This window comes from Coregonus lavaretus, assembly GCF_964263955.1.
Source record: "Coregonus lavaretus genome assembly, chromosome: 25".
Taxonomy (NCBI): Eukaryota; Metazoa; Chordata; class Actinopteri; order Salmoniformes; family Salmonidae; genus Coregonus; species Coregonus lavaretus.
This window is the reverse complement of record NC_140012.1, coordinates 4,949,128-5,021,216: the sequence shown is the minus strand read 5'-3', so window position 1 is coordinate 5,021,216 and position 72,089 is coordinate 4,949,128. Positions and strand designations below refer to the sequence as shown.

General features: G+C 43.6%; 1 protein-coding gene across 1 annotated transcript; it reads right to left on the bottom strand.

Annotated features, from left to right (window-relative positions):
- Nucleotides 1–12,673: 12,673 nt before the first annotated feature.
- LOC311100337 (uncharacterized protein) lies at nucleotides 12,674–51,021 on the bottom strand. The gene is made up of 7 exons (XM_084141222.1): nucleotides 50,870–51,021; nucleotides 14,874–15,012; nucleotides 14,148–14,241; nucleotides 13,680–14,006; nucleotides 13,390–13,567; nucleotides 13,195–13,259; nucleotides 12,674–13,091 (listed from the first exon to the last, which is right to left on the bottom strand). The coding sequence occupies exons 4-7, from the start codon at nucleotides 13,776–13,778 to the stop codon at nucleotides 12,954–12,956; spliced, it is 480 nt and encodes a 159-aa protein (XP_083997348.1). The 5' UTR covers nucleotides 13,779–14,006; nucleotides 14,148–14,241; nucleotides 14,874–15,012; nucleotides 50,870–51,021; the 3' UTR covers nucleotides 12,674–12,953.
- Nucleotides 51,022–72,089: the final 21,068 nt, after the last annotated feature.

Below are 72,089 nucleotides of genomic sequence, written 5' to 3'. Positions count from 1 at the left end.
TGCCGGGGTTCTGTACCCCACAATTAAACCCCTCATTACATTGTCAAAACAGATGTCACAATCCAACATTTTTTACCTTATGCTTATTTTCATAATGACAACTATACAACACTATCGACTTACCTTTAATGGCATGCAAGGTACACCTCTCTAGGTGCATCTCCCTCTTCACCAGCTTGCGACTATACAGTGCATTCGGAAAGTATTCAGACCCCTTGACTTTTTCCCCAAAAAAATTACGTTACAGCCTTATTCTAAAATTGATTAAATAAATGTTTTCCGTCATCAATCTACACACAATACCGCATAATGACAAAGCGAAAACAGGAATACCTTATTTACATAAGTATTCAGACTCGAAATTGAGCTCAGGTGCATGTCTCCATTGATCATCCTTGAGATGTTTCTACAACTTCATAGGAGTCCACCTGTGGTAAATTCAATTGATTGGACATGATTTGGAAAGGCACACACCTGTCTATATAAGGTCCCACAGTTGACAGTGCATGTCAGAGCAAAAACCAAGCCATGATGTCGAAGGAATTGTCCGTAGAGCTCCAAGACAGGATTGTGTTGAGGCACAGATGTGGAGAAGGGTACCAACAAAGTTCTGCAGCATTGAAGGTCCCGAAGAACAGAGTGGCCTCCATCATTGTTAAATGGAAGAAGTTTAGAACCACCAAGAATCTTCCTAGAGCTGGCCACCCGGCCAAACTGAGCAATCGGGGGATAAGGGCCTTGGTCAGGGAGGTGACCAAGAACCCGATGGTTCCAGAGTTCCTCTGTGGAGGTGGGAGAACGTTCCAGAAGGACAACCATCTCTGCAGCACTCCACCAATCAGGCCTTTATGGTAGAGGGGCCAGACGGAAGCCACTCCTGAGTAAAAGGTGCATGACAGCCCGCTTGGAGTTTGCCAAAAGGCATGTAAAGGACTCTCAGACCATGAGAAACAAGATTCTCTGGTCTGATTAAACCAAGACTGAACTCTTTGGCCTGAATGCCAAGTATCGTGGCTGGAGGAAACATGGCACCATCCCTACGGTGAAGCATGGTGGTGGCAGCATCATGCTGTGGGGATGTTTTTCAGCGGAAGGGACTGGGACACTAGTCAGGATTGAGGGAAAGATGAACGAAGCAAAGTACAGAGAGAACCTTGATGAAAACCTGCTCCAGAGTGCTCAGGACCTCAGACTGGGGCGAAGGTTCACCTTCCAACAGGACAACGACCCTAAGCACACAACCAAGACAACGCAGGAGTGGCTTCGGGACAAGTCTCTGAATGTCCTTGAGTGGCCCAGTCAGAGCCTGGACTTGAACCCGATCAAACATCTCTGGAGAGACCTGAAAATAACTGTGCAGTGACGCTCCTCATCCAACCTGACAGAGCTTGAGAGGATCTGTATAGAAGAATGGGAGAAACTCCCCAAATACAGGTGTCTAAAAACCTGTTTTCACTTTGTCATTATGGCGTATTGTATATAGATTGATGAGAGAAAATATTTATTTAATCCATTTTATAGTAAGGCTGTAATGTAACAAAACGTGGAAAAAGTCAAGGGGTCTGAATACTTTCCGAATGCAGTGTATCTAGCTCACTAACACAAATGGACAGGAGAAGTTCATTGGTCCTAAATAAAAATGACATGAGTTGTTTTGACTGCTCGTGACACCAAGAGTATTATCTGCCTCGTGGCAGCAGCTTGTTACTCCATTGTAATTGGCCTTGTTTATTTCCTGTTGGCGACTGTCAACTTAAAGGTGGTCGCTCCATGTTTAATTGGGGAAGCGAGGTTTGAAGTCTCCTTTCTGAAGGTTGAAGTCTCCTGTAGCTCAGTTGGTAGAGCATGGCGCTTGCAACGCCAGGGTTGTGGGTTCGATTCCCACGGGGGGCCAGTATGAAAAATTGTAAGTCGTTCTGGATAAGAGTGTCTGCTAAATGACTGAAATGTAAAATGTAGTAATGCGCTGGAAGGGCTAAAAGTTAGCCTGGTTAAACCAGACTGAATGCTGTGCTCACTGTGAAACAGATATCAATGAAAACCACGTGCAGGCAAAGAAAATAATGTGCAGATATCAAAGGAAGCCATGTGCAGGCAAGTCAAGAAACAGACTCTTGAATTGGCCTGAATCTGAATGAAATTACAATAGTGGCACATTGTGTGCACTTATCTAATGAAAAATAGGACAACATGCAACCCTTTTGCAACCTGAGGGAATGTTCATTTATTCTCTGTGACATTTTTTCACCACAACACTGTGGTGAACTCATTCAACTAAATGACTCATTCAAATGAAAGACTATTTGAGGTTTTTCGGTAACAAAATCCTCAACTTGAGCTGTTCCCCGAAACCAATTTCCTCCAAGGGTATCGAGAGCACCCCAAAGTGAAAGTGAATAGGAGAAAACGCACCTGCTACTTTTCCTCCCCCAAAACCTGCCTCCCCCACCTCCACTATAAGCTCCCCCAATCTCCCCCTATTCAGGCTCTGGTGTGACAGCCATTAACATTTACCACCCCTCCCCCCTTCCCTTCTCTCTCTCCATGTCCTCCCTTCCACTGTGTGCATGAGTTAGAGAGAAGCTTATCGCCTGGCAACCACAATTGAAGTACAACAACTCGCTCGGTGGCACCCACCGTTTTGAGCATGTTCTGAGCCCCTCGCTGTGACGGACAGCACGCTCTGACTGGAGAGAGGGAAGAGGAGAAAAGAGAGAGGGATAAAGAAACAGGGAGGGAAAGAGAGATAAAGAGTTGAACAGGTGAATACCACTGCCAGTGATTTGACTGCATTAAAGTGAATGAGAGTTGTTGGAAGAAGAGAGTGAGGCTTGAGGCTGGGAGAGAGAAAACAAGAGAAGGAGTGAGGGAGGAGGGCGAGCGAAGTGAAGGGGGAAGGAATTATTTGACTGGGGCAAGCATTGGACACGACAGGTACGTGTCTGCAGAGAGCCGGGTCGCAATGTGGAGGTATGCAGAGGATATGGGGAAGCTGTGTCTGTGTCTCTGTGTGGGAGTGTGTTGCTTTCTATGCTTTCCGGAAGGTGGTGGCTTAGTGTTTTCTTGCCAAGTTTTCACAGCACCTGGTACATAGGTATGCAAACAAGCAGAGTCAGTACTTAGGTCCGGCGAGACACACACACACAAATGAACACTGCAATATTCTTCATCAATTACCTTTTGTCTTTGTCCTTTTTTCAAAAGGTTCTGCTTGTTTTAATAGTACACTTACAGGTGGTTTCTATGCATATTACATGCCAGTGTTTGCATGAATGCATTTACCACTTTTAAAACCCTCGAGTCGATTTCCACGACCCCATGGAAATGTAATTAGCATAACAAAACAATTAACATAAATATCTGTCAGTTTAAGCTAGAGATATCTGGGGTTTTGCATTGGATGTGTCTCAATCCACCACATTCGCCAATGTCACACTTACGCGTCTGCGGTGAAAGATGGCAGAGCTAGAGCGGAGTTTGCCAGACTTTGAGACATCCCGAAAATCAGTCTTCTCACGAAAACGTCTGTAGTGTCCAAACGGTTTGGCCTAAAAACTATTACGACCCCTCACATGAACACGATGGTGTTCTCCGTTTTGCTCTATGACTCATCTGAAGTCGGCAAAGACAATCTGCCAACTTCTGTCTGTAGCGTCCGAACAGTTTGGGCTACACACTATTATGTGGAAAGGTGAGACTCCACGAACATGTCGGTTGTTTTGCTATAGGACGCCCACAAGCCTCACAAGACTCGTCTGAAGGTCACCCAGTACCAGTTTAAAAATGGATGTATGTACAGTACCAGTCCAAAGTTTGGACACACCTACTCATTCAAGGGTTTTTCTTTATTTTTACTATTTTCAAGTGTCTCCGGAAGGTGGTCAGTGACTCCACTGTCCTGGCATCGTGGGGGAGCTTGTTCCACCATTGGGGTGCCAGAGCAGCGAATAGCTTTGACTGGGCTGAGCGGGAACTGTGCTTCCGTAGAGGTAGGGGGGCTAGCAGGCCAGAGGTGGATGAACGTAGTGCCCTCGTTTGGGTGTAGGGTCTGATCAGAGCCTGAAGGTAAGGAGGTGCCGTTCCCCTCACAGCTCTGTAGGCAAGCGCAATGGTTTTGTAGTAGATGCGAGCTTCAACTGGAAGCCAGTGGAGTGTGCAGAGGAGCGGGGTGACGTGAGAAAACTTGGGAAGGTTGAACACCAGACGGGCTGCAACGTTCATAACACATATGGAATCATGTAGTAACACTTTTTTTTTAAACAAATCAAAATATACCCTTTGCCTTGATGACAGCTTTGCACACTCTTGGCATTCTCTCAACCAGCTTAATGAGGTAGTCACCTGGAATGCATTTCAATTAACATGTGTGACTTGTTAAAAGTTAATTTGTGGAATTTCTTTCCTTCTTAATGCGTTTGAGCCAATCAGCTGTGTTGTGACAAGGTAGTGGTGGTATACAGAAAAGACCAAGTCCATATTATGGCAAGAACAGCTCAAATATGCAAAGAGAAATTACAGTCCATCATTACTTGAAAACATGAAGGTCAGTCAATCCTGAACATTTCAAGAACTATGAAAGTCGCAAAAACCATCAAGCGCTATGATGAAACTAGCTCTCATGAGTACCGCCACAGGAAAGGAAGACCCAGAGTTACCTCTGCTCCAGAGGATAAGTACATTAGAGTTAACTGCACCTCAGATTGCAGCCCAAATAAATGCTTCACAGAGTTCAAGTAACAGACACATCTCAACATCAACTGTTGAGAAGAGACTGCGTGAATCAGGCCTTCATGGTCAAATTGCTGCAAAGAAACCACTACTAAAAGGACACCAATAAGAAGAAAAGACTTGCTTGGGCCAAGAAACATGAGCAATGGACATTAGACCGGTGGAAATCTGTCCTTTGGTCTGATGAGTCCAAATTTGAGATTTTTGGTTCCAACTGCCGGGTCTATGTGAGACGCAGAGTAGGTGAACGGATGACCTCCGCATATGTGGTTCCCACCGTGAAGCATGGAGGAGGAGGTGTGATGGTGTTGGGGTGCTTTGTTGGTGACACTGTCTGTGATGTATTTAGAATTTAAGGCACACTTAACCAGCATGGCTACCACAGCATTCTGCAGTGATATGCCATCCCATCTGGTTTGCACTTAGTGGGACTATCATTTGTTTTTCAACAGGACAATGACCCAAAACACACCCCCAGGCTGTGTAAGGGCTATTTGACCAAGAAGGAAAATGATTGAGTGCTGCATCAGATGACCTGGCCTCCACAATCACCCGACCTCAACCCAATTGAGATGGTTTGGGATTAGTTGGACCGCAGAGTGAAGGAAAAGCAGCCAACAAGTGCTCAGCTTATGTGGGAACTCCATTCAAGACTGTTGGAAAAACATTCCTCATGAAGCTGGTTGAGAGAATGTCAAGTGTGCAAAGCTGTCATCAAGGCAAAGGGTGGCTACTTTGAAGAATCTAAAATCTAAAATATATTTTGATTTGTTGAACACTTTTTTTGTTACTACATGATTCCAAATGTGTTATTTCATAGTTTTGATGCCTTCACTATTATTCTACAATGTAGAAAATAGTAAAAATAAAGATAAACCCTTGAATGAGTAGGTGTTTCCAAACTTTGGACTTGTACTGTATATATGGAGATAAAACAATATTATAACCGTGATCGATAAAAGACAGTACTGTGCAGCCGTCCTCATCGACCTGGCCAAGGCTTTCGCCTCCGTCAATCACCGCATTCTTATTGGCAGACTAAATAGCCTTGGTTTCTCAAATGACTGCCTCGCCTGGTTCTCCAACTACTTCTCAGATCAATGTGTCAAGTCGGAGGGCCGTTGTCTGGACCTCTGGTAGTCTCTATGGGGGTGCCACAGGGTTCAATTCTCGGGCCGACTCTATTCTCTGTGTATATCAATGATGTCGCTCTTGCTGCTGGTGACTCTCAGATCCACCTCTACGCAGATAACACTATTTTGTATACATCTGGGCCTTCATTGGACACTGTGTTAACAAACCTCCAAACGAGCTTCAATGCCATACAGCACTCCTTTCATAGCCTCCAACTGCTCTTAAACGCTAGTAAAACTAAATGCATGCTCTTCAATCGAACGCTGCTTCCACCCGCCCGTCCGACTAGAAACACTACTCTCGGCGGGTCTGACTTAGAATATGTGGACAACTACAAATACCTAGGTGTCTGGTTAGACCGTAAACTCTCCTTCCAGACTCACATTAAGCATCTCCAATCCAAAGTTAAATCTAGAATCGGCTTCCTATTTCGCAACAAAGCCCCCTTCACTCATGCTGCCAAACATGCCCTTCGTAAAACTGACTATCCTACCGATCCTTGACTTCGGCAATGTCATTTACAAAATAGCCTCCAACACTCTACTCAGCAAATTGGATGTAGTCTATCACAGTGCCATCCGTTTTGTCACCAAAGCCCCATATGCTACCCACCATTGTGACCTGTACGCTCTCGTTGGCTGGCCCTCACTACATATTCGTCGTCAAACCCACTGGCTCCAGGTCATCTATAAATCACTGCTAGGCAAATCCCCACCTTATCTTAGCTCATTGGTCACCATAGCAACATCCACCCGTAGCATGCGCTCCAGCAGGTATATCTCACTGGTCATCCCCAAAGCCAACACCTCCTTTGGCCGCCATTCCTTCCAGTTCTCTGCTGCAAATGACTGGAATAAACTGCAAAATCTCTGAAGCTGGAGACACTTATCTCCCTCACTAACTTTAAGCATCAGTTGTCAGAGCAGCTTACCGATCACTGCACCTGTACACAGCCCATCTGTAATTAGCCCACCCAACTACCTCATCCCCATATTGTTTTTTATTTTGCTCATTTGCACCCCAGTATCTCTATTTGCACATAATCTTCTGCACATCTATCATTCCAGTGTTAATACTAAATTGTAATTATTTTGCACTATGGCCTATTTATTGCCTTACCTCCATAACTTACTACATTTGCACACACTGTATATAGATTTTCTATTGTGTTATTGACTGTACGTTGTGTTTATCCCATATGTAACTCTGTGTTGTTGTTATTTTTATCGCACTGCTTTGCTTTATCTTGGCCAGGTCGCAGTTGTAAATGAGAACTGGTTCTCAACTGGCTTAACTGGTTAAATAAAAAAAAAGTAAAAAATAGTTTAGTGCCAAAAATACAAATAGCTTCCTGATCTTTCTTATATCTCTCAGATATAGGACAGACACTTAAGAACAAACTTCCTTTTGATTTTCCTCGGGAGTATCTGTTGTTCCATGTAGTAAATCTGTTATTTAATGCGTTTGTATGGGCTTATAGCAGTAAGGCCAAATTCAATGTTTCATCAAATAATATAGATTAGTAGAATCCTCCCCCCTTCTCCCCTTGTTTTTCCTGTCTCTTTCCCCACATGTTCTAAATCTACTGTTTTAGAGGCTGACACCAGTCATTTCTCCGGGTAAACTATCCATTAAAAGAGCTACCGAGGCGTGCATGTGCGTGTGTGGAAAATGGACAATTAGAGACTCTTGTTCCCTCGGCATGGATGCTTCCCCTGGCTCTGTTGGGCTTTTTAAGTGCCACCACTCTCAGCTGTGTAATTGACTGTATGGGAGAGAGGGATGCAGGAAATCAAGTTGGTGCAGAGGTGGCATTCAGGGCACTGAGTGGAGCGCTGTGGAGGGAGCATCGGAAATGAACTCTTGTGTTCCCTTTGGTCCTCACTGTTGCTATAGTCCATTTGATTTGAGTAATTATAATAGAGATGTACATTATATGGTTGTTTCAGCAGATGCTTTTATCTTAATGACTTATTTTGATCTTAAATGACTTACAATTAACACATAGTATATGTGGTGCATGCGGGAATTGAACCTGAAAATCTGGTGTTGCAAGCACCATGCTCCAACCCGATGTATTCTGATGTACAGTAGAGGTGAATACCTGTATACACTTTCAAGTACACCTATATTTCGTAAGGACAATTTATACTGAACAAAAAATATAAACGCAACATGTAAAGTATTGGTCCCATGTTTCATATGCTGAAATAAAAGATCCCAGAAATTTTCCATATGCACAAAAAGCTTTTTTCTCTCAAATGTTGTGCACAAATGTGTTTACATCCCTGTTAGTAAGCATTTCTCCTTTGCCAAGATAATCCATCCACCTGACACGTGTGGCATATCAAGAAGCTGATTAAATTTGAAGGCACAGAGATACCGTGACGAGATCATGAGGCCCATTATCGTGCCATTCATCCGCCGCATCACCTCATGTTTCAGCATGATAACGCACAGCCCCATGTCAGAAGGATCTCTACACAATTCCTGAAAGCTGAAAATGTCCCAGTTCTTCCATGGCCTGCATACTCACCAGACATGTCACCCATTGAACATGTTTGGGATGCTCTGGATCGACGTGTACGACAACGTGTTCCAGTTCCCGCCAATATCCAGCAACTTCATACAGCTATTGAAGAGGAGTGGGACAACATTCAACAGGCCACAATCAACAGTCTGATCAACTCTATGCAAAGGAGATGTGTTGTGCTGGATGAGGCAAATGGTGGTCACACCAGATACTGACTGGTTTTCTGATCCACTCCCATACTTTATTTTTTTAGCTGTCTGTGACCAACAGATGCATATCTGTATTCCCAGTCATGTGAAATCCATAGATTAGGGCCTAATGACTTATTTCAATTGACTGATTTCCTTATATGAACTGTAACTCAGTAAAATCTTTGCAATTGTTGCATGTTGCATTTATATTTTCGTTCAGTATACAAGTACATTCACAATTAACCCAACTAACTCACCAGAACCATGGGTTCCAACCTGCTCTCCCAGGCAGAGATGCCCTGGCTGGGTCTACTGACAAGGGGTGAGGGGGTGGTGGGGGTTGTTAAGGTCATAATGACTGCAAGGGGGACTTCTCCCTACTGCGGAGGCACGGGATGAAAAGCTCCAAAAAAAGACTCAGTGGTCCCTAACTGGTCAATATGTCACTTTGGCTGACTCAGAAGTGCACAAACACGCACTACATGTACATATTACCTCAATTACCTCGACTAACCTGTACCCCCGCACATTGATTCGGTACCGGTACCCCCTCTATATAGCCTCGTTATTGTTATTTTATTGTGTTACTTTTTTTTTTTTTTACTTTAGTTTATTTGTAAATAATCTTAAAACTGCATTGTTGGTTAAGGGCTTGTAAGTAAGCGTTTCACGGTAAGGTCTACACCTGTTGTATTACGCTCAGGTGACAAATACAATTTCATTTGATTTGACACACAAGTGTGCAAGCATGCATGCACACGTGTGTGTGTGTGTGTTTATGTCCAAGAGATTATAATTCTATTGGATTACATTGAATTAAATTGTGTTCTAATACAACAGTGATTGACAGGGCCTGCTTATCCCACCCATCATACACAGCAAATTTGAAAGTGTTAATTTAACACCAGTTGTGTTAATTTAACACCAGTTGTGTTAATTTGAACACTCGTCCAGTGTTTATATACAATTGAAGTCAGAAGTTTACATACACTTAGGTTGGAGTCATTAAAACTCGTTTTTCAACCACTCCACAAATTTCTTGTTAACAAACTATAGTTTTGGCAAGTCGGTTAGGACATCTACTTTGTCCATGACACGTAATTTTTCCAACAATTGTTTACAGACAGATTATTTCACTTATAATTCACTGTATCACAATTCCAGTGGGTCAGAAGTTTACATACACTAAGTTGACTGTGCCTTTAAACAGCTTGGGAAATTCCAGAAGCTTTTGTTAGGCTAATTGACATCATTTGAGTCAATTGGAGGTGTACCTGTGGATGTATTTCAAGGCCTACCTTCAGACTCAGTGCCTCTTTGCTTGACGTCATGGGAAAATCAAAAGAAATCAGCCAAGACCTCAGAAAAAATATTGTAGACCTCCACAAGTCTGGTTCATCCTTAGGAGCAATTTCCAAACGCCTGAAGGTACCACGTTCATCTGTACAAACAATAGTACACAAGTATAAACACCATGGGACAACGCAGCCATCATACCGCTCAGGAAGGAGACGCGTCCTGTCTCCTAGAGATTAATGTACTTTGGTGCGAAAAGTGCAAATCAATCCCAGAACAACAGCAAAGGACCTTGTGAAGATGCTGGAGGAAACAGGTACAAAAGTATCTACAGTGGGGAAAAAAAGTATTTAGTCAGCCACCAATTGTGCAAGTTCTCCCACTTAAAAAGATGAGAGAGGCCTGTACTTTTCATCATAGGTACACGTCAACTATGACAGACAAAATGAGAAAAAAAAATCCTGAAAATCACATTGTAGGATTTTTAATGAATTTATTTGCAAATTATGGTGGAACATAAGTATTTGGTCAATAACAAAAGTTTCTCAATACTTTGTTATATACCCTTTGTTGGCAATGACACAGGTCAAACGTTTTCTGTAAGTCTTCACAAGGTTTTCACACACTGTTGCTGGTATTTTGGCCCATTCCTCAATGCAGATCTCCTCTAGAGCAGTGATGTTTTGGGGCTGTCGCTGGGCAACACAGACTTTCAACTCCCTCCAAAGATTTTCTATGGGGTTGAGATCTGGAGACTGGCTAGGCCACTCCAGGACCTTGAAATGCTTCTTACGAAGCCACTCCTTTGTTGCCCGGGCGGTGTGTTTGGGATCATTGTCATGCTGAAAGACCCAGCCACGTTTCATCTTCAATGCCCTTGCTGATGGAAGGAGGTTTTCACTCAAAATCTCACGATACATGGCCCCATTCATTCTTTCCTTTACACGGATCAGTCGTCCTGGTCCCTTTGCAGAAAAACAGCCCCAAAGCATGATGTTTCCACCCCCATGCTTCACAGTAGGTATGGTGTTCTTTGGATGCAACTCAGCATTCTTTGTCCTCCAAACACGACGAGTTGAGTTTTTACCAAAAAGTTCTATTTTGGTTTCATCTGACCATATGACATTCTCCCAATCCTCTTCTGGATCATCCAAATGCACTCTAGCAAACTTCAGATGGGCCTGGACATGTACTGGCTTAAGCAGGGGGACACGTCTAGCACTGCAGGATTTGAGTACCTGGCGGCGTAGTGTGTTACTGATGGTAGGCTTTGTTACTTTGGTCCCAGCTCTCTGCAGGTCATTCACTAGGTCCCCCCGTGTGGTTCTGGGATTTTTGCTCACCGTTCTTGTGATCATTTTGACCCCACGGGGTGAGATCTTGCGTGGAGCCCCAGATCGAGGGAGATTATCAGTGGTCTTTTATGTCTTCCATTTCCTAATAATTGCTCCCACAGTTGATTTCTTCAAACCAAGCTGCTTACCTATTGCAGATTCAGTCTTCCCAGCCTGGTGCAGGTCTACAATTTTGTTTCTGGTGTCCTTTGACAGCTCTTTGGTCTTGGCCATAGTGGCGTTTGGAGTGTGACTGTTTGAGGTTGTGGACAGGTGTCTTTTATACTGATAACAAGTTCAAACAGGTGCCATTAATACAGGTAACGAGTGGAGGACAGAGGAGGCTCTTAAAGAAGTTGTTACAGGTCTGTGAGAGCCAGAAATCTTGCTTGTTTGTAGGTGACCAAGTACTTATTTTCCACCATAATTTGCAAATAAATTCATTAAAAATCCTACAATGTGATTTTCTGGAGAAAAAAAAATCTCAATTTGTCTGTCATAGTTGACGTGTACCTATGATGAAAATTACAGGCCTCTCTCATCTTTTTAAGTGGGAGAACTTGCACAATTGGTGGCTGACTAAATACATTTTTTGCCCACTGTATATCCACAGTAAAACGAGTCCTATATCGACATAACCTGAAAGGCCGCTCAGCAAGGAAGAAGCCACTTCTCCAAAACCGCCATAAAAAAGCCAGACTACGGTTTGCAACTGCACATGAGGACAAAAATCTTACTTTTTGGAGAAATATCCTCTGGTCTGATGAAAGAAAAATAGAACTGTTTGGCCATAATGACCATTGTTACGTTTGGAGGAAAAAGGGGGGACTTGCAAGCCAATGAACACCATCCCAACCGTGAAGCACAGGGGTGGCAGCATCATGCTGTGGGGGTGCTTTGCTGCAGGAGGGACTGGTGCACTTCACAAAATAGATGGCATCATGAGGAAGGAAAATTATGTGGATATATTGAAGCAATATCTCAAGACATCAGTCAGGAAGTTAAAGCTTGGTCGCAAATGGGTCTTCCAAATGGACAATGACCCCAAGAATACTACCAAAGTTGTGGCAAAATAGCTTAAGGACAACAAAGTTAAGGTATTGGAGTGGCCATCACAAAGCCCTGACCTCAAACCTATAGAACATTTGTGGGCAGAACTGAAAAAGCGTGTGGGAGCAAGGAGGCCTACAAACCTGACTCAGTTACACCAGCTCTGTCAGGAGGAATGGGCCAAAATTCACCCAACTTATTGTGGGAAGCTTGTGGAAGGCTGCCCGAAATGTTTGACCCAAGTTAAACAATTTAAAGGCAATGCTACCAAATACTAATTGAGTGTATGTAAACTTCTGACCCACTGGGAATGTGATGAAATAAATAAAAGCTGAAATAAATCATTCTCTCTACTATTATTCTGACATTTCACATTCTTAAAATAAAGTGGTGATCCAAACTGACCTAAGACAGGACATTTTTACTAGGATTAAATGTCAGGAATTGTGAAAAACTGAGTTTAAATGTATTTGGCTAAGGTGTATGACAACAAAAGCACCGTAACATACATTTATCTAGTTAGAACGTTTTGTCCTCAACTCTGTCATGCTAGGGTCCTCTCTTGTTTTGCCTACATCAATGTTGTAGATGGTTGTCTGCACAAATGTGTAGAAGTTGACAAGAGCATCATACGTCAGGTTAAAGACAAAGTGGGCTTTGAACAGTTCATCAAACGCACACAGACCACTAGTTGCCTGGCAGGGAACAAGCCTCGTCCACCACGATGTAGTAGTTGTCAATCTTGCTCTGTCTCCTTCCGACTGCAAGGAGGTATGGCTGTCGACCATGGCTCCCATCAAGATGGTCTTCAATGTTGCAGCATGACTGCAACACACAAAGGGTATTTTTAAGTCACTCTCCGCATGTTAAGACAATGAAGAGACAACCCAAAAAAAGAAATGGCACAACAATTACTGTATCATCTTACCTTATGAAAGTGCACTAGTCTGCCCACAGCATCACTGGCACTGACAGTGGTCCTCTTCCCTCCTGCTGGTGGTGGGAGGAGATAAAACATATCATTGTCCCAGTCTGAGGGCAAAATAAGGCAAACACCCCAAATCACATAAAACAATATTGCTGAGTTTGAAACATTGCACTACCCACGAGAGAATCCACTTACTGGTTTCGCTGTCATTCTCTGGCAGTTTTTCTGCAGACTTCAGGAGGCGACGCAAATTGGTGGTCGTAGTCAGGGATTTAGCCAGCTTGATGACTTTAGGCTTCCATACAGTTTTCCTAATTTCAAGGAGCTTAGAGGATGTTTCATCGTCGAACATCAGCAAAAAGTCCTGATTTACCTAAAACAAAGTGGACCAACTCAACTTCATGACCAACACAAAATCATGTTCTCAATCAGACAAATAGCCTGTAGTTCTGATTCCAAGACATACTACATACTACATCACTCACCAATCCTTTGATGTCCAGAAACCTGGGAAAGACTGTGAGGACATCTGTGCTTCTGTCTGGACTATAAACTAGCTCCTGGCGATAGTGGAACACCTCCATCTTCTGATAGATTTGTTTTTCATCGGCCGAGTGGACAAGGAATAATATGGCCTCCTTGCAAGCATCACCAACAAGCTGGTGGTTCAGGTCAGTCTTCTTCCTATGGGTTGGGCCTCCCGACTGGGGTGAAATACTCTTCTTGATGGGTCGACGTGAGGTCTTCCTTGATACCGTCTTCAGGCGATAATTCAGATATAATTTGCCCGTGTCAGGATCATAGAATTGTTCCTTAGACGTGGGAAAAGGTGACCAACATGGTAGTCAACTGGTAATTATTTTTAGACTTGATTCTATGACTGTTTGATGCCCCTTTCAGTCCACAGAACAAGTGTCAAAATATTAAAGCAAGCATGCTCTACCAGCACTTACATAGCCTTTGGCGGAAAAAGGATCTCTCAACGAAGGAAAGAGGGTCACATTTCCAAGAGCATAACGTTCTCTCTGTTGACGAGTGGGAAGCCTCCTGCTCAAAAACAGTAAAGCATACACATGCCAAATATGTTTAACCAAAGTTTTGTTGATGAAGGTACTGTATCTTTCTACAGTCTCATAATGATGCCAAATAACATTAATGTATAGTTTGATTGTTTTTATCGATTGTTTGTGGCCAGATTGCCTAATGTGGCTGACTAAGATGGCAATCATCTCTCTCCTGGTTCTGTGGTCCAATGTTTTGGTTGTCTGGTACTCTTCTAATACGTCTTGCCCACCAGGTCTACTAGTGAGGGCATCTCGGACCTTCTATTAAGACAAGAGAAAAGTTAAACAATTTAGGGTTGGTTTATGCTGTCGGAATCTCCATGAAGAGCAAACACAGAAATTGAATTAATTAACATCCAATATCAGTTGTCATTATACCTATTTTGCTGCTGCGGAGTCAATGGTCTCATCTCCTAAGGTTATGTTGGCCTTTTTAGACGGTCTTTCTGGAGATCTCAGGTCTAAATCACTTGACGAGAGGGATAATGTGTCTGTGCACAAACTAGGTGCCGAACAGCTTGCAGGAGAAAGGTCTGAGCTCAAACAATGGATCAAAGCAATCAATCTATACATTCATGTTATTTTATGTCATTATGTGAGACTGTAGAAAGATACCTTCATCAAAGATCTTTGATTGTGAGGCATAGGTCTGGATTGGCCTCAATCAGGTCCAGCAGGACATCCTCCACCTCAGTTTGGGAATCATCAAACATTTGTATTTGTGCTGCAGAGGACAGTCCAAACCTATTTTAGACTACAAAAAAGAGAGACTAATCAGAATACAGGGAGATAAGCCACCTATGGGGCAATAGAATGGGTCTGACCCAAATCAAGCCCAAGGGTTCAATTAAGAAAAATACATCAGACCGTTCATATATTCACCTTAATTGATGAAAGAGAACCCAGGCTGCAACTTCATGAACTTCTTGCATTTTTGGTATTGGACCTTAACTAACATGTTACACTGCACTCCTGCAAAATGCAATTCCAGCTGCCCTTGCACCGTCGGCAATTAGATGAAAAGGAAGTTTCAAGTTAAAACCAGAAGCTCAATCAACATTGCTCAGTGCCACCGCCCAACCTCTGTACAGTAACTCTCACCTGGGAGTTATATTAGCACAGAGGGTGTAAAAACAACTCTTAAATCAACACCTTTTAACACTAAAAATGTAACACCAAGAAAATGAACACTTGTTAACACTGGCCAATTTGCTGTGTAGGTGTTCAGATGCTCCTACCCTTCTGGTGGGGTAAAGGCCTGGAGATATACCCCCTATGGGGTGAAGACAGATTTAGTCCACCACAATTGAAAAATGCAAAGTGAAAAATGATGATGGCACTGGTGTCTTCTAAAAGTGTCTCAGCCTGGAGCTAGTTATTGACAACCTGTGTCTGTCTCCCTCCCTCTGCCTGTGTCTCATATTGGAGCTGTGGACAGTATGGGGGCTGCCGTGTGTGCGTGTGTTAGTGTGTGTGTTGGCTTTGCCGGAGGGGGTGTTCATATCTCCCCTGTTATGAAAGAGATAAAAAGACATGAGGGGAATTAGGACTATTTCTGGACTGCTGTTGAAAACTAATTTCAGTCCGATAGCCTCTCTGTCAGCAAACATTGCCTGAGGGACGCTCCTATGGCTTCTACTGTGCACTGATCTAGGATGAGAACACAAAACTGAACTCAGATCAGTGTCTAGGGACGACTTGGCTATACTCCAGGTTAATGAACTTGTCTGTAGGCTTCGTTTGCACCGAGTGCCACTTCCCCTTGATCTTCGCATAGTCGATAGGGTGGGAGCTTCACATGTCGCTGATATTGGCTCAAATATCTGTCAATAACCCTGTCATTAATGAGCTTGGACTGGTTTGGTAGTATTTCCCTTAATGAGGTGCACTTGATGTCATTAGCCTCTTTCAGTTCATGACACTATGATGTATCTGTTCGACTCTGACATTTTAGAAACAACGGCAAATAACTTCATCCAGCTGCATTTCGATTAAAAAGGACAAATTATGACTATAATGTGGAATTTGATTTGAAGAAAGGAGAAGCACACTCAGTGAATGACATGTTTACATGTGCATTCCACAAATGTAAAAAAAACTCAACATAAACAGCCAGCGTATAAATCCAATGTTTAAGCCTCAAGGGTGTTAACATAAGTCTATTTACACAGTTATCTGTGTGTGGTTGTAATGTATTCCCTGTCTTCTAATTACACTTTATTGATACTGTTTGGGATTACAGCATTGCACTTGGTTGGAGTTTGGGTTGCACAGTGAGGAGTTTTCTTTGAATCTAATGGGGTAATTCCCCAGAGGAATCCATCTTGACTGCTGGCCCCACCTGGTCTCCTATTTGGGATTGGCCTATGGTGCTCATGTCTGTTTCTCTGTTTCCTCTCTTTTTCACAGAGTCTGGGGTCAGCAGACAGGAAAGAGCCCCAACAAAATAAGTAAGTATTTTCTTTCTTTCCTTCTTTCTTTCTTTCTCTTCCTTTCTCTTTCCCCTTCTCCCTCTTCCTCTCTGTTTCTTCTTCTGTCCTTTGAAAATAGTACTTTTCCTTTACACTACATGACCAAAAGTATGTGGACACCTGCTCGTCGAACATCTCATTCCAAAATCATTATCTTATTTATTGTGATCTAAAAGGCCAAACTGATCCTAGATCAGCAATTATACTCTGAGATGCTTTGTGAATAGGTGCCCTGGTCTTCTTGAGGAATCTGACCTGGTTCTGAATCAGGTTCTGGAGAAAGGATGTTAATTCGGTCTCAACCACACCAGTAATCCGTCCTAATCTCATACAGATTATACATAAATAAGTTAATTATTAGTATAATTTGCCAGTCACCAGCAGGTTGAGCTATTATTTGCGGCCGCCATGTTCGATGTCATTTCACACTAATTGCTTTCTCTCTGATTTCGAAGCAAAACCGTGACCGCTTTTATAATGGCTCTCACCTGTTTGCCCGGAGACCGAGTGATTGAGTCACTCTAAGCACGATTATTCAATGCCGATGTGAGTGAAGCGCAATTCACCTCATTAACCAGGTTTCCGTCAAACCTTTTTTATGCGAGTAAAGTACATATCAGATTAAAGAATGTCACGACAGGCCTGATGGAAACAGCACATTTGTAGATAACCTTTCCAAATGTCGACAACAACAACAACAAAAAATACGCTAGACAAGGTGGGATCTTTTTGTGTCGGTAAAATGAATTATGCGAGAAATTAACTTGGATTCACGTAATGATATGTTGTGTGATCCTCCGACTACGACATAGGAAAGCATGCAGTTCAGGCTACAGAGATTATTTGTATTTGTCTCGTTCAAATATTTTTTATTGAACACACATAAGAATGGTGTATAGGTATGAAAGACACGTGTACAGTTCTTATCTAAACATAAGAGAACAGATATGAACAACAAGACCCAGAACAGTTCTGGACACAAAACAAATAATACAAAACAAGACATACAGAACAGGGACAGGTAGAAAGAAAAAGGGTAGATGTACCCCCCCCCCCACTTATACTTATACCCCCCTTTATCCCCCCCCCCCCCCATATTCCACCCTATTCCCCTCCCGACTGCTCGGGTGGCGGGGCCAGCACACGCTGGCCAAAGGTAGATTACATATGACTATTGAGAGTGCATTAAAAAGTACAAATTCACAGCGCCGACTGGTCCAAGTAAGAGAGGAAAGGCTGCCAGATTTGATCAAATGTTGATAATTTATTGTTCCGAATATATCTAATTATTTCTAAGTGTACAGTGTTTGCCAATTCGCTGAGCCATAATTTGGTAAAGGGCGCATCCCTCCTTTTCCAAAACAACAAGATTATTTTTTTTGCCGAAATGAGACTGTAAGAGATGAGTTGTTTTTGGGAGTTGGTTAATCCGTTTAGGGAATCGGACACTCCCAGGATTATCAGAAGCAGGTCTGGGTCTATTGAAGTCTCCAGAACTTCCGAGAGGACCCCAAAAATTCCACACCAATAACCATACAGGCTAGAGCATAGGGCAAAGCAGTGGAGTAGTGTACCCTGCTCAGCCTGACATTTATCACACATAGGGGATGTATCAGGAAATATCCTATGCAGTTTAGTTTTGGAATAGTGTAATCTGTGTAATACCTTAAATTGTATGAGACGATGTCTGGAGTTAATGGAGCAGGTGTGGATATACTCCAAGCTATCCTCCCAGTCTGCCACCGAAATGTCAGTCCCTAGTTCTTCCTCCCATTTTGCCTTAATGGCATCTGTAGAAGGTGTGCTAACAGATTGAAAAGCGTCATATAGACGAGATATCAGTTTGTCTGAGGTGGGGCATATTTTTATGCATCCGTCAAACATGGAAGGTTTAGCATTCCCAAATGTTGGGAGGTGTTTTCTAACATAGTCTCTAATTTGTAGGTATCTGAAAAAGTTACTTCTGGGAAGGTTATAAGTTTCCCTCAGCGATTCAAAGGAAGCAAAGGTCCCTCCTATATATAAATCCCCTATGGTACTTATCCCCAACTCTGCCCATCGCTCAAAGGTGTTATCAAGGTTAGAGGGGGCAAAGGAGGGATTCCTGGCTACAGGGAGCATGAATGATATTGGTCTAAGCTCAAAGTGGACTTTAATTTGCTTCCAGATTCGGACTGTGCTATGTATAATAGGATTGTTACGGTAAAGTGACATCTCCAGATTGACAGGTGACAAAATCACAGCACCAATAGAGAAGGCGTGACACTCCTCACACTCCATACTAAGCCAGTTGGATGGCGGGGGTGCATCATCCAGCAAAAACGTAACAGCGCGGAGGTTAGCGGCCCAATAGTAAAATATAAAATTTGGGAGAGACAATCCTCCTTCCATCTTGGATTTACATAGGTGTTTTTTACCTATCCTGTGTGTTTTATAATCCCAGATGAAAGGATTGACAATAGAGTCCAGTTGTTTATGAAAGGATTTAGGTATGAATACTGGGATGTTCTGGTATAGGTAGAGCCGTTGTGGGAGGAAGACCATTTTAATGGCATTAATTCTTCAGAGCAGAGAAATTGGGAGAGTTCTCCAAAATGGTATGTTTGCCTTGAGATTTTGCATCAGAGAGGGGAAATTCTCTTTAAATAGTAAGGAGTATTGTTTGGTAACTACAATTCCAAGGTAGATACATTTTTCTGAAGATAACTTAACTGGAAGATGTTCTAGCCAGGAGGTGTTTTGCAACCGTATGGGCATTAATTCACTCTTGTTCCAATTTATTCTGTATCCCGAGAAGGTACCAAACAAATTAATCACCTCAAGAATAGCTGGAATACTAGCTTGGGGTTCTGTTACATAAAAGGAGAATATTATCTGCGTATAGGGAAATCTTATTAAGAGTATCTTTAGTATTATAGCCGTGTATTTCTGAATGAGATCTGATCGCTTGAGCGAGAGGTTCAATAATTAGGGCGAAGAGCATAGGCGACAGCGCACAACCCTGCCTTGTCCCTCTGTAAAGGGACAGTGATTGGTTAGTGAGTATTCTCGCACAGGGGTTCCTATATAAAAGCTGGATCCAATTTATGAACCCATCTCCAATATTACATTTCTGTTGACCTTGAATAGATAGGGCCACTCAACTTGGTCAAAGGCCTTTTCGGCGTCAAGAGATATAACGGCAAGGTCCACGTTAGGTAACCTCTGAGAATACATCATGTTGAAGAGGCGCCTCTTCCCTCCTGAGATGTGTGCAAACCTGGTGGCCAACTACAAGAAATGTCTGACCTCTGTTATAGCCAACAAGGGTTTTGCCACCAAGTACTAAGTCAAGTTTTGCAGAGGGGTCAAATACTTATTTCCCTCATTAAAATGCAAATCAATTTATAACATTTTTGACATGCGTTTTTCTGGATTTTTTTGTTGTTATTCTGTCTCTCACTGTTCCAATAAACCTACCATTAAAATTATAGACTGATCATGTCTTTGTCAGTGGGCAAACATACAAAATCAGCAGGGTATCAAATACTTTTTTTCCCTCACTGTGTATCCATACACACACATCTACATACACAAACATTCATACCCCAGAATAATAATCTATACCAATTTAAAATAAACACATACATAATACTAAAATGCTAAGAGAAAATAATAATAAAGTACAAATAATTATTATTATATGTACGCACACCTACACAGACACAAGCACCACGTAGGGCTGGTGGGAATCAAATCGTGAGAGCGGGCAAGGCTATGACAAAGGCAGAACAGCACAAAGCATCAACTTGCTATCCAGGTGTCTGTGTCTGCCCCTTCCCAACCATCACCCCCAGACCCCTGCAAGCAATAAATACATGGTATGGTAATAGGAATAATGTAAGAATTGAAAAATAAATAACGAAACAAAACAAAAATGCGGGAATATAAGTATATCCATCCGAAAGTGTCAATGATCCGACCTGGAAGGCCTCCCAAACAGGCATCGCTCTAAACCCAGTCGGAATGAAAGTGAAATTAACGTTAAATGAGAGATCTGACCGCCCTCCATTGGTCAGTTCAGCGTATTACATGTTCGGTAGCCCTTGCTGAGACCGTTTAATACGGTTTCACCCGTTATGGTATAGTATGGGTTCGAGTCCATGAGCAGACCCTAACACACAATGACAAGGCACTCTAACCTGTACGGGGGATTGGCGTAAATTCCCGGATAAACTTCTCTGCGTCCAAAACCGTGGAGAGCCAAATCTTCTCCCCGGAAGGCGGGGTAATTCTTAATCTTGCAGGGAAGAGCAAGGCTGGGCGAAGATGGCATTTGTAGAGTTTGGTCATGACATCTCTGTAGCCAGCGCGGTGCTTTGCCACATCGGGCGCATAATCCTCATAGACACGAAAGGGGTGCCCTTTATGTAACAGGTTGCCCCTCATTCGAGCCTCGCGCAGGATAAGATCCTTCGTCTTGAAACTGTGACAACAGATTATCACTGGGCGAGGACGCTGGCACGGTCCAGGCACTGGGACAAGGGCGCGATGTGCACGGTCCAGTAGGGGATCCGAAGCCAAAACATCCGGTCCCATTGCATCTTTCAGTAGCTTGGCGAAGAAGTCGGTGGGGCGAGAGCCCGCCTCCACCCCTTCTGCCAGACCCACAACGTGAAGGTTATGACACCTGGATCTGCCCTCCAGGTCGACCACTTTCACAGAAAGCCTCTGGAAACTATCCTGCAATGACATGCATAGCTTCTCTAACTCGTCGATCCTACCAGCGTTGAATTCAGAAGCTTTCTCAAGGTCCACAATACTCTGGCCCTGCGAAGCGACCGTTCGAATGGTGCTCTCGATTTTAGTGTCCAGTTCAGCAATAGTAGCCTTAAGATCCTCCGCTATAGCAACACGTAGTTCTCCCAAAGCCCGGGTAAATTCTGTAAGTGTCACGTTGTTACCTGTGCCTTCCGCCATGTCTGTCTCATTGTTTGGTGGGGAGTAGGCCTCCGATGTGGATTTATTGTCCTTTGGTCACTTATTACTCAGCATTTTCACATAGAAAGTTACAAATCAAATCAAATCAAATTTTATTGGTCACATGCGCCGAATACAACAGGTGCAGACATTACAGTGAAATGCTTACTCACAGCCCTTAACCAACAGTGCATTTATTTTAAACAAAAAAGTAAGAATAAAACAACAACAAAAAAAGTGTTGAGAAAAAAAGAGCAGAAGTAAAATAAAGTGACAGTAGGGAGGCTATATATACAGGGGGGTACCGTTGCAGAGTCAATGTGCGGGGGCACCGGCTAGTTGAGGTAGTTGAGGTAATATGTACATGTGGGTAGAGTTAAAGTGACTATGCATAAATACTTAACAGAGTAGCAGCAGCGTAAAAAGGATGGGGTGGGGGGGCAGTGCAAATAGTCTGGGTAGCCATGATTAGCTGTTCAGGAGTCTTATGGCTTGGGGGTAGAAGCTGTTGAGAAGTCTTTTGGACCTAGACCTAGACATGCGGTAGCAGAGAGAACAGTCTATGACTAGGGTGGCTGGAGTCTTTGACAATTTTGAGGGCCTTCCTCTGACACTGCCTGGTATAGAGGTCCTGGATGGCAGGAAGCTTTGCCCCAGTGATGTACTGGGCCGTACGCACTACCCTCTGTAGTGCCTTGCGGTCGGAGGCCAAGCAGTTGCCATACCAGGCGGTGATGCAACCAGTCAGGATGCTCTCGATGGTGCAGCTGTAGAATTTTTTGAGGATCTGAGGACCCATGCCAAATCTTTTTAGTCTCCTGAGGGGGAATAGGCTTTGTCGTGCCCTCTTCACAACTGTCTTGGTGTGTTTGGACCATTATAGTTCGTTGGTGATGTGGACACCAAGGAACTTGAAGCTCTCAACCTGTTCCACTACAGCCCCGTCAATGAGAATGGGGGCGTGCTCAGTCCTCTTTTTTTTCCTGTAGTCCACAATCATCTCCTTTGTCTTGGTCACATTGAGGGAGAGGTTGTTGTCCTGGCACCACACGGCCAGATCTCTGACCTCCTCCCTATAGGCTGTCTCATCGTTGTCGGTGATCAGGCCTACCACGGTGTTGGAGTCGTGCCTGGCCATGCAGTCATGGGTGAACAGAGAGTACAGGAGGGGACTGAGCACGCACCCCTGAGGGGCCCCCGTGTTGAGGATCAGTGTGGCAGATGTGTTGTTACCTACCCTTACCACCTGGGGGCGGCCCGTCAGGAAGTCCAGGATCCAGTTGCAGAGGGAGGTGTTTAGTCCCAGGATCCTTAGCTTAGTGATGAGCTTAGAGGGCACTATGGTGTTGAATGCTGAGCTGTAGTCAATGAATAGCATTCTCACATAGGTGTTCCTCTTGTCCAGGTGGGAAAGGGCAGTGTGGAGTGCGATAGAGATTGCATCATCTGTGGATCTGTTGGGGTGGTATGCAAATTGGAGTGGGTCTAGGGTTTCTGGGATAATGCTGTTGATGTGAGCCATGACCAGTCTTTCAAAGCACTTCATGGCTACAGACGTCAGTGCTACGGGTCGGTAGTCATTTAGGCAGGTTATCTTAGAGTCATTGGGCACGGGGACTATGGTGGTCTGCTTGAAACATGTTGGTATTACAGACTCAGTCAGGGACATGTTGAAAATGTCAGTGAAGACACTTGCCAGTTGGTCAGCACATGCTCGGAGTACACGTCCTGGTAATCCGTCTGGCCCTGCGGCCTTGTGAATGTTGACCTGCTTAAAAGTCTTACTCACATCGGCTACGGAGAGCGTGATCACATAGTCATCCGGAACAGCTGGTGCTCTCATGCATGCTTCAGTGTTGCTTGCCTCGAAGCGAGCATAGAAGTGGTTTAGCTCGTCTGGTAGGCTTGTGTCACTGGGCAGCTCGCGGCTGTGCTTCCCTTTGTAGTCTGTAATAGTTTTCAAGCCCTGCCACATCCGACGAGCGTCAGAGCCAGTGTAGTAAGATTCAATCTTAGACCTGTATTGACTCTTTGCCTGTTTGATGGTTCGTCGGAGGTCATAGCGGGATTTCTTATAAGCGTCCGGGTTAGAGTCCCGTTCCTTGAAAGCGGCAGCTCTACCCTTTAGCTCAGTGCGGATGTTTCCTGTAATCCATGGCTTCTGGTTGGGGTATGTACGTACGGTCACTGTGGGGACGACATCATCGATGCACTTATTGATGAAGCCAGTGACTGATGTGGTGTACTCCTCAATGCTGTCTGAAGAATCCCGGAACATGTTCCAGTCTGTGCTAGCAAAACAGTCCTGTAGCTTAGCATCTGCGTCATCTGACCACTTTTTTATTAACCGAGTCACTGGTGCTTCCTGCATTAGTTTTATTTTATTAGAAAGAAACATTTGTTGTAACAAGTGCCATGAAGTAAGTTAGGTTAGTTGCAGGAGCCTCTCACACACAACCTTTCACTCCAACATACTAGCTCCACCCCCCCTATTTGTATTTGTCAAAAGGCAGCCAGGCATCGATAATGTCACCAGGGTAAGGCCGTCGATATTTGTTGGAAAGGAGCATCAAGCTCATCACCGTGCACTTTCACCACCCTGTGAAGTTCATCGATGTTGAACTCAAGTTGTTACTCAGCATTGAAACTCAGACTATGGCACAGTAGAATGTTATTACAAATGTTCACTTCAATCTAACTCACCTCTGGCTTTCTTGTAAGGGTTGGTTGTTTTTCTCTCACCTCTCTTTTTTAAACGATACGTTAGGGCTATGTGTGCATTAGTGCGTGTGCATTCATGCGTATGTGTTCTCCTTAGTTCCCCCCCCCAGGTTAAAGACTGGTGGCATTATCACTGAGTACCATGCTCATGCATTTGAATTGAGTGTGTGCCAGCACTCGGGTGGTTTCATAGCAACAGGCTTTCTCACTCGCTGAACATGAAGGTGTGTGTTGTGACCACTACATTCCTCCACTCTGACTCTGACTACCAAACACAGGAGAAAATACTATTTTCACTACCTAGGTGTCTATTGAACAGTTGTTTTCTCAGTTCGGATTCCTCAGGTTATAAATGGGTGGTTTGAGTTTGAATGTCCTTTGCATTTCTAAAGTAATTTCAAACTATTATATGAAATTATTACCCTGTTATTACTTGCAATGAGCAGGTAAGGCTGGCAGTGTGAAATTCTGTCACCTAGCTAGTGTTATGCAAAGTTTTGCGATAACGTGCATTGTCATTGTTCTAAACTAAATGATCCGTAGGCCTTCTATGATATGAGTCACTGGGATTACTCATATCTTTTAATGTTTGGATACCTCCTCCAGAAGACTGACTTTTACACAAACACACACTTGTGCACGTACATGCACACACACGCACACAAGTACACTCAAACACTCATGCATGCATAACGAACGCTTGCACGCATGTCACACGTGCACACACTCACATACTGTATACACACACACTGCATGTGCCTTGTGGGCAGTCTTCACCACAGCAATATGCCTGGTGGGCAGTCGCTACACAGTGCGGCTTGTCTGGCCACGGTTGCCTGGAGACAAGCAGCATTCTCCAAGGCCGAGTGAAACTGTCATGTGAAGTCATGTGACACGAGTCTCAGAATAGAGGGATTTGGTGAGGGGTAATGAGGTGTAGCCTCCTAAAGTAGGCTGTAAAGAAAGAGACAGAGAGCTTGAGAGAAAGTTCTGAAGCGCACACACAGTCTCTCTCTCTCTCTCTCTCTCTCTCTCTCTCTCTCGCTCTCTCTCTCTCTCTCTCTCACTCTCTCTCTCTCTCTGCTAGACCCATATGGAAATCATTAATGACCTGAAACACTAGGAATATGTGCAGACACCCAGTCTTCTACGGCCATCCATATTGTCCATCTTGTATTCTCGTCCCCCATAAGTCCCAGAGGTGGATCTAAAGGGGCTTAGTGCAGTGTGTGTGTATGTGTGTTATATGAATGAGGGTGCAGACAGTGCAGGAAGGAAGAGATGCGGTTGGAGAAGCTCACAGCGCGACGGACGGATGGTGCCCGGGATTTAAGGAACGGATGTCAGGGAGAAAGACCCTTGATTAGCCTAATTTATTCAGAGGAGAAGGCCTGTGTAATTGTTCTCAGATGGGGGGGTGGGGTGTGGGGGAGTGGAAAGGGAAGGGGAGGGGTTACCCTGAAGGTGAGGGCGAGGGGTCGGAAGAAAGGTGAATGGAGAAACTGAGAAAGCTTGTCTCACTATTGTGCACTCCTATTTGACAGTCATCCCATGACTTTACAGATGTTCACTTTCATTGTCTTCTCACTCTCATCTCACTCTTCCGTCACTCTTTCACGGGGCTCGAAAACATACTGTATTTCTCCCCTCATTATGTCCTATGAAGTCTCATTCTCATCTTACGTCTGTCTCAGTCTGCCCATGTGGTGACAAAGCGCTGAGTCTGACCTTTTACAACCGCTCGCCCGAGTTCAAGGACCTTCTCCGGCAACAATCGCAGTTTGGAAACGTTTCCTGGTACTGCATCCTCAGTGTGCACTGGCCCTGTATTGGGACTGATTCAGCTTTAGAGGGAGAGGAGAGTACTGAGTGGACAGGTCAGTCAGCTCCAGCCCCAGAGCCCAGAGCCCAGCCCCAGAGCCCAGCCCCAGAGCCCTGCCCCAGAGCTCAGAGCCCAAACCCAGAGCCCAGGTCCCAGAGCCCAGAGCCCAGCCCCAGAGCCCAGCCCCAGAGCCCAGGTCCCAGCCCCAGAGCCCAGGTCCCAGCCCCGGAGCCCAGCCCCAGAGCCAGCCCCAGTGTTTAGGTGGTCTGCCACTTCATTCGCTGGCTCCCTTTTGTCAGTTGGAATAAGCCTCCAAAACATTGCTTGGAAATAGGAGAGGAAGAGGAGAGCGAAAAAGCCAACTTAGACTTGGGGAGATAGCTAATGGGGTCTGAGGGTTCCCCTGTCTGCCGAAATATGAAACATAGTCCCCCCAAAAAAATATTGGGTTTTAAAAATGCTGTGTAAATATATATATTGGATTATGTACAATAGGGCCAGTGGAAGGAGCATGCAGGCCAGGGAGATTGCTGGCTCCCAGGGTTTGTGTGTTTGTGTGTGAAAGGCAGGCGGGCTGTAGTGTCTGTGTAGTGTGTCATTGTCGTGTGTGTTTGTGCATGTGCTTGCATGTGTTTGCGTAAGTGCGTGCATGTGTGTTTGTGTGTGTCCTTGTGCATGTGCGTGTGTATTTGTGTTTGTGTGTGTATATGTGTGTGTGTGTGTGTGTGAGTGGGGCTTGCTGTATACTGCCTTGCAGCGGCAGTCTTTGATGTGGGTTTGGCTGCAATGCAGCTCTGATGGTTCAGAACTTCGCAAGCACAAGCGAGGATGCCAAAGCGCTTCGCAGGCAGAGACAGATTGTTTTGGGAAGGCACCCCGGCCATAATTGTGTGTGTGTGTGTGTGTGTGTTACACACAGCAACCCAGCCGAAACAACTGATTTTCAGGAGACTTTGTTACGAACATGTTGGACAGCATATGCTTCCATTATGAGCAAATGGCTGACGTTTGAAGCGCCATACTTCCAAAAATGTACTGGGGGAGTTAAAAACATGGAGGGGAACCAACAGCTTGCCTCTAACAGTAAACACAATCGTGGAGCTGCTTCCATAAAGTGCTATCTGAGCCTTTATAGATGGAGGGGGGGGGACAATATGGCTGCCTTTCAAGTGGCTGATGTGTGAAGGTACCTAGAGCCCTTAAACTATTACTGCTGCTGGGGAAGCATAAGAAAGAGGTGGGCGATGGCGGGAAGTCGGACTAAGGAAACACCCTACTCTTTGAAGGAGTCTCATAGTTTAGAAAGTGTTTACATTTTAGTCAATTAGCAGACACTCTTATCCAGAGCGACTTACTGTAGTGAGTGCATACATTTTAGATTTTTTTTCCATACTGGTTCCCCGTGGGAATTTAACCCACATCCCTGGCATTGCAAGCGCCATGAAAGTGCCACGCTCTACCAACTGAGCCACACGAGACCATCAGCTTTGACAGGAAAGCTATAGAATGGGAGGAACAGCTACTGTGTGTGTGTATGTGTGTGTGTGTTTGTGTGTGTACATTCATGCATTTTTGTCTGTGCGTGTGCTGAAAAATGACCGCTCTTCATGAGAGCATTAGGGAGGCGACCGCCATAAGCACTTCTAAGCACTCGACAGGCCGTTTCTCCAACAAGATCTCATAGTTTCCCTTCGAAATTTGATGTATTATGGATGAACATTTATTTTTGACGCATTAATTCTGCGTGGTTACAGGGTTAATTCCGTGGTTACAGGGTTAAAACAGAAACAACTCAAAGGTTAACAATTTAGGCATTATTTGGTGGTTAGGGCTATGGTTTGGGGAAGGCTTAAAACAAAATAACAAAAAACGACTCGCTAGGTATAATCAGTATTCATAGTATTGTCACGGCTTGCTAGAACATTATGAACTTTTTTAGTGCAGTGGTCTAAGCAGAGCGCTCTTACTTCAATTCTCATGAGTTTGCGCCCAGTGCTGAATGTTTTTTTAATTTGTATTTTATGCACCGAGTAAGGCATATATCTAAGTTCTCAGGACCTTTTCAAACGTCTAAAATCGCAGTCTATTTCTAGTTACCAGCCTGCCTTTCTCACAATCTAACAGATTAGGTCACACGCATGAAATCGGCCTTTCAGATGTCGTCTCGAATCAAACACTGATGACTCTCTGAACACTCACACACGCACACCTTCCCTACAGCCTCATTGATCTTTTCATGATGTAATCCATAGCTTCAGCAAGGCTTCAGACCAGTGCCACTGAAGACCAGGCAAATGCCAGCCACACAATGGGAGCTCACACACACGCACGCACGCACGCACCCACTCGAAAATACACACTGACACACTTTATGAGAGTTTGACTGCATGCATCTTTGTTTGCTGTTTACCTCCCTCAAAGGCTCGGCAGACTTTACGTGTCGGAACTAAACGGAATGGAACGCAGTACTTGAAAGTAATTTTTGTCACAAAATGGACGGCTTCTTGTAGTACGTAGGCCAGCCTATGGAGCTTTCAATGCAGATTTGCTCCACTGAAATGTTGAAATGGAACGGATTATTCCTTGTGCTGCGGTGGGGGCAGTGTTGTGTAGACAATGAAGCTGTAGTTTGCCACCAAACCAGAATTTTTTTATTTAGTTCCTCTTTCTCTTTTGGTACTAAGTTGTTTCACAAAATAATTAGCTCTACATCGATCAATTTAAACAGATCAAAAAAATAAGCACCAGTGTTGCCATAAATCTGTGAAAACAAAAGTGATGAAAGTAGAAACTATAACCAGCAAAAGAATGGTGCTGGAGGAGATGGCTGCCGTTCTACGGGCTCCTTTTTTTTGCGTTGTTTGTAATTTATTTTGTACATAATGTTTCTGCCACCATCTCTTATGACTGAAAAGAGCTTCTGGATATCAGAACAGCTGTCACGACTTCCGCCGAGAATGCCTCCCCTCCTTGTTCGGGCAGGTTTCGGCATTCGTCGTCACCGGCTTACTAGCCACTGCCGCTCCATATATCAACATTCCATTTGTCTTGTCTTGTCAATTACACACACCTGGTTCATATCCCCTCATTAGTCCGTGTATAAGTGTTCTTTCTGCCCCCTTGTCCTTGTGAGTAATTGTTTTATGTGAAGATTAGTGTAGCTCGGTTGAGCTATCAGTACTTTGTATTGCCGGGGTTATTTCTCCCCGTGTGCCTGTATTGTGTTCCAGTGCGCCTGTATTACGCCCTGTGCTGTTGACGCTATCCAGAGTAACTGTGTACTACGGAATAAACTCTGTATTCAGTGATTTACCCTCCTGCGCCTGACTCCTTCAAATCACACTCTCAGAACAGCGATTACTCACCTTGAACTGGACAAATATTTTTTATTTAACAAGTCGGACGCGAAGGATTTACTCCAGATACCCGACCAGGCCAAAATCCCCCGTCAATCGCATGAAGAAAAGACGGCAATACAGGGGACGCAGGTTTGGGTGCCTTGTAAGAATTTGTTGGTTAGTGGGTAACTTGCCTCTACCATCCGTACTATTGGCCAACGTGCAATCATTGGAGAATAAACTGGATGAGCTCCATTCAAGACTATCCTACCAACGGGACAATAACAACAGTAATTATCTTATGTTTCAGCAAGTTAGCTGGTTTTTCCGTGCATCGGCAAGACAGAAAAGCTGCCTCCGGTAAGACAAGGGGTGACGGTCTGTGTCTATTTGTCAATAACATCTGGTGCGTGAAATCAAATATTAAGGAAGTCTTGAGGTTTTGCTCGCCTGAGGAAGAGTGTCTAATGATAAGCTGTAGACCACACTATCTACCAAGAGAGTTTTCATCTATATTTTTCGTGGCTGTCTATTTACCACCACAAACCGATGCTGGCACTAACACCGCACTCAACGAGCTGTATAAAGCCATAAGCAAACAGAGGCGGCGGTCCTAGTGGCCGGGGACTATTAATGCAGGGAAACTTGAATCCGTTTTATCTAATTTCTACCAGCATGTTACATGTGCAACAAGGGGGAAAAAAACTATAGACCACCTTTTTTCCACACACAGAGACGCGTACAAAGCTTTCCATAATGGCAAATCTGACCATAATTATATCCTCCTGATTCCTGCTTACAAGCACAAATTAAAGCAGAAAGTACCAGTGACTCGCTCAATACGGAAGTGGTCAGATGACGCAGATGCTAAGCTACAGGACTGTTTTGCTTGCGCAGACTGGAATATGTTCCGGGACTCATCCGATGGCATTGAGAAGTGCCTTGAAAGGCTGGTTATTGCTCACATCAACACCATCAACACCATCATCCCAGAAACCCTAGACCCACTCCAATTTGCATACCGCCCCAACAGATCCACAGATGACACAATCTCGATTGAACTCAACATTGCCCTTTCCCACCTGGACAAAAGGAACACCTACGTGAGAATGCTGTTCATTGACTACAGCTCAGCGTTCAACACCATAGTGTCCACAAAGCTCACCACTAAGCTAAGGACCCTGGGACTAAACACCTCCCTCTGCAACTGGAGCCTGGACTTCCTGATGGGCCGCCCCCAGGTGGTAAGGGTAGGCAACAACACATCTGCCACGCTGATCCTCAACACGGGGGACCCTCAGGGGTGCGTGCTTAGTCCCCTCCTGTACACCCTGTTCACGCATGACTGCATGGCCAAGCACAACTCCAACACCATCATTAACTTTGCCGACGACACAACGGTGGTAGGCCTGATCACCGACAACGATGAGACAGTCTATAGGGAGGAGATCAGAGACCTTGATGTCTGGTGCCAGGACAACAACCTCTACTCAATGTAATCAAGACAAAGGAGATGATTGTGGACTACAGGAAAAGGAGGAACGAACACACCTCCATTCTCATCGACGGGGCTGTAGTGGAGCAGGTTGAGAGCTTCAAGTTCCTTTGTGTCCACATCACCAACAAACTATCATGGTCCAAACACACCAAGACAGTCGTGAAGAGGACACGACAATGCCTATTCCCCCTCAGGAGACTGAAAAGATTTGGCATAGGTCCTCAGATCCTCAAAAAGTTATACAGCTGCACCATCGAGAGCATCCTGACTGGTTGCATCAACGCCGGGTATGGAAATTGCTTGGCCTCCGACCACAAGGCGCTACAGAGGGTAGTGCATACGGCCTAGTACATCACTGGGGCCAAGCTTCCTGCCATCCAGGACCTCTATACCAGGCGGTGTCAGAGGAAGGCCCTAGAAATTGCCAAAGACTCCAGCCACCCAAGCCATAGACTGTTCTCTCTGCGACTGCATGGCAAGGGGTACCGGAGCACCAAGTTTAGGTCCAAAAGGCTATCCAATGGCTACCCGGACTATTTGCATTGACCACCAAACCCCTCTATTTTCTTACAACTGCATTGTTGGTTAAGGGCTTGTAAGTAAGCATTTCACATCAACACCATCAACACCATCTGTTGTATTCGGCGCATGTGACAAATACAATTTGATTTGATTTGATCTATAGGATCAAGTTAGTAGCCTATTTTGCATTAATAACCAAATATGATTTCAGTGACTGTTCATACACTTAACCAAACAACATTGCAGCCTTATTAGAATCTCCCCCAAAAGGTATTTGTTTAGAAGTAATAACTACGTGATTCTAGCCTATTTTGAAATGGTAAAAACAGCTGTTAGCCATGTGCTTTTTGTTAGGGTTAGGGTTACCAAAAGGTGCACGTTGCCCAAAGAATTGGCTCCGCCCAAGTACACTCAAGCCTGTTAAGCAACGGAGTAAGCTGTTGATTTCCCTATAGACTCACAGTATATGAGAAGTTAATATCTTTGCTTTGGTGTGAATGCAAGTCCAAGATCCCCCTTCTCACCCCTTACACAAACACACACACGTTTGTTTTACATAACTTGTGGGGACAAAATAATTGATTCCCATTCAAAATCCTATTTTCCCTAACATCTAACATCTAACCCTAATCCTTAACCTAACCCTAACCCTAACCTTAACCCCAAATCCCTAACCCTCAACCTAACCCCTAACCCTAATTGTAACCCTAAACCTAACCCCTGAACCTAAAATATTATTTTACCTTGTGGGGACCGGTGAAATGTCTCCACTTGTCAGAATTGTCCTTGTTTTACTATCCTTGTGAGGATTCTGGTCCCCACAAGGATAGTCAAACCAAACACACACACACTCTTCTCCTGGGTCTCCTCCAGCCTCCCTCTCCTCTCCCTCTTCCAGCACAAATAATCCCTGCAGTCTGCAGACTCAACCCTGATTGGAATCTTGACGCCGGTCTCAATTGTGGGCTTGGGAAAAGTGGGGTGTCCTGTCTGCCTGCCTGCCTGCTGCAGTGTGGGAGCCACGCTCATCCCATAAACAGCATACCAGAGGGCCTCCGCAAGCCCACCCTCTCCCCCTCACACACACACACATATATACACACACACACACACACACACACACACATACACTCCCCCTCTTCTCCATCACTCCGCTGTTACCCCTTCGCTCCCTCCTTTACTCAGTGAAGCCAACTAGTCAGTAAGCCAGGAAGGAGGCAGACAGGGAGCACACACACACTCTCCTCCTCTCCATCACTCCTTCAACCCTTACTCCCCCTCTCCATCCCTCCTTCACGCACCCATTCTCTCACTCCTCCAGCCAAGGAGTCCTTAAGCCAGGGCAGACAGACAGGCATACAGGGAAACTGTGGAGGCCCCTAGGTTTTTTGGGGGGGTTCACTTCGTTTTCCCTCTGCTCTAAAAGGGGGCAGCTGTTGCCTTGTAAAGCCCTTCTTGTATTTGTTACAATATATAATGTGCTGAATGCTCTGCTACATGAGATGCTGGAGAATGTTGGCATTTGATTGTGAAATGTTGGACTTTTGTGATGGTAAATTGTAGCAGTATTACTCTGGTGGTGTTCAGTCTGACCCTGGTTTCCGGTTTTGGAGTGCAAAAGTGTTTTGTTTTTTTTGAGACAGGATTGCATTTGCAAAGAAGCCAATGGCAGAGGGTAGCCTATATATTTTTCTAATTCTCTGTATGGTAATAATAATGGTAATTTTATTTAGCAAAGTGGTTGCTTGCATCATTCAACACAACACAATACAATACACTACATTGCGGCAGGTAGCCTAGCGGTTAGAGCATTGGGTTAGTAACTGAACGGTTGCTAGCTCAAATCCCCGAGCTGACAAGGTGAACAATCTGTCAATGTGCCCTTGAGCAAGGCACTTAACCCTAGAGAGAGAAAGAGAGGCTGGATAATGGAGAGAATAGAAGAGTGCCACTCGTTCTGCTCTTTTTACCCTTTTGTTCGCTCTAATGGGCCCCTGGCCACCTCTAATTTGACTCCCGATCCATCATTTATCCATTATTTATCTCCCTCCGCACACTGAGTCAACCGACCACACTTCAAAAGGGAGAAAAGGAGGAATGGTGTCAAAAAAAAAGCACAGCGGAAATAGAGGGGAGAGAAGGAACAGAGGCAAATCTGCCTTTTATGCTCCATGGGATTTTCTCTAACCGGCTGTTATGGACAATGGGGAATGAGAAGGATTGAGAAAGATTGAGCCTTGATGGTGTCTGTTGAATGGAGAGATGACACACACAGTCACACACACACAGTGTATATTTTAGAGTGTGTGTGTTACCCCTGTTTCACCATGGTGAGTGTACTGTACATAGGGCTGTGGCGGTCATGACATTTTGTCAAACTGTAACTGTCATACAAATAACTGCAGGTCTCACGGTAATTGACTGTTAATTAACATAAACACCTTCAGCATCTCCAGGCCAATACGCATAAAAGCCACTGATTTTGCCTGTGGAACATTAAATCCATTTAATATACACCATCACAAAAAATCCATTATTTCAGGCAGGTCTAAAGAAACATTATGATATGAAGAAAATGTATTTCAGAAGAACAGAATAGCATATTCTGAGTTGGCCTACTGTATGTTATCTGGCTATGTGCCATGCCAATGGCATCCTAGGATGTAGGCTAGTTAATTTAGCAGACAAGATATGCTTATAAATTCCATGCCATTATTTTATATTATATGATTTTATAATCCTTTATATTCTTCCCAATCCTGAGCGAGTGCGCATATGAGCTATGTTGAGCGTAAAAATGATAATTTGATCCTATACAACAGTTATTTGGCAACTTTAGTTGTGAATGATACAAACCGTAGAATGTCTTAGAAATCAAAACATATATTGGCTGCATGATGTGACTATATTGACTGAACACCTCCCTCTGCAACTGGTTCCTGGACTTCCTGACAGGCCCCTCCCAGGTGGTAAGGGTAGGCAACAACACATATGCCACGCTGATCCTCAACACGGGGGCCCCTCAGGGATGCGTGCTTAGTCCCCTCACGTACTCCCTGTTCACCCACGCATGACTCCAACACCATCATTAAGTTTGCCAACGACACAAAGATGGTAGGCCTGATCACCGACAATGATGAGACAGCCTATAGGGAGGAGGTCAGAGACCTGGCAGTGTGGTGCCAGGACAACAACCTCTCCCTAACATGAGCAAAACAATGGAGCTGATCATGGACTACAGGAAAAGGAGGGCTGAGCACGCCCCCCACCATCCACATCGACAGGGCTGTAGTGGAGCGGGTCGAGAGCTTAAAGTTCCACATCACTAACAAACTATCATGGTCCAAACACACCAAGACAGTCGTGAAGAGGACACGACAACGCCTATTCCCCCTCAGGAGACTGAAAAGATTTGGCATGTGTCCTCAGATTGTCAAAAAGTTATACAGCTGCACCATCGAGAGCATCTTGACTGATTGTGTAAGTGCTTGGTATGGCAACTGCTCGGCATCCAACCGCAGAGGCACTACAGAGGGTAGTGGTCTCCTGAGTGGCGCAGTGGTCTAAGGCGCCGCATCGCAGTGCTAACTGTGCCACTAGAGATCCTGGTTCGAATCCAGGCTCTGTCGAAGCCAGCCGCGACCGGGAGACTCATGGGCGGCGCACAATTGGCCCAGCGTCGTCCAGGGTAGGGGAGGGAATGGCCGGCAGGGATGTAGCTCAGTTGATAGAGCATGGCGTTTGCAACGCCAGGGTTGTGGGTTCGATTCCCACGGGGGGGCCAGTATAAAAAAATATATATTTGTATTCACTAACTGTAAGTTGCTCTGGATAAGAGCGTCTGCAAAATGACTAAAATGTAATGTAAATGTAGTGCGTACGGCCCAGTACATCACTGGGGCCAAGCTTCCTGCCATCCAGGACCTCTATACCAGGTGGTGTCAGAAGAAGGCCCTAAACATTGTCAAAGACTCCAGCCACCCAAGCCATAGACTGTTCTCTCTGCGACTGCATGGCAAGGGGTACCGGAGCACCAAGTCTAGGATCAAAAGGCTCCTTAACAGCTTCTACCCCCTAGCCATAAGACTGCTAAACAGTTAATCAAATGGCCACCCGGACTATTTACATTGACCCCCTTTTTTACGCTGCTGCTACTCGCCGTTTATTATCTATGCATAGTCACTTTACCCCTACCTACATGTACAAATTACCTCAACTAACCCTGCACATTGACTCGGTAACAGTAGCCCTGTATATAGCCTCATTATTGTTATTTATAGTGTTACTTTTTTTAAACTTTAGTTTATTTATTTTTGTAGCAAATATTTTCTACCTTCATTTTTTAAAATCTCTGCATTGATGGTTAAGGGCTTGTAAGTAAGCATTTCACGGTAAGGTCTACACCTTTTGTATTCGGTGAATGTGACAAATAACATTTTATTTTATTTGATGATTTGGAAAAAGTTGCCAAAAAAGCTTGTGCTTTGTTCCTTGCCTCAGGCTGCACACATTGTTCTCTCATCAAGTGATAATATTCTCACCCATCAGACGATTCTCAATTGAATCTTGTCTTTACTAATATGTGAAATGAGTTTATATTTAGAATGGGCCATTATCAAATGGGCAGGAACAGAGGCAGTGGAAAAAATACATGTAATCTGTATGTACTCAAATAGCAAATCTTTCCCGCGGTTCCATTTTCAATCATGCTGGGTAGGCTACTCAAGTTTTACAGAGGAGCAATATGTTTAATATTAGCCACTGAGAACTAAATATAGGCTAGTAGCAGTAGAAAGCTGGGATCCTGCTCTTTTTAATGGCAACCATCATATACTGTAGCTAAAGGTAACGTGTCAGCCTATTAATTATAAAAATATAAAAAATGCCCTTTTACTAGGCTATTCAAAATCAAATACAAATTCACTATGATTGTAGGCTAACTATACTCTGTAAGCCGCCCTGCACAATCAATGAACCAACAGCATCGCCTAGGCAAGGGTTTTGCCCGCGGGTGATTTAATTTTGCCCTCAAGTTTTCTGAGCAATTTATTTTAACAAAGTTGATATTTTATTAAATTGTTGTACATAAAATATAGGGAAAACACCAGCAAATCAGCTCCAAGTGATTATAATTTTGGAATTATTTTCCAAAGAATTCCCACGCATCACTTAGAGATATATGTGAGCGTATGCAAATGTAAGCAAGATTTTAAATGATTATGTTTTTGTCAAATATTATCTCTGTTTGGGCTTCTTGCAGTCAATTTGCAGTCTACAAATTATTTGTAATTATGTTCTGGCCCCTTGACCATTCGCTCAAGAAAAAAATCGGCCCGCAGCTGAAATTGAGTTGATGATCCCTGGCCTAGGCCTATACGTTCTCTCCCAGACTCATGGATATAATGTTTGGAGAGTAGCATAAGGTAACCAGTCCATACAGTATCCATAATAATACAGTCCACACTCAAAGGTGATTACTAGAATTTGTTTAATTTTGTAGTAGCCTGTAGGCTAGACCAATTACAGTTAGGGAAAAAGGTATTTGATCCCCTGCTGATTTTGTACGTTTGCCCACTGACAAAGAAATGATCAGTCTATAATTTTAATGGTAGGTTTATTTGAACAGTGAGAGACAGAATAACAAAAAAAAAAATCCAGAAAAACGCATGTCAAAAATGTTATAAATTGATTTGCATTTTAATGAGGGAAATAAGTATTTGACCCCCTCTCAATCAGAAAGATTTCTGGCTCCCAGGTGTATTTTATACAGGTAACGAGCTGAGATTAGGAGCACACTCTTAAAGGGCTCCTAATCTCATCTAGTTACCTGTATAAAAGACAACTGTCCACAGAAGCAATCAATCATTCAGATTACAAACTCTCCACCATGGCCAAGACCAAAGAGCTCTCCAAGGATGTCAGGGACAAGATTGTAGACCTACAAAAGGCTGGAATGGGCTACAAGACCATCACCAAGCAGCTTGGTGAGAAGGTGACAACAGTTGGTGCGATTATTCGCAAATGGAAGAAACACAAAAGAACTGTCAATCTCCCTCGGCCTAGGGCTCCATGCAAGAACTCACCTCGTGGAGTTGCAATGATCATGAGAACGGTGAGGAATCAGCCCAGAACTACACAGGAGGATCTTGTCAATGATCTCAAGGCAGCTGGGACCATAGTCACCAAGAAAACAATTGGTAACACACTACGCCGTGAAGGACTGAAATCCTGCAGCGCCCGCAAGGTCCCCCTGCTCAAGAAAGCACATATACAGGGCCGTCTGAAATGTGCCAATGAACATCTGATTGATTCAGAGGAGAACTGGGTGAAAGTGTTGCGGTCAGATGAGACCAAAATCGAGCTCTTTGGCATCAACTCAACTCGCCGTGTTTGGAGGAGGAGGAATGCTGCCTATGACCCCAAGAACACCATCCCCACCGTCAAACATGGAGGTGGAAACATTATGCTTTGGGGGTGTTTTTCTGCTAAGGGGACAGGACAACTTCACCGCATCAAAGGGACGATGGACGGGGCCATGTACCGTCAAATCTTGGGTGAGAACTTCCTTCCCTCAACCAGGGCATTGAAAATGGGTCGTGGATGGGTTGTCCAGCATGACAATGACCCAAAACACACGGCCAAGGCAACAAAGGAGTGGCTCAAGAAGAAGCACATTAAGGTCCTGGAGTGGCCTAGCCAGTCTCCAGACCTTAATCCCATAGAAAATCTGTGGAGGGAGCTGAAGGTTCGAGTTGCCAAACGTCAGCCTCGAAACCTTAATAACTTGGAGAAGATCTGCAAAGAGGAGTGGGACAAAATCCCTCCCTCACTGTATGTACCAAAAACATCTTAAATCTGTTAATTTATTAATGTTTTTCTACCATGCGGAATATGCGGTAGGCTATTAGGCTATAACGTATAACTGCACAATCATTATTTTAATTCAGGCTTTTTGGGGGGGCTTGGGCTCATATATAGGCCTATATGTATGCATAAACTCTAATATGCATATAGTGTTCTACATGTGACATCTTAAATTCTTTGAATTAATCATGACCTGTTCATTTTGTTGTGTTTCGCTTTGAAACAAGATCCACAACAACCATGTTTTCCACTCAATTTCAACCTGTTGTGGAACTTCTTTCTTCAAATTGATCGATCACAGTGAGGTCAAAACAAAACTCACTATGAGTTTCAAACGCATGATATTGTTTTGATACGTGTTTTATGTGATATTTGATTGCATTTGCATTGATGTCAGAGTGATTAAAGGGATAATAGAGCGCTGACTACCAGGCCATTAGCAACCTGACAGTCATTAGCAAGTTGGGTACTACTAACGCATCAGCAGGGATGTAGCTCAGTTGATAGAGCATGGCGTTTGCAACGCCAGGGTTGTGGGTTCGATTCCCACGGGGGGGCCAGTATAAAAAAATATATATATGTATTCACTAACTGTAAGTTGCTCTGGATAAGAGCGTCTGCAAAATGACTAAAATGTAATGTAAATGTAGTGCGTACGGCCCAGTACATCACTGGGGCAAAGCTTCCTGCCATCCAGGACCTCTATACCAGGTGGTGTCAGAAGAAGGCCCTAAACATTGTCAAAGACTCCAGCCACCCAAGCCATAGACTGTTCTCTCTGCGACTGCATGGCAAGGGGTACCGGAGCACCAAGTCTAGGATCAAAAGGCTCCTTAACAGCTTCTACCCCCTAGCCATAAGACTGCTAAACAGTTAATCAAATGGCCACCCGGACTATTTACATTGACCCCCTTTTTTACGCTGCTGCTACTCGCCGTTTATTATCTATGCATAGTCACTTTACCCCTACCTACATGTACAAATTACCTCAACTAACCCTGCACATTGACTCGGTAACAGTAGCCCCTGTATATAGCCTCATTATTGTTATTTATAGTGTTACTTTTTTAAAACTTTAGTTTATTAATTTTTGTAGCAAATATTTTCTACCTTCATTTTTTAAAATCTCTGCATTGATGGTTAAGGGCTTGTAAGTAAGCATTTCACGGTAAGGTCTACACCTTTTGTATTCGGTGAATGTGACAAATAACATTTTATTTTATTTGATGATTTGGAAAAAGTTGCCAAAAAAGCTTGTGCTTTGTTCCTTGCCTCAGGCTGCACACATTGTTCTCTCATCAAGTGATAATATTCTCACCCATCAGACGATTCTCAATTGAATCTTGTCTTTACTAATATGTGAAATGAGTTTATATTTAGAATGGGCCATTATCAAATGGGCAGGAACAGAGGCAGTGAAAAAAATACATGTAATCTGTATGTACTCAAATAGCAAATCTTTCCCGCGGTTCCATTTTCAATCATGCTGGGTAGGCTACTCAAGTTTTACAGAGGAGCAATATGTTTAATATTAGCCACTGAGAACTAAATATAGGCTAGTAGCAGTAGAAAGCTGGGATCATGCTCTTTTTAATGGCAACCATCATATACTGTAGCTAAAGGTAACGTGTCAGCCTATTAATTATAAAAATATAAAAAATGCCCTTTTACTAGGCTATTCAAAATCAAATACAAATTCACTATGATTGTAGGCTAACTATACTCTGTAAGCCGCCCTGCACAATCAATGAACCAACAGCATCGCCTAGGCAAGAGTTTTGCCCGCGGGTGATTTAATTTTGCCCTCAAGTTTTCTGAGCAATTTATTTTAACAAAGTTGATATTTTATTAAATTGTTGTACATAAAATATAGGGAAAACACCAGCAAATCAGCTCCAAGTGATTATATTTTTGGAATTATTTTCCAAAGAATTCCCACGCATCACTTAGAGATATATGTGAGCGTATGCAAATGTAAGCAAGGTTTTAAATGATTATGTTTTTGTCAAATATTATCTCTGTTTGGGCTTCTTGCAGTCAATTTGCAGTCTACAAATTATTTGTAATTATGTTCTGGCCCCTTGACCATTCGCTCAAGAAAAAAATTGGCCCGCAGCTGAAATTGAGTTGATGATCCCTGGCCTAGGCCTATACGTTCTCTCCCAGACTCATGGATATAATGTTTGGAGAGTAGCATAAGGTAACCAGTCCATCCAGTATCCATAATAATACAGTCCACACTCAAAGGTGATTACTAGAATGTGTTTAATTTTGTAGTAGCCTGTAGGCTAGACCAATTACAGTGAGGGAAAAAAGTATTTGATCCCCTGCTGATTTTGTACGTTTGCCCACTGACAAAGAAATGATCAGTCTATAATTTTAATGGTAGGTTTATTTGAACAGCGAGAGACAGAATAACAACAAAAAATTCCAGAAAAAACACATGTCAAAAATGTTATAAATTGATTTGCATTTTAATGAGGGAAATAAGTATTTGACCCCCTCTCAATCAGAAAGATTTCTGGCTCCCAGGTGTATTTTATACAGGTAACGAGCTGAGATTAGGAGCACACTCTTAAAGGGCTCCTAATCTCATCTAGTTACCTGTATAAAAGACAACTGTCCACAGAAGCAATCAATCATTCAGATTACAAACTCTCCACCATGGCCAAGACCAAAGAGCTCTCCAAGGATGTCAGGGACAAGATTGTAGACCTACACAAGGCTGGAATGGGCTACAAGACCATCACCAAGCAGCTTGGTGAGAAGGTGACAACAGTTGGTGCGATTATTCGCAAATGGAAGAAACACAAAAGAACTGTCAATCTCCCTCGGCCTAGGGCTCCATGCAAGAACTCACCTCGTGGAGTTGCAATGATCATGAGAACGGTGAGGAATCAGCCCAGAACTACACAGGAGGATCTTGTCAATGATCTCAAGGCAGCTGGGACCATAGTCACCAAGAAAACAATTGGTAACACACTACGCCGTGAAGGACTGAAATCCTGCAGCGCCCGCAAGGTCCCCCTGCTCAAGAAAGCACATATACAGGGCCGTCTGAAATGTGCCAATGAACATCTGATTGATTCAGAGGAGAACTGGGTGAAAGTGTTGCGGTCAGATGAGACCAAAATCGAGCTCTTTGGCATCAACTCAACTCGCCGTGTTTGGAGGAGGAGGAATGCTGCCTATGACCCCAAGAACACCATCCCCACCGTCAAACATGGAGGTGGAAACATTATGCTTTGGGGGTGTTTTTCTGCTAAGGGGACAGGACAACTTCACCGCATCAAAGGGACGATGGACGGGGCCATGTACCGTCAAATCTTGGGTGAGAACTTCCTTCCCTCAACCAGGGCATTGAAAATGGGTCGTGGATGGGTTGTCCAGCATGACAATGACCCGAAACACACGGCCAAGGCAACAAAGGAGTGGCTCAAGAAGAAGCACATTAAGGTCCTGGAGTGGCCTAGCCAGTCTCCAGACCTTAATCCCATAGAAAATCTGTGGAGGGAGCTGAAGGTTCGAGTTGCCAAACGTCAGCCTCGAAACCTTAATAACTTGGAGAAGATCTGCAAAGAGGAGTGGGACAAAATCCCTCCCTCACTGTATGTACCAAAAACATCTTAAATCTGTTAATTTATTAATGTTTTTCTCCCATGCGGAATATGCGGTAGGCTATTAGGCTATAACGTATAACTGCACAATCATTATTTTAATTCAGGCTTTTTGGGGGGGCTTGGGCTCATATATAGGCCTATATGTATGCATAAACTCTAATATGCATATAGTGTTCTACATTGTCACGATCGTCTGATGAATGAACGGACCAAAGCGCAGCGCGTTGAGTGAACATGATAACTTTAATAAAGTAAAGCACGTAAATACAAAACAAACGACGATTCGTGAAGTCCTCTGCTAAACTGACAGAAACGGAACAATAACCCACAATGCCCACAAGAACACATACAGAATAAATATGGCTCCCAATCAGAGATAACGAGCCGACAGCTGACACTCGTTACCTCCGATTGGGAGTCATATGACTAATCAACATAATTACAACACTTTGACACCCAACATAGAACCAAACCACATAGACTGCACACACCCTGGCTCAACATAATGAGTCCCAGAACCAGGGTGTGACAGTACCCCCCCCTAAAGGCGCGGACTGCGACCGCGCCTCAAAACCCCCAAACAGGGGAGGGCTGGGCGGGCATACCTCCTCGGTGGCGGTTCTGGCTCCGGCCTAGACCACCACCCCACCATAGTCACTACCCGCTTACGTAGGTTCCTCCAAATGACCCCCACCGGTTTAAGGGGCAGCACCGGACTAAGAGGCAGCACCGGACTAAGGGGCAGCACCTGACTCAATGGCGGATCCTGGCTGGCTGGCTCTGGCGGATCCTGGCTGGACGGCTCTGGCGGATCCTGGCTGAACGGCTCATGGCTGGCTGAAGGATCTGGCTGCTCATGGCTGGCCGACGGATCTGGCTGCTCATGGCTGGCCGACGGATCTGGCTGCTCATGGCTGGCCGACGGATCTGGCTGCTCATGGCTGGCCGACGGATCTGGCTGCTCATGGCTGGCTGACGGATCTGGCTGCTCATGGCTGGCTGACGGATCTGGCTGCTCACGTCTGGCCGAAGGCTCTGGCTGATCCTGTCTGGCGGAAGGCTCTGGCTGATCCGGTCTGGCGGAAGGCTCTGGCTGATCCGGTCTGGCGGAAGGCTCTGGCTGCTCCTGTCTGGCGGAAGGCCCTGGCCGATCCCGTCTGGCGGAAGGCTCTGGCTGATCCTGTCTGGCGGAAGGCTCTGGCTGATCCTGTCTGGCGGAAGGCTCTGGCTGATCCTGTCTGGCGGAAGGCTCTGGCTGATCCTGTCTGGCGGAAGGCTCTGGCTGATCCTGTCTGGCGGAGAGCTCTAGCGGCTCCGGTCTGGCGGACGGCTCTGAAGGCTCATGGCAGACGGGCGGCTTTGCAGGCTCAGTACAGACGGGCAGTTCAGACGGCGTTGGGCAGACGGACAGTTCAGACGGCGTTGGGCAGACGGGCAGTTCAGACGGCGTTGGGCAGACGGACAGTTCAGGCCCCGTTGGGCAGACGGCAGACTCTGGCCGTCTGAGGCGCACCGTAGGCCTGGTGCGTGGTGCCGGAACTGGAGGTACCGGGCTGAGGACACGCATCTCAGGGCTAGTGCGGGGAGAAGTAACAGGGCATGCTTGGCCCTGGGGACGCACCGTAGGCCTGATGCGTGGTGCCGGAACTGGAGGTACCGGGCTGAGGACACGCATCTCATGGCTAGTGCGGGAAGCAGCAACAGGGCATGCTTGGCCCTGGGGACGCACATAAGGCCTAGTGCGGAGAGCAGGAACAGGCCGGGCTGGGCTGGCAACGCGCACCGTATCCCTGGTGCGAGAGGCCGGAACAGGCCGGGCCGGGCTGGCGAAGCGCACCGTATCCCTGGTGCGTGGAGTAGGAACAGGCCGGGCTGGGCTGGCGACGCGCACCGTATCCCTGGTGCGAGTGGCCGGAACAGGCCGGGCCGGGCTGGCGAAGCGCACCGTATCCCTGGTGCGAGTGGCCGGAACAGGCCGGGTCGGGCTGGCGTAGCACACCGTGGACCTGGTGCTTGGAGTAGGAATAGGCCGGTCCGTACCGGGAACACACACCACTGGCCTCAACCGAGGATCAGGAACGGGCCGGACCGGACTGGCAACACACATCAGTCCTTCACGCCGTGCCACAAACACTTCCCTCCCTCTACTCGCCAATGGCTCCCGTACTCCGTTCGCCTTCTCTCCTTTTCTCCCTGTGGCAGCCTCCTGCTGCCCAGCCGCCCAAGCCATGTGCCCCCCCCAAAAAACTTTTTGGGGTTGCCTCCCGTCCTTCCGACGATGGCCCTGCCGATGCCGTTGCTCCTCTCCTGCCAGGTTCTCCCCCTTCATCGCCCTCCGGTACCGGACGGCCTCCTCCTGGATAATATGTCCCCAGCCGAGGAGGACATCCACCCACGTTCTCTCCTGACCCGGCGCCTCCTCCCATGTCCAGACCCCTTGCTCCTGGACGCGCTGCTTGGTCTTTCCTTGGTGGGTTATTCTGTCACGATCGTCTGATGAATGAACGGACCAAAGCGCAGCGCGTTGAGTGAACATGATAACTTTAATAAAGTAAAGCACGTAAATACAAAACAAACGACGATTCGTGAAGTCCTCTGCTAAACTGACAGAAACGGAACAATAACCCACAATGCCCACAAGAACACATACAGAATAAATATGGCTCCCAATCAGAGATAACGAGCCGACAGCTGACACTCGTTACCTCCGATTGGGAGTCATATGACTAATCAACATAATTACAACACTTTGACACCCAACATAGAACCAAACCACATAGACTGCACACACCCTGGCTCAACATAATGAGTCCCAGAACCAGGGTGTGACATACATGTGACATCTTAAATTCTTTGAATTAATCATGACCTGTTCATTTTGTTGTGTTTCGCTTTGAAACAAGATCCACAACAACCATGTTTTCCACTCAATTTCAACCTGTTGTGGAACTTCTTTCTTCAAATTGATCGATCACAGTGAGGTCAAAACAAAACTCACTATGAGTTTCAAACGCTTGATATTGTTTTGATACGTGTTTTATGTGATATTTGATTGCATTTGCATTGATGTCAGAGTGATTAAAGGGATAATAGAGCGCTGACTACCAGGCCATTAGCAACCTGACAGTCATTAGCAAGTTGGGTACTACTAACGCATCAGCAGGGATGTAGCTCAGTTGATAGAGCATGGCGTTTGCAACGCCAGGGTTGTGGGTTCGATTCCCACGGGGGGGCCAGTATAAAAAAATATATATATGTATTCATTAACTGTAAGTTGCTCTGGATAAGAGCGTCTGCAAAATGACTAAAATGTAATGTAAATGTAGTGCGTACGGCCCAGTACATCACTGGGGCCAAGCTTCCTGCCATCCAGGACCTCTATACCAGGTGGTGTCAGAAGAAGGCCCTAAACATTGTCAAAGACTCCAGCCACCCAAGCCATAGACTGTTCTCTCTGCGACTGCATGGCAAGGGGTACCGGAGCACCAAGTCTAGGATCAAAAGGCTCCTTAACAGCTTCTACCCCCTAGCCATAAGACTGCTAAACAGTTAATCAAATGGCCACCCGGACTATTTACATTGACCCCCTTTTTTACGCTGCTGCTACTCGCCGTTTATTATCTATGCATAGTCACTTTACCCCTACCTACATGTACAAATTACCTCAACTAACCCTGCACATTGACTCGGTAACAGTAGCCCCTGTATATAGCCTCATTATTGTTATTTATAGTGTTACTTTTTTAAAACTTTAGTTTATTAATTTTTGTAGCAAATATTTTCTACCTTCATTTTTTAAAATCTCTGCATTGATGTTTAAGGGCTTGTAAGTAAGCATTTCACGGTAAGGTCTACACCTTTTGTATTCGGTGAATGTGACAAATAACATTTTATTTTATTTGATGATTTGGAAAAAGTTGCCAAAAAAGCTTGTGCTTTGTTCCTTGCCTCAGGCTGCACACATTGTTCTCTCATCAAGTGATAATATTCTCACCCATCAGACGATTCTCAATTGAATCTTGTCTTTACTAATATGTGAAATGAGTTTATATTTAGAATGGGCCATTATCAAATGGGCAGGAACAGAGGCAGTGAAAAAAATACATGTAATCTGTATGTACTCAAATAGCAAATCTTTCCCGCGGTTCCATTTTCAATCATGCTGGGTAGGCTACTCAAGTTTTACAGAGGAGCAATATGTTTAATATTAGCCACTGAGAACTAAATATAGGCTAGTAGCAGTAGAAAGCTGGGATCATGCTCTTTTTAATGGCAACCATCATATACTGTAGCTAAAGGTAACGTGTCAGCCTATTAATTATAAAAATATAAAAAATGCCCTTTTACTAGGCTATTCAAAATCAAATACAAATTCACTATGATTGTAGGCTAACTATACTCTGTAAGCCGCCCTGCACAATCAATGAACCAACAGCATCGCCTAGGCAAGGGTTTTGCCCGCGAGTGATTTAATTTTGCCCTCAAGTTTTCTGAGCAATTTATTTTAACAAAGTTGATATTTTATTAAATTGTTGTACATAAAATATAGGGAAAACACCAGCAAATCAGCTCCAAGTGATTATATTTTTGGAATTATTTTCCAAAGAATTCCCACGCATCACTTAGAGATATATGTGAGCGTATGCAAATGTAAGCAAGGTTTTAAATGATTATGTTTTTGTCAAATATTATCTCTGTTTGGGCTTCTTGCAGTCAATTTGCCGTCTACAAATTATTTGTAATTATGTTCTGGCCCCTTGACCATTCGCTCAAGAAAAAAAGTGGCCCGCAGCTGAAATTGAGTTGATGATCCCTGGCCTAGGCCTATACGTTCTCTCCCAGACTCATGGATATAATGTTTGGAGAGTAGCATAAGGTAACCAGTCCATACAGTATCCATAATAATACAGTCCACACTCAAAGGTGATTACTAGAATTTGTTTAATTTTGTAGTAGCCTGTAGGCTAGACCAATTACAGTGAGGGAAAAAAGTATTTGATCCCCTGCTGATTTTGTACGTTTGCCCACTAACAAAGAAATGATCAGTCTATAATTTTAATGGTAGGTTTATTTGAACAGCGAGAGACAGAACAACAAAAAATTCCAGAAAAAACACATGTCAAAAATGTTATAAATTGATTTGCATTTTAATGAGGGAAATAAGTATTTGACCCCCTCTCAATCAGAAAGATTTCTGGCTCCCAGGTGTATTTTATACAGGTAACGAGCTGAGATTAGGAGCACACTCTTAAAGGGCTCCTAATCTCATCTAGTTACCTGTATAAAAGACAACTGTCCACAGAAGCAATCAATCATTCAGATTACAAACTCTCCACCATGGCCAAGACCAAAGAGCTCTCCAAGGATGTCAGGGACAAGATTGTAGACCTACACAAGGCTGGAATGGGCTACAAGACCATCACCAAGCAGCTTGGTGAGAAGGTGACAACAGTTGGTGCGATTATTCGCAAATGGAAGAAACACAAAAGAACTGTCAATCTCCCTCGGCCTAGGGCTCCATGCAAGAACTCACCTCGTGGAGTTGCAATGATCATGAGAACGGTGAGGAATCAGCCCAGAACTACACAGGAGGATCTTGTCAATGATCTCAAGGCAGCTGGGACCATAGTCACCAAGAAAACAATTGGTAACACACTACGCCGTGAAGGACTGAAATCCTGCAGCGCCCGCAAGGTCCCCCTGCTCAAGAAAGCACATATACAGGGCCGTCTGAAATGTGCCAATGAACATCTGATTGATTCAGAGGAGAACTGGGTGAAAGTGTTGCGGTCAGATGAGACCAAAATCGAGCTCTTTGGCATCAACTCAACTCGCCGTGTTTGGAGGAGGAGGAATGCTGCCTATGACCCCAAGAACACCATCCCCACCGTCAAACATGGAGGTGGAAACATTATGCTTTGGGGGTGTTTTTCTGCTAAGGGGACAGGACAACTTCACCGCATCAAAGGGACGATGGACGGGGCCATGTACCGTCAAATCTTGGGTGAGAACTTCCTTCCCTCAACCAGGGCATTGAAAATGGGTCGTGGATGGGTTGTCCAGCATGACAACGACCCAAAACACACGGCCAAGGCAACAAAGGAGTGGCTCAAGAAGAAGCACATTAAGGTCCTGGAGTGGCCTAGCCAGTCTCCAGACCTTAATCCCATAGAAAATCTGTGGAGGGAGCTGAAGGTTCGAGTTGCCAAACGTCAGCCTCGAAACCTTAATAACTTGGAGAAGATCTGCAAAGAGGAGTGGGACAAAATCCCTCCCTCACTGTATGTACCAAAAACATCTTAAATCTGTTAATTTATTAATGTTTTTCTCCCATGCGGAATATGCGGTAGGCTATTAGGCTATAACGTATAACTGCACAATCATTATTTTAATTCAGGCTTTTTGGGGGGGCTTGGGCTCATATATAGGCCTATATGTATGCATAAACTCTAATATGCATATAGTGTTCTACATGTGACATCTTAAATTCTTTGAATTAATCATGACCTGTTCATTTTGTTGTGTTTCGCTTTGAAACAAGATCCACAACAACCATGTTTTCCACTCAATTTCAACCTGTTGTGGAACTTCTTTCTTCAAATTGATCGATCACAGTGAGGTCAAAACAAAACTCACTATGAGTTTCAAACGCATGATATTGTTTTGATACGTGTTTTATGTGATTTTTGATTGCATTTGCATTGATGTCAGAGTGATTAAAGGGATAATAGAGTGCTGACTACCAGGCCATTAGCAACCTGACAGTCATTAGCAAGTTGGGTACTACTAACGCATCAGCGCTATTGATGTACAGAGCACATAGGAGGAAATTACCGTGACTCAATGGTCACTTGGAATTTGACTGCGGTCATGACTCATGACTGCCGGTGTGGCGGTAATATGGTCACTGCAACAGTCCTAACTGAGTGTATACTGTACATCATGTGTTGAGATGAAACTAGTCCCCCCTGAAACAGGTTCTAACATTGACACATCAGGGAGACAGCTCTCAATCTGTTGTGTTGTCATAAGCTTCAGTTTAATAGGGTTATAGCAGAGCTGGGCTCCATTCCATTTCATCTTCAACAATGCAGGTGTCATGTAGTGACAATGGGCACCACAGCCGCCTAATACCGTCTATGAGTCTTCAACTGTAACAACTCTCGCCGCTACTGATGACACACGTCACTTCAATGTCACTCCAATTCACACTATCCACGCCAGGGCTCAGTCATTGATTTATTGAATTATTAGGGAAATGTTATTCTGCTTGTTAGCCCGAAAATATCAATATATTTTATTGGCCTATTCTAGGCCGCGTCCAAGTGAAATAAAATAATCATCCTCAGCCATGTTGAGAAACCAATGTACATCTAGAGATTTCAGACATTGGTTTGGAAGGAGAGATAGATGGCCTGCATCCCAAATGGCACTCTATTCCCTACATAGTGCACTACTTTTGACCAGAGGCATTTGGGCCCTGGTCAAAAGTAGTGCACTATATAGGGAATAGGGTGCCATTTGGGACGCATCCATGGAAAACAAGCCTTTCTTTGAGGAAGGTTTAATTAGATATGTTCATAGCTTGGCCCTGGTCTTTATGCTTGGAGCATTGACAGCCTTTTTGTTTGGCTAATGAAACACTTTAGGATATGTTCCTGGATCGAACAAGAGAGGGGATTGCCATCATAATAAGAATAATCGATGTGTGTGTGTGTGCGTACGTACGTGTGTATATGTGTACGCATGTGTGTTGTATCAGAGCTCAGTTTAGAGACATGAGATAGGGCTGAGATTGAAATAAAACAAAGCAACAGCTTTTCTTTCTTCAAACCCCCATCTCCATCTTGTTTTTCTGACTAACGTTGTAGGTAGAAGTTTCCTCTAAACGGTGTTGTCATAACCAAGGAATAATGTTGGTGTTCAACTGGTATTTCTACTCTGAGACCTTCATACCTCTACCAAGCTAAACAAAAGCACTAGCAACTCTGTTAATTCAACATTTGGTTTTGAATGGAAGCTAGTTGCATAAACCTTGACTTTCCAATTCCAATCGGTCTGAACTCTAGTCTCCAGTAACATGCTCCAACCTACAGCTCCAAGTGACGTCAAAGTGCAATGATGATGAGGGCAATTCTACAGTAACGGAATTGTGCTGAGACTTCACTTAAAACGTATGTCAAACAGAAAACTTTCCCCGATGACCTTGCTCTTTTATCACACCAAAATCTACAAGAAACAACTGACAGAGCTCAGTCCAATGGACAGCAAGTTGGCCTGATTGTCAACTGCAGCAAGACAAAGGTAATGCCCATCAACATCAACACAGCAAAAGCAGTCAAAATCAAGGAACAAGACCTGGAGTTAACCCGCAGTTTTACTTACCTTGGGAGCACCATATGCCATGATGGAGGCACCAGCAAAGACATCTGCTCCAGAATCAATAAAGCAAGAGCAACCTTTACGAAGTTAAATAAAGTCTGGAAATCTGAACAATATAGCACAAACACAAAACTCAAAATATACCAGAGCTGTGTACTGGCAACTCTCCTTTATGGTTTGGAATGCTGGAAAATGACAGAAGCACACCTGAAAAAACGATCTACCTTCCACACAACTTGTCTCTGGAGAATCATGTACATCTTCTGGCCAAACACAAAATCAAACACCAACCTACTTAGACAAACGAAGCAGGAAGCCATACTCAAGAGACGCTGCTGGAGCTGGATTGGACACATTGTATTTTACCTCCCTTTTCTCTACGACAACACTATATACAGAAAATAAGCCACTTACTTTGATAGGAACGCACACATGTCCAAAGTCCAATTTGTAAGGAAAACAACCATGAAGGCAATGCGGGTGCCAGCCAGAAAATGTGCTGGGAGAAAACGTTTGTGCAAGGCCTGTTCTGACAAGAGATGCGCAATGTCTTCATACTTGATCTGGGGAAACACTAGGGAAGTGCTTGGGCTCTCAGTAAAGCCTCAAACATTAATTGTCCGCAACAGTGATTGGCTACTTCTTATGTAAATTAACGAGGAGGTGGAACACACCTCAAATCAAACTGTTGTTAGAAAATAAAACTTGTTAGAAAATAATTTGAAATTGACAAGTTGAAACATAGCCTATAGAAAGTTAGCAGGCAGCGTGCCTTGGTTTGAGTAACTGTCTTGTTGCGTAACAATCACATTTTGGAACAATGAGAACATTCTGACATCACACGCACTAAAAAACTCACGCAGGGGCAATGGTTAGAGATATTTGGAACTCACACGTGAAAAGGTTAATAAGTGTGTTGAAGTGTAATGATATTGTATTTATAGTATAGTTAAGATATACTAGAAAAATACATATTGTATTTGAAGTATGTTATTTGAATTTTTTGTATATTTAAGTATACTTGTAATATATTAAAAATATACTTTTTTCCCCGCTTGGGATTCTAAACATTCACGTTTGCTTAGCTAGCTAGCTAAGTTAGCATAAATAGCTAGCTACAGAACGTCTGTGCAAATTATATTTTTGCTTTTATCTAAAGAATCGCCTGGGAATGAGTTTATGGTTGAACTTTCTGTAAGTTTTCCTTCAAATGTGTTGCTCAAAGCTGCGTGTATAGTGAATGTTTTAGCAGCACAAGAGAGAGACTGCTCTACATCTGCTGCTGCTAGCTGCCGACCGAGATGACAGAGCCAGAGATACATTTGAGGAGATAGGAAAACCCAGTTGAAATCGTATTAACACCCATTGTGTACGTTGTTCATGCGTCATCTATGGGCCGCATGGTGCATTCTGGGTACACACCAACAAGGAGTGCACTCCTTCAAGGAGTCAATGGGAGTTAATTGGGCGCTAGCTGAAAAACCCAACTTTAGCATGAATTACGTGAACAACAAGCACAACATTGCAAATCTTTGCCAAAATGTGAGATAATGAACTTGTTCTCTGTAATTAATTACTGCAGTGGGCTAATACAGGGTCACACAGAGTGTTTCTTGGTAGCCTTACACAAATCTACCTTGAAACAAAAGTATACACCTCACACACATGGTTATGGGCTTAAAAAAAAGATGACACCTGTACCATGTCAGACATAGAGTTGAAATGTATTACATTGAGTTTGCATCCCAATATTACACTTTATATACATCATAGAAGACTGAAATATAACAAAACCATTTGACATAGAAACACCGGATTCTCTGCCGGTTTTTTGAAATAATGTTGATTAATTATGAAATTATGAAAAATATTAATAACATTCCGCCCATGAGGCCACTAGAGGGTGATTTGGTCTTTTGAGTGCAGGAAAGGGCTACCTTGTTCTCAGGTTTCTCAAATCATACTCTGACTGTTAGAAGGGATTGTGTGAAGATTAGTTTAGCAACCACGTGATGCAGCCTGACAACATGAACGCGATTTGTCAACAGTATACTGGGTGGGGCGTTATACGTTTCCCCATTCATTGGCCACTGAGATTCCTATCTCCTCTAAGGTATCTCTGACAGAGCGTGTTGTGTGTTGTGCTCAAAAGGGTCAGTGTGAAAACAGACTTTTGGGTGAAAAAATGGGGTAAACATATTCTAAAGTTAACTGTAATTAAAGCGTTAACTTTGACAGCCTTATTCTGATACATTCTACTACGGCTTATTTGGTTGTCATCTAGAAAATGTATTCACATATGGGACTGTCCTGGGCATACAGTACAAGTCAATAACATCAAAGAGACTGAGACAAATTCACAACATCAGTTTGATTAAGTGGAGAATAGGTAGACTAGGGGTTCTATTTAATCCATTTCGCAGAAGTTTAGTGGTACAGCATGATTTAAATTGAAAGACAATGGTCCCTGCGTTAGCGGAGACTGCATTCACAGTAAACATTGCATATGTCGGCTCAATCGGAAATTACCTTTACATTTCTATAATGCAATCTGTAACGCTTCAACGATACAGATTGAATAGAACCCTAGGTCTAGAACATCCCTCGGCTCACACACGCATGCACGTACGCATGCACACACGCACGCACGCACACACACACAGTAAGGCCGGGTTCGAAGGTCCCTCCAAGGGGATTACATCATCACAGGGTGCTCACATTCTGGGTGATGTCATGAGGATGTCATGAGGAACAGCTGCAGGAGGGGTAGAGGGTCTGCATGTTGGAGGGAGGAGGGACTGCAGGAACCAAATAGCCCCGCTGGCAATGTGACCCTCTGTTGATAACATCCTACTACCGCCAAATGCAGGTACACACAAAACCACACACTTGTTCTCAACTCCCTACAACAGGAGTTTCCTAAAGGAGAAAACACTGTGCAAATGAAAGGTTAAAAGCAGCAGGTGCCCATCCTACCACCTCTGACCACAACATTGGCCGTCATTTTCTGTTTATATCTACATGTTGATTCGCCACCGTTAGCCGACAACAGCAGGTAATCGCTAACACACCGTGGCCACCCTCTGCTTTTAGCCGTTCATCTTTGCAGTGTGTTTTTTTTTTTTATCAGCCCTATCCCTCTCATTATAATCTCATCCTTACAAGACCTGTAGGCATTCCTTCAAGGGGTCAATGTTGGCCTATATATTGATAGTTGATTGAGTGGCTACAACGATCATTAAATTGCCATAAGCTTTATGAATATGGAGCATATGAATGATGTTATGGGGTCAGCCATGGTAGTTGGCACTTGGCAGGCACAAGCAGTGGCACTGATCTAATTTAGCAGTGTAACAGGGTGAACCCCCACCCAGCCTAATCTCCCATCAATTAGGTTGCCTTCTGACATTAGTCCCACACCCTCTCACATGATTCATACTGGAAAATATGCCTTTTGTTTGGGAAGGTCGATGGAGTCGTTGATGGAGTTTGGGAAATAGTGAATAGGAATGGGAAATGAGGGAAAAGACTGTGCCTATAGGGTTAGTATTCAATTTGATTCAATACAACTTATTTTATCCCTTCAGTACCTTCAGAATGTATTCACACCCCTTGACTTTTTCCACATTTTGTTGTGTTACTACGTGGGATTAAAATTTATTTAATTGTAAAAAATAAAAATAAAAAATGTCAACGATCTACACAAAATACTCTGTAATGTCAAAGTGGAAGAAATATTCAAACATTTGTGAAAAAAAATATATATATATATAAATAAAACATAAAACAAATATCTGTATCTTGATTAGATACAGTTGAAGTCGGAAGTTTACATACACCTTAGCCAAATACATTTAAACTCAGTTTTTCACAATTCCTGAAATTTAATCCTAGTCAAAATTCCCTGTTTTAGGTCAGTTAGGATCACCACTTTATTTTAAGAATGTGAAATGTCAGAATAATAGTAGAGAGAATGATTTATTTCATATTTTATTTCCTTCATCACATTCCCAGTGAGTCAGAAGTTTACATGCACTCAAATAGTATTTGATAGCATTGCCTTTAAATTGTTTAACTTGGGTCAAACATTTCGGGTAGCCTTCCACAAGCTTCCCACAATAAGTTCGGTGAATTTTGGCCCATTCCTCCTGGTTTGTAGGCCTCCTTGCTTTCAGACGCTACTTCAGTTCTGCCCACAAATGTTCTATAGGATGGAGGTCAGGGCTTTGTGATGGCCACTCCAATACCTTGACTTTGTTGTCCTTAAGCCATTTTGTCACAACTTTGGAAGTATGCTTGGGGTCATTGTCCATTTGGAAGACCCATTTGCGACCAAGCTTTAACTTCTTGACTGATGTCTGAGATGTTTCTTCAATATATCCACATTATTTTCCTTCCTCATGATGACATCTATTTTGTGAAGTGCACCAGTCCCTCCTGCAGCAAAGCACCCCCACATCATGATGCTGCCACCCCCGTGCTTCACGGTTGGGATGATGTTCTTCGGCTTGCAAGCAAACCCCTTTTTCCTCCAAACATAACGATGGTCATTATGGCGAAACAGTTCTATTTTTGTTTCATCAGACCAGAGGACATTTCTCCAAAAAGTAAGATCTTTGTCCCCATGCACATGCATAGTCTGGCTTTTTTATGGTGGTTTTGGAGCAGTGGCATCTTCCTTGCTGAGCGACCTTTCAGGTTGTGTCAATATAGGACTTGTTTTACTGTGGATATAGATACGTTTGTACCTGTTTCCTCCAGCATCTTCACAAGGTCCTTTGCTGTTGTTCTGGGATTGATTTGCACTTTTCGCACCAAAGTATGTTCATCTCTAGGAGACAGAACGCGTCTCCTTCCTGAGTGGTATGACGGCTATGTGGTCCCATGGTGTTTATACTTGCGTACTATTGTTTGTACAGATGAACGTGGTACCTTCAGGCGTTTGGAAATTTCTCCCAAGGATGAACCAGACTTTTGGAGGTCTACAATTTCTTTTCTGAGGTCTTGGCTGATTTATTTTGATTTTCCCATGATGTCAAGCAAAGAGGCACTGAGTTTGAAGGTAGGGCTTGAAATACATCCACAGGTACACCTCCAATTGGCTCACATGATGTCACTTAGCCTATCAGAAGCTTCTAAAGCCATGACATCATTTTCTGGAATTTTCCAAGCTGTTTAAAGGCACAGTCAACTTAGTGTATGTAAACTTCTGACCCACTGGAATTGTGATACAGTGAATTATAAGTGAAATAATCTGTCTGTAAACCATTGTTGGAAAAATTACGTGTCATGGACAAAGTAGATGTCCTAACCAACTTGCCAAAACTATAGTTTGTTAACAAAAAATGTGTGGAGTGGTTGAAAGACAAGTTTTAATGACTCCAACCTAAGTGTATGTAAACTTCCGACTTCAACTGTATGTAGTCAACCCCCTGAGTTATTACATCTTAGAATCACATTTGGCAGCAATTACAGCAGTGAGTCTTTCTGTTTTCCACACCTGTATTGTGCAACATTTGCCTATTATTATTTTCAAAATTTTTAAAACTCTGTCAAATTGGTTGTTGATCATTGCTAGACAACCATTTTCTGGTCTGGATTTTTAAGCAGTTGTATGTCAAAACTGTAACTTGGCCACTCATGAACATTCACTGTAGATTTGGCCTTGTGTTTTAGGTTATTGTCCTGCTGAAGGGTGAGTTCATCTCCCAGTGTCTGGTGAAAAGCAGACTGAACCAAGTTTTCCTCTAGGATTTTGCCAGTGCTTAGCTCCATACCATTTCTTTTTTGTCCTGAAAAACTCCCCAGTCCTTAACAATTACAAGCATACCCATAACATGATTGAGCCACCACTATGCTTTAAAATATGGAGAGTGGTACTCAGTAATGTTTTGCATTTGATTTGCCTTAAATATAACACTTTGTATTCAGGACAGAAGTTAATTGCTGTGCCACATTTTTTTGCAGTATCCTGTTGCAAACAGGATGCATGTTTTGGAATATTCAATTAGGTTAGTATTGTGGAGTAACTACAATGTTGTTGATCCATCCTGAGTTTTCTCATATCAAAACCATTGAACTCTGTAACTGTTTTAATTCACCATTGGCCTCATGGTGAAATCCCTGAGTGGTTTCCTTCCTCTCCGGCAACTGAGTTAGGAAGGATGCCTGTATCATTGTAGTGACTGGGTGTATTGATATACCATCCAAAGTGTAATTAATAACTTCACCATGCTCAAAGGGATATTTAATGTCTGCTTTTTTTCTATTTACCCATCTACAAATAGGTGCCCTTCTATGCGAGGCATTGGAAAACCTCCCTGGTCTTTGCCGTTGAATCTGTGTTTGAAATTCACTGTTTGACTGAGGGACCATACAGATAATTGTATGTGTGGGATGCAGACATGAGGTAGTCATTAAAAAAACATGTTAAACACTATTATTGCACACAGAGTGAGTCCATACAACTTATTATGTGACTTGTTAAGCAAGTTTTTACTCCTGAATTTATTTAGGCTTGCCATAACAAAGGGGTTGAATAATTATTGACTCAAGACATTTCAGCTTTGAATTTTTAATGAATTTGTAAAAAATTCTGAAAACATAATTACACTTTCACATGATGGGCTTTTGTGTGTAGGCCAGTGTAAAACAAAATCTTAATTTAATCAATTTTAAATTCAGGCTGTAACACAACAAAATGTGAAAAAGGTAATGGGGCACGAATACTCTGAAGGCACTGTATCAACATACTCCATATAGCTATACAATCCCCTTTACAGTACATACAGTAAGTATTCAGAACCCTTTTTCCACATTTTGTTACGTTAGCCTTATTCTAATATATATATATTTTTTTATGTCCTCAATCTACACATAATACCCCATAATGACAAAGCGAAAACAGGTTTTTAGAAATGTTTGCAAATGTATAAAAAATTAAAAACAGAAATACCTTATTTACATAAGTATTCAGACCCTTTGCTATGGCACTCAAAATTAAGCGCAGGAGCATCCTTTTTCCATTTATCATCCTTGAGATGTTTCTACAACTTGATTGAATTCCACCTGTGGTAAATTCTATTGATTGGACATGATTTGGAAAGGCACACACCTGTCTTTATAAGGTCCCACAGTTGAAAGTGCATTTCAGAGAAAAAACGAAGCCATGAGGTCGAAAGAATTGTCCATAGATCTCCGAGACAGGATTGCGTCGAGGCACAGATCTGGGGAAGGGTATCAACAATTTGTGCAGCGTTGAAGGTCCCCAAGAACACAGTGGCCTCCATCATTCTTAAATGGAAGAAGTTTGGAACCACCAATACTCTTCCTAGAGCTGGCTGCCCGGGCAAACTGAGCAATCGGGGGAGAAGGGCCTTGGTCAGGGAGGTGACCAAGAACTCGATGGTCACTCTGACAGAGCTCCAGGATTCTTCTGTGGAGATGAGAGAACCTTCCAGAAGGACAAATATTTCTGCAGCACTTCACCAATCAGGCCTTTATGGTAGAGTGGCCAGACGGAAGCCACTCCTCAGTAAAAGGCACATGACAGCCCGCTTGGAGTTTGCCAAAAGGCACCTGAAGGACTCTCAGACCATGAGAAACAAGATTCTCTGGTCTGATGAAACCAAGATTGAACTGTTTAGCCTGAATGCCAAGCATAACGTCTGGAGGAAACCTGGCACCATACCTACGGTGAAGCATGGTGATGGCAGCATTATGCTGTGGGGATGTTTTTCAGCGGCAGGGACTGGGAGACTAGTCAGGATCGAGGCAAAGACGAACGAAGCAAAGTACAGAGAGATCCTTGATGAAAACCTGCTCCAGAGCGCTCAGGACCTCAGACTGGGGTGAAGGTTCACCTTCCAACAGGACAACAACCCTAAGCACACAGCCAAGACAATGCAGGAGTGGCTTGGGGACAAGTCTCTGAATGTCCTTGAGTAGCCCAGCCAGAGCCCGGACTTGAACCCGATCGAACATCTCTGGAGAGACCTGAAAAAAGCTGTGCAGCGACGCTCCCCATCCAACTTGACAGAGCTTGAGAGGATCTGTATAGAAGAATGGGAGAAACTCCCCAAATACAGGTGTGCCAAACTTGTAACGTCATACCCAAGAAGACTTGAGGCTGTAATTGCTGCCAAAGGTGCTTCAACAAAGTACTGAGTAAAGGGTCTGAATACTTATGTAAATGTGATATTTCCGTTTTTTGCAAATAAAAAAAAATAAAAAAGATTTTGCTTTGTCATTCTGGGGTATTGTGTGTAGATTGATGAGGGGGGGAAAAATATTCATCCATTTTAGAATAAGGCTGTACCGTAACAAAATTTGGAAAAAGTCAAGTGGTCTGAATACTTTCCGAAGGCACTGTAAATACATAATTTGCAAGTATTGTATGTCCTTGTGACCCATTTGAAACACAAAATCTATTATAAATATCTCAGTGATTTTTTTATTTCTTTCAAGCTGAAGCATACCCAACACCAGTTTTTTATTATGACAAATATCTTGATCCAGTTTGATATTTTGTTCACGTACGTACTGTTTTTTCATATCAGATTGATCTCATGGGGAATGATGGATCTTGACAGAACATTCAAATAACTTTTAACATATCTTAGTGGAAACAGACTGCTTGTCTAGAATTCATGAATTACTTATACTTTGTTTCATGAAGCCTACAACATGATGAGTTTATGACAAGGTGTAATTGGATACTTTTGTATACATCAAGATGTTCAAGTGAGTCAGTTATCATCACTAAAGGGCCAGGAGTTTTTCCTGAATCCAGATCAGGTCACATTTGCAGGAGAAATACCTAGCCCTAATCGTGACTTTAGTAGGCTAAATGGTCACAGCTATTGTCTGTTATGTTAAAGAGGTCTATGGTCTATTGTTTTAAGTTGAAGAATACCATAGAGATTGTCAATGGGAAATAGTAGTAGTTGTAATAGGAATACAACATGACTCAATTAGAAATTGTATTTTATTGACTTTTTGTTACAAGATCACCAAACAATGGTGCCTGAGGCCCAGTCAGTACAACATACAGACTGATATCATTCTTAGGAGATGTTAATATCTGCTTTTTAGGCTTAGTACATGCTCTACTGATATTCTATCAATGATCAATCAAATAGGGATAAATACAGTGATCACTCAACATCTTCATGTATTAATAAATCTGAGTTATTTATTACAAAACTGAGAGTTGAAAAGGTATTTGTAATACTCAGATAAACTATTACATTTAGGTGTTAAGGCACTATCCCCCTGTGAGTCCAGCTCTTTGATGCCAAAATGCTGTTAAAGCACTGATTAATCCCCATGCTGTTACCACACTAATATTACCAGAGTTGAATCTCAATAAATGAACTTGGGCTGAATTGGAAGAAATATTACATTTCCTGTTTTTAAATTAAAACAGAGAGGGGGAGCAGAGACATTGCCAACCTAATATAAAGAGATGAAGACCTCTGGGTGAAACATTGTCACTCTTTCTTTTTCCCAACAGTGAGTGAGCGCTGCTTTCTCAGAAAGCTAGTACCTCAAGAGAATAACTATAACATTAGAGATTTATACGACATCTGTTGAGTACTTTTTTGATGAAGTATTGACTCCATGTGTGTTTGTGTGTTCCCTTACCCCAGGCCAGAGTCGAGCATCTCCAAATTCACTCACCGGCTGTCCCTGAAAGAGCGGCAGGCCAAACCTGAGAAGACTACGCTGGACAGACCTCTATCCTACAGGAGGCGCTCTCTCAGTCTGGACTGGTAAGGACCATATGATTACTGTACACCAAACATGGCTTGTGTTGGAGTACTTTGTTACTGTACACCAATCTCGATGAGAAAAATTTGGAATTTCAGTTTACTTCCTGAAATGACTGAATTGAAAAATAATTGAACACAACTCTGCTGCACACCAAACATGGCTTGTGTTGGAATACTTATTTTCACCCTGTCCTTGCCTCCGTGACTACTAATAGATTAAATAACTCTGTCGGTCTCCACCATGTCGTTCTCAAAAGTCAAGTCCTCTTAGATCTGTGAGCATTAAAGAAAGGATATGAGGGGCGGTGGTTATTGGAGCATAGATGTAAACTGCCTTAGTTTAATCAAAACTATTGCGAACAGTCACATACTTTGAGAGGTGAGAAAACAACAGAGAATTTGAATGGTGAAATGTAAACTGGTGGCAGCGATGGGATCCGTTGCGGGATTTCTCAGATCTTAGTGGGAATGATTGGAGTCATTGGTGTGAAAATCTTACAGTCATGTTTCAGAAATCAGGGATATAGATCTGTGTTGGAGCAGTGGGTTTGGCTTGGGAAGGTAGTTGTAGGGTGGGGTCCTTTTCTGTCTCTGCGTCTGGGATTCGTTGAGGAGCGCCAGGCCAGTCAGCTCCAGTGGCGCCGCTTCATCTTGCTCGTGTAAAGCTCCAGTCTTCAGGCAGAAGATGAAAGGAGTTTGAAAACTTTCCATCATGAGGCTGCTTTCCCGTCCCACCCATGGGAGTCCTTCCCCATCTCCTCGGCTTCTACCTCCTGTCTTGTCATTCATCTGCCCATCTATCTTTCGATCTGTCGATCCATCTATCCTCTCCTCAGACCTTCTGCTATATGCACTCTTGGCTCCACTACTTCCCCCTATTTCACCATTGGGATCTACATCAGGATCTAGCATTATCAAGCACTTCCTTTAACACTTCAATTCATCTGGTCCAAAAACCTAAAATATCATTTTTTCTAAATGTTTTATTGTATGAACTGGAGGAGTGTCTGGTTGCTGAGTGACAGGTGTGAGGTTCTGTGAGGTCTACGGTGCGGTCTGCTATGAGGTCTCATAAGGTCTCACATGTGGTCTATGACTAGAGGTCTGGATGTGTGGTCTGCAACTACAGGGCTGGTGTTAAGTTTGTTAGAACTTGTGTGGTGTGAGGTCCTTTACTGTGCCGTGTTCCCTGAAGTACCACATAGGGCACAGGGACCTGGACTTTAAAGTTCAGCCCCTGAGTGATGTGGTCTGTTCTTAATGAAACACATTGGTAGATTGGACACACTCATTTACGAGGACGGGGTTGACTAGCCTATAGCAGGATTATAACTTTCTCCAGGAGAGTGACTGTAAAAAACCATGACTGACTGGCAAGACCCCGAGAGGAGACATTCAAGGTTACAGCTGAGTCATGCTACTGTAGATGAAACGAGGTCAGTCCGGCTCTGAAGGAACAAACATAGCCACCCTGGAATGCATTGTCATCCTTGGCAGAACAGGGGAAATATGTGCCGTAGTAGCATCTGTTGAAAACATCCTTTAAAAGGTCCAATACAGCCGTTTTATCTTAGTATCAAATCATTTCTGGGTAACATTAAGTACCTTACTGTGATTGTTTTCAATTACACTGAACAAAAATATAAAACGCAACATGCAACAATTTCAAAAATGTTACTGGGTTACAGTTCATATAAGGAAATCAGTCAATTGAAATAAATAAATTAGGCCCTAGTCTATGGATTTCACATGACTGGGAATACAGATATGCATCTGTTAGTCACAGATACCTAAAAAAAAAGGTAGGGGCGTGGATCAGAAAACCAGTCAGTATTTGGTGTGACCACCATTTGCCTCATGCAGCGCGACACATCTCCTTCACATAGAGTTGATCAGGCTTTTTATTGTGGCATGTGGAATGTTGTCCCACTCCTCTTCGCTTTGCGAAGTTGCTGGATATTGGAGGGAACTGGAACACGCTGTCGTACACATTCGATCCAGAGCATCCCAAAAATGCTCAATGGGTGAGAACTGGGACATTTTCAGCTTCCAGGAATTGTGTACAGATCCTTGCGACATAGGGTTGTGCATTATCATGCTGAAACATGAGGTGATGGCGGCAGATGAATGGCACAACAATCGGTCTCAGGATCTCATCACGGTATCACTGTGCATTCAAATTGCCATCGATAAAATGCAATTGTGTTCATTGTCCGTAGCTTATGCATGCCCATACCATAACCATACAGCCAACATGGGGCACTCTGTTCACCACGTTGACATCAGCAAACTGCTCACCCACCGGGCGCCATCTGCCCGGTACATTTGAAACCGGGATTCATCCGTGAAAAGCACACTTCTCCAGCGTGCCAGTGGCCATCAAAGGTGAGCATTTGTCCACTGATTTGTCCACTGATTTGTCCACTGAGCATGCAGATGAGCTTCCCTGAGACGGTTTCTGACAGTTTGTGCAGAAATTCTTTGGTTGTGCAAACCCACAGTTTCATCAGCTGTCCGGGTGGCTGGTCTCAGACGATCCCACAGGTGAAGAAGCCGGATGTGGAGGTCCTGGGCTGGCGTGGTTACACGTGGTCTGCTGTTGTGAGGCCAGTTGGACGTACTGCACATTCTCTAAAACGATGTTGGAGGTGGCTTATAGTAGAGAAATTAACATTACATTCTCTGGCAACAGCTCTGGTGGACATTCCTGCAGTAAGCATGCCAATTGCATGCTCCCTCAAAACTTTAGACATCGGTGACAATGTGTTGTGTGACAAAACTGCACATTTTAGAGTAGCCGTTTATTGTGCCCCAACACAAGGTGCACCTATGTAATGATCATGCTGTTTAATCAGCTTCTTGATATGGATTATCTTGGCATAGGAGAAATGCTTACTTACAGGGATGTAAACAAATTTGTGCACACAATTGGAGAGAAATAAGCTTTTTCTGCGTATGGAACATTTCGGGGATCTTTTATTTCAGCTCATGAAACATGGGCCCCACACTTTACATGTTCTGTTTATATTTTTGTTCAGTGTAAAATGGTCAAAAATAAACAAAAATAGCTTCTCAGCTAAATGCAACTTCTCAAGCACGAATTTTGCTGTCTGAGAGTGGACTGAGAGAGGGGCCTGATTGGAGGAGCATAATGGGAGGGATGTGTAACCTGAAAACGATCTGTTATTGGCAGAGAGGAGGGCAAACTCTCTTTTGTTATTGGTCTATTAACTTATACCGGCTGATGACGTTACCAGGCAGTCCAAAAACTCCCACCCAGCCAAATAAGCTGAAATTTATTTTCAAACAGCTCTTACACTAAAGAGCATTATCATAATTTTCAAATTTTCACAGTATTTTTCCAACTTCATAGTGTGGAAATATATATAAAACACAGGAAATCACGTGTTTGACTGCACTGCCCCTTTAAGCACTCGCATATTTGGAATTGTTCACGTCTGGCACTTTCTGGACTGTCAAATTAGGAAATCACACTCTACTAAGGATAAAGTACTACTCATCAACATGTTTTGACATCACTGCCATTGTAGTGGAATGAACATTACATTTAATTAATAACTAGGCTACATAATGTTTGGTTCTATAGAGGCTGAAGTATTATTTTGATCACAGCACAAACCTGCTTCTCAAGTTTGACCCTCACACTGTAACGTAAGACAACACTTACATCCAACAGCAAAGTTGATATCTATAGGCAAGCTTTTCAAGTCCCCCACAATAAAAGAGTTTCAGGCAATTTCAAAGCTTTATCATCTATTTAAAAGACTTGTGCCATTTATGTGTACATTTTGTACGGAAACAGAAATGCAGCCTTTATGAAAACAAGCAAAAGGTTGAAATAGGAGCGGTTTTGTAGCTTTATCAAAGTGTCGGCGCGCTGGTCGGGTCCTGGGAGAACGTGTTGATAAAAGAAAATGGCTGTATTATTGTTATTGTTAATCACAGTAAATGGGGTCTATGGGGGACTCTTAGATGAGGGAGGGAGAGGGGAGGAGGGGGAGGTGGAGGGAGAGAAGGGTTATCTAAGGGTGCTTTCAATAAGTCGCAGACCTCCACAGATCCATCTTGACCTAGAATACTGAAGATATAGTATATTGTAGGTAAGGGAACATTGATTGCATTGGACTTCAAAATGGTCCTGTATGCCATCTATATTTCAAGGCAGTATCAGATGTGCATCTTAACCCAGAATACGAAAGATATGGATGGTACGGACACATCATAGATCAGACAGCCTCATGGATCATAATGTATCACTGGTGACTGTATACTTGAGGTTATAAAGGGACACTGGTCTCGCTCCAGTATAGCATTGTTAATAAGGGCTTATTTCTATATTCTCTCAGAGGAGAGAGAGGCTGTTCCAGCCCAATGCCAAACCTCTGAGTACAATAGGAGCTGGAGCCCAGAATCTGATCCAGCACTGCTATTTCCCAGAACATTTCCCTGCAATATGCCCAGAGAGGAAACCCAGCAAACCAAAATTGGTTCTTTGAAAGTTCCCAGAACATTCTTTAGTTTGCGGCAAATGTTCTCATAAAACAAAAACTGTCCAGTCGTGCTGATGATTCTAGAATGTTTGTGAAAAAACATTTGCCTGATGTTGCAAGAACGTTCCTAGAACACATTTAATCTGTTATTTAAAGGTTCCCAGAATGTTACATTAGGTTGCGGGAACAGTCTGGTGAGAACATGATATGTTCTCAAAACCACAAAAACTATGCAGTTGTGTGGATTATTCCACAATGTTCTTTTAGGACGCAAAAAACATTCACCAGATGTTACAAAAACACATTTTGTCTGTTCTTTAAAAGGTTACCAGAACATTTAATTAGGTTGTGGGAACAGTGTGGGTACATTACAAGAGCTAGGTTCCCAAAACATAAAATATGCTCAGTTGTGATGACATTCATTCAATGTTAAAGTTAGGTTGCACAGGACATTCATATAATGTTGTAAGTATGTTGATAGAACACCTGATCAAAGTTTTTTAAAGGTTCCCAGAAAATGTAATTAAGTTATGGGCATTGTCTGGGATGTTGCAAGAATATTCTTGTGATATTCACATAGACTGCACAGAACATTCCCACAATGTTGCACAATGTTCCACCATTTCCCAATAAGTCCGTTTTTATGACGTTCATAGCATATTTGTTTTAGGTTTAACATAATTTTCCATTGATGTTCATGTAATATCCATTTGACCTGGTCTTGGAGGTCCTCAGAACATTTCAAGAACATTGAGTAAATGTTATATTTACGTTTTACCTAATATTAGTAGCCTTGTGGTTAGAGTGTCCGCCCTGAGATTGGAAAGTTGGAAGTTCGATCCCCGGCCAAGTCATACCAAAGACTGTTAAAATGGGACTCAATGCATCTCTGCTTGGCACTCTGCATTAAGGAGATAGATTGGGGGTAAAGCCCTGCGATAGACTAGCATCCTGTTTAGGTGGTGTACTTGTACATCAAGCTGCCTCATGCTACAGAAACAGGAGATAGGCTTCTGCTCCTATGAGCCATTACAGCTTGCCCAAGCCAAGGCTTATTACCACGACATTCTCAGCATGTGTAGGTCCTTAAAGCATAAGAAAGCAAATTAGAATAAATCTCTATTATATTTCTCTCAAGATACAGTGAGGGAAAAAAGTATTTTGCCCCTGCTGATTTTGTACGTTTGCCCACTGACAAAGACATGATCAGTCTATAATTTTAATGGTAGGTTTATTTGAACAGTGAGAGACAGAATAACAACAACAAAATCCAGAAAAATGCATGTCAAAAATGTTATAAATTGATTTGCATTTTAATGAGGGAAATAAGTATTTGAACCCTCTGCAAAACATGACTTAGTACTTGGTGACAAAACCCTTGTTGGCAATCACAGAGGTCAGACGTTTCTTGTAGTTGGCCACCAGGTTTGCACACATCTCAGGAGGGATTTTGTTCCACTCCTATTTCCAGATCTTCTCCAAGTCATTAAGGTTTTGAGGCTGACGTTTGGCAACTCGAACCTTCAGCTCCCTCCACAGATTTTCTATGGGATTAAGGTCTGGAGACTGGCTAGGCCACTCAGGACCTTAATGTGCTTCTTCTTGAGCCACTCCTTTGTTGCCTTGGCCGTGTGTTTTGGGTCATTGTCATGCTGGAATACCCATCCACGACCGATTTTCAATGCCCTGGCTGAGGGAAGGAGGTTCTCACCCAAGATTTGACGGTACATGGCCTCGTCCATCGTCCCTTTGATGCGGTGAAGTTGTCCTGTCCCCTTAGCAGAAAAACACCCCCAAAGCATAGTGTTTCCACCTCCATGTTTGACGGTGGGGATGGTGTTCTTGGGGTCATAGGCAGCATTCCTCCTCCTCCAAACACAGCGAGTTGAGTTGATGCCAAAGAGCTCCATTTTGGTCTCATCTGACCACAACACTCCTCCAGTTCTCCTCTGAATCATTCAGATGTTCATTGGCAAACTTCAGACGTCCCTGTATATGTGCTTTCTTGAGCAGGGGGACCTTGCGGGCGCTGCAGGATTTCAGTCCTTCACGGCGTAGTGTGTTACCAATTGTTTTCTTGGTGACTATGGTCCCAGCTGCCTTGAGATCATTGACAAGATCCTCCCGTGTAGTTCTGGGCTGATTCCTCACCGTTCTCATGATCATTGCAACTCCACGAGGTGAGATCTTGCATGGAGCCCCAGGCCGAGGGAGATTGACAGTTCTTTTGTGTTTCTACCATTTGCGAATAATCGCACCAACTGTTGTCATCTTCTCACCAAGCTTCTTGGCGATGGTCTTGTAGCCCATTCCAGCCTTGTGTAGGTCTACAATCTTGTCCCTGACATCCTTGGAGAGCTCTTTGGTCTTGGCCATGGTGGAGAGTTTGGAATCTGATTGATTGATTGCTTCTGTGGACAGGTGTCTTTTATACAGGTAACAAGATTAGATTAGGAGCACTCCCTTTAAGAGTGTGCTCCTAATCTCAGCTCGTTACCTGTATAAAAGACACCTGGGAGCCAGAAATCTTTCTGATTGAGAGGGGGTCAAATACTTATTTCCCTCATTAAAATGCAAATCAATTTATAACATTTTTGACATACGTTTTTCTGGAATTTTTTGTTATTCTGTCTCTCACTGTTCAAATAAACCTACCATTAACATTATAGACTGATCATTTCTTTGTCAGTGGGCAAACATTCAAAATCAGCAGGGGATCAAATTCTTTTTTCCCTCACTGTATAATGTCAATTTGAATTTGAGGACTGCATTGTATGCAATATAGAGACATATGGCACTACACTAGCTTGGAAAGAAAGTACAGTCGTGGTCAAAAGTTTCGTTGGCCCACACTGTCCTAATTGTCTCTAAGGGGTGATATTGTTGGGACTAGTCTGGCTTCGAAGAGCATGCCTGGGTTACGGGGGTAGTCTATATCTCCATAAAGTAAGATATCGAAACAGTATATTGGAAATAGAACTTGGTTCTATGATAATATGATGTGAGATATCTCACCGCTTTTCCCTGTTCGCAAGAGCGCAAGGAAGAGAGGCATGCTTGAGAATGACCAGAGGCAGGAGAGTGGCGTAGCTATGAAGAGGAGAGTGGCTCACCTCATTCAGACCTTTACCTGTCTGTATCCAACAGAAACTTTGATTTGGTACTTCAATTAGAGAATCTGCTAGAGCGAATCCTCATCAAGTGAGATATCTCACTCATATTATCATAGAACTGGGGTTACGCAAGTAACCCTACATGTTTCATGCAAGAGCAATTTTATTACACAACAATAAAACCCAATTCTATAACAATGCAACAACATTATCACAAAGCCAAATGTATGTCTAGAACCCATCTTAAGTAGATCTAAGAGAGCCATTACTGCACTTTCTAACTCCCTCATTTGCTCTGAGGAGTAGAAGAAAGAAAAATAAAGGAATATTCAAACAAATTAGAATCAAATGAGCAAGCCAGCACTCCATCCAAAACAGCTTTACACTTGGGCCCCTCGAGCATTGTCCTGATTTTTCCACTGAGACTTTGACTTGAGCCTTGTTCTATTTTATTCCCTTTGCGCACAGTTCAGAGGGATTAACGCTTGGCATTAGCCTCCCCCTAACAAAATGCTAACCATCACACTGTGTGTGTGCGTATGCATGTGTATGTGTTTAAAGAGAGCGAGAGGGAGAGTGTGTGGGGTGTGTGGGGGAAAGAAACTGTGTGTATGTAAATATATAGGGTGAGTAGAAGGGGGTCTGTTTCAGTTCTGACATCCAAGTAAAGACGTCATGTGATGGAGCTGTCAACAGAGAGGCATCCCAGAAGACAGAGTGGCTTTAGTCCTGGGGCCTCATTTATCAATATTGCATATAAACTATTCTAAAATACTACTTATGAACAGAATTTAGAATGTTCGTATGCATAGAACTTTTATAATTTATCAAAACAATCCTACGAGCATCATACGCACACCGGTAGGACATCACCATTGATAAACACCAATTGTTATCAGCCTCAGTGCTCGTGCACTGGGACTTTGCAATTAATTGCAATTCATCTGATCACTCTTCATGGCATTCTGGAGTATATGCAAATTGCCATAATCAAAACTGAGGCAGCAGACTTTGTGAAAATTAGTATTTGTGTCATTCTCAAAACTTTTGTCCACGACTGTACAGTGCATTCGGAAGGTATTCAGACCCCTTCTCTTTTTCCACATTTTGTTACGTTACAGCCTTATTCTAAAATTGATTAAATAAATTGTTTTCCTCATCAATCTACACACAACACCCCATAATGACAAAGCGGAAACAGGTTTTTAGAAATGTTTGCAAAAATAAAACAGAAATACCTTATTTACATAAGTATTCAGACCCTTTGCTCTGAGACGCAAAATTGAGCTCAGGTGCATCCTGTTTCCATTGGTCATCCTTGAGATGTTTCTACAACTTGATTGGAGTCCACCTGTGGTAAATTCAATTGGACATGATTTGGAAAGGCACACACCTGTCTATATAAGGTCCCACAGTTGACAGTGCATGTCAGAGCAAAAACCATACCATGAGGTCAAAGGAATTGTCCTTAGCTCCGAGATAGGATTGTGTTGAGGCACGGGCCTGGGGAAGGGTACCAAAACATTTCTGCAGCATTGAAGGTTCCCAAGAACACAGTGGGAGACCCCTTGAAGTATAAACAAAAAATGATTAACAGATTATTTGATAAATTATTTTGGGCCTTACTCCTATTGGTCCATACAAATGCATTGAATAACAGATAGTCCCAAAGAATAATCAAAAGGAAGTTTGTTCTGAAGTCTTTGTCCTATATCTGAGAGAAATAAGAAAGATCAAGATTATTATTATTTTTTTAAAAACATGTATTTAACCCCTTATTTTTGGCACTAAACATGTACTTCCATTCATTTTTTCAACCGGTACCAGGGACCTTCAGCCGAGTCTTGTGAGCCCTGTGGGCGTCCTAGAGCAAAACAACCGTTATGTACACTACGGTCAAAAGTTTTAGAACATCTACTCATTCAAGGGTTGAGAGAATGCCAAGAGTGTGCAAAGCTGTCATCAAGGCAAAGGGTGGCTATTTAAAGAATCTCAAATATACAATATATTTGGATTTGTTTAGCACTTTTTTGGGGGGGGCGGACTGTCTCACCTTCTCCCGCTCCCCCTCCCTTGCGCTCGAGGGCGCCAGGCTGCCCATCATTACGCACACCTGTCACCATCATTACACGCATCTGCGCTTCATTGGACTCACCAGGACTTCATCACTGCTTGATTACCTCCCGTATATCTGTCTGTTCCCCTTGTCTGCAGTAATGTCTTTATATTTACCCTGTCCAGACGCTGTCCGGGTTTTGTTTCATGTCTGTGTATATTAAATGTTCACTCCTTGTGTTTACTTCTCGTCTCCCAGTGTCTGTCCTCACAGAAAACGGACATCAATATTGGAGGCATCAGGGAGTTGATTTTTTATTTTTGTGTTGGTTGGTTACGTCGGGTCCGGGGCTTCCATGCCTTTGTTGGCTTGAGAGGTTTCTTGCCTCAGCCGGCTCGTCAGGCTTCCACGCCTCAGCCGGCTCGTCAGGCTACCACGCCTCAGCCGGCTTCACAGGCTCCCACGAATCACCCGGCTCATCAGGCTCCCACGCCTCGGCCGGTCCGTCAGGCTCGACAGGTTCCCACGCCTCGGCCAGCTCGTGAGGCTCCCATGCCTCGGCCGGCCCATCAGGCTCGCCCAGGTGGGATGCCGGGTGGCGTCCCTAGAGGGGGGGATACTGTCTCGCCTGCTCCCGCTCCCCCTCCCTGGCGCTTGAGGGCGCCAGGCTGCCCATCATTACGCACACCTGTCACCATCGTTACAAGCATCTGCGCTTCATTGGACTCACATGGACTTCATCACTGTTTAATTACCTCCCCTATACAGTGGGGGGAAAAAGTATTTAGTCAGCCACCAATTGTGCATGTTCTCCCACTTAAAAAGATGAGAGAGGCCTGTAATTTTCATCATAGGTACACGTCAACTATGACAGACAAAATGAGAAAAAAAATTACAGAAAATAACATTGTAGGATTTTTAATGAATTTATTTGCAAATTATGGTGGAAAATAAGTATTTGGTCAATAACAAAAGTTTCTCAATACTTTGTTATATACCCTTTGTTGGCAATGACACAGGTCAAGCGTTTTCTGTAAGTCTTCACAAGGTTTTCACACACTGTTGCTGGTATTTTGGCCCATTCCTCCATGCAGATCTCCTCTAGAGCAGTGATGTTTTGGGGCTGTCGCTGGGCAACACAGACTTTCAACTCCCTCCAAAGATTTTCTATGGGGTTGAGATCTGGAGACTGGCTAGGCCACTCCAGGACCTTGAAATGCTTCTTACGAAGCCACTCCTTCGTTGCCCGGGCGGTGTGTTTGGGATCATTGTCATGCTGAAAGACCCAGCCACGTTTCATCTTCAATGCCCTTGCTGATGGAAGGAGGTTTTCACTCAAAATCTCATGATACATGGCCCCATTCATTCTTTCCTTTACACGGATCAGTCGTCCTGGTCCCTTTGCAGAAAAACAGCCCCGAAGCATGTTGTTTCCATCCCCATGCTTCACAGTAGGTATGGTGTTCTTTGGATGCAACTCAGCATTCTTTGTCCTCCAAACACGACGAGTTGAGTTTTTACCAAAAAGTTATATTTTGGTTTCATCTGACCATATGACATACATTTACATTTACATTTACATTTTACATTTACATTTACATTTTTACATTTACATTTTAGTCATTTAGCAGACGCTCTTATCCAGAGCGACTTACAGGAGCAATTAGGGTTAAGTGCCTTGCTCAAGGGCACATTTACGTCATTTAGCAGACGCTCTTATCCAGAGCGACTCACAAATTGGTGCATTCACCCTATAGCCAGTGGGATAACCACTTTACAAATTTTTTTTTGGGGGGGGGGGGTAGAAGGATTACTTTATCCTATCCCAGGTATTCCTTAAAGAGGAATCCTCTTCTGGATCATCCAAATGCACTCTAGCAAACTTCAGACGGGCCTGGACATGTACTGGCTTAAGCAGGGGGACACGTCTCGCACTGCAGGATTTGAGTCTCTGGCGGCGTAGTGTGTTACTGATGGTAGGCTTTGCTACTTTGGTCCCAGCTCTCTGCAGGTCATTCACTAGGTCCCCCCGTGTGGTTCTGGGATTTTTGCCCACCGTTCTTGTGATCATTTTGACCCCACGGGGTGAGATCTTGCGTGGAGCCCCAGATCGAGGGAGATTATCAGTGGTCTTGTATGTCTTCCATTTCCTAATAATTGCTCCCACAGTTGATTTCTTCA

Bases quoted from the DNA above. Each gene is read 5' to 3' on its own strand.
- LOC311100337 (XM_084141222.1), bottom strand. From the start codon at position 13,778: ATGGAGGTGTTCCACTATCGCCAGGAGCTAGTTTATAGTCCAGACAGA. The intron at 13,568-13,679 runs GTGAGTGATGTA...ACTTTGTTTTAG, and splicing joins TTCTGGACATCAAAGGATTG to GTAAATCAGGACTTTTTGCT. The intron at 13,092-13,194 runs GTAAGATGATAC...TGTGTGTTGCAG, and splicing joins GACTAGTGCACTTTCATAAG to TCATGCTGCAACATTGAAGA.